Source organism: Oryx dammah, unplaced genomic scaffold, assembly GCF_014754425.2.
Source record: "Oryx dammah isolate SB20612 unplaced genomic scaffold, SCBI_Odam_1.1 HiC_scaffold_4, whole genome shotgun sequence".
NCBI classification, from domain to species: Eukaryota; Metazoa; Chordata; class Mammalia; order Artiodactyla; family Bovidae; genus Oryx; species Oryx dammah.
This window is the reverse complement of record NW_024070188.1, coordinates 62,180,835-62,252,923: the sequence shown is the minus strand read 5'-3', so window position 1 is coordinate 62,252,923 and position 72,089 is coordinate 62,180,835. Positions and strand designations below refer to the sequence as shown.

The 72,089-nt window shown below is 40.6% G+C and overlaps 2 protein-coding genes and 1 non-coding gene across 4 annotated transcripts in view; all 3 read left to right on the top strand.

Moving 5' to 3' along the window:
* The first annotated feature begins 13,022 nt into the window (after window positions 1-13,022).
* On the top strand, window positions 13,023-13,095 carry TRNAG-CCC. Its single transcript has one exon. It is a non-coding gene; the product is annotated as a tRNA-Gly (tRNA).
* A 10,269-nt stretch (window positions 13,096-23,364) lies between these two features.
* Window positions 23,365-47,210, top strand: IFNGR1 (interferon gamma receptor 1). Of its 2 annotated transcripts, XM_040239318.1 has the most exons (8): window positions 23,423-23,626; window positions 35,241-35,355; window positions 36,010-36,173; window positions 37,523-37,695; window positions 39,634-39,820; window positions 43,242-43,313; window positions 43,951-44,078; window positions 46,130-47,210. In XM_040239318.1, exons 1-8 carry the CDS (start codon window positions 23,443-23,445, stop codon window positions 46,676-46,678), a joined length of 1,572 nt encoding a protein of 523 aa, XP_040095252.1. In that variant the 5' UTR covers window positions 23,423-23,442; the 3' UTR covers window positions 46,679-47,210. The 2 variants fall into 2 exon arrangements, with proteins under 2 accessions (XP_040095253.1, XP_040095252.1); XM_040239319.1 differs by lacking the exon at window positions 43,242-43,313 and having other exon boundaries at window positions 23,365-23,626; window positions 46,130-47,137.
* A 7,986-nt stretch (window positions 47,211-55,196) lies between these two features.
* The window catches only part of IL22RA2 (interleukin 22 receptor subunit alpha 2), a 17,038-nt gene continuing 145 nt past the window's right edge, over window positions 55,197-72,089 (top strand). The window contains exons 1-5 of the mRNA XM_040239317.1: window positions 55,197-55,257; window positions 59,349-59,484; window positions 62,405-62,583; window positions 70,070-70,236; window positions 71,473-72,089. The exon at window positions 71,473-72,089 is cut by the window's right edge and continues 145 nt beyond it. Coding sequence (XP_040095251.1) covers window positions 55,197-55,257; window positions 59,349-59,484; window positions 62,405-62,583; window positions 70,070-70,236; window positions 71,473-71,622 — 693 coding nt within the window. The 3' untranslated portion in view covers window positions 71,623-72,089. The remainder of the gene's footprint in view (window positions 55,258-59,348; window positions 59,485-62,404; window positions 62,584-70,069; window positions 70,237-71,472) is intronic.

Sequence of the window (72,089 nt, the reverse complement as noted above, 5' to 3'; positions counted from 1 at the left end):
ATTGCCAACATCCACTGGATCATGGAAAAAGCAAGAGAGTTCCAGAAAAACATCTACTTTTGCTTTATTGACTATGCCAAAGCCTTTGACTGTGTGGATCACAATAAACTGTGGAAAATTCTGAAAAAGATGGGAATACCAGACCACCTAACCTGCCTCTTGAGAAATCTGTATGCAGGTCAGGAAGCAACAGTTAGATCTGAACATGAAACAACAGACTGGTTCCAAATAGGAAAAGGAGTGCATCAAGGCTGTATATTGTCACCCTGCTCATTTAACTTCCATGCAGAGTACATCATGAGAAATGCTGGGCTGGAAGAAGCACAAGCTGGAATCAATAACCTCAGATATGCAGATGACACCATCCTTATGGCAGAAAGTGAAGAAGAACTAAAGAGTCTCTTGATGAAAGAGGAGAGTGAAAAAGTTGGCTTAAACCTCAACATTTAGAAAACGAAGATCATGGCATCTGGTCCCATCACTTCATGGCAAATAGATGGAGAAACAGTGGAAACAGTGGCAGACTTCATTTTTCTGGGCTCCAAAATCACTGCAGATGGTGACTGCAGCCATGAAATAAAAAGACACTTACTCCTTGGAAGGAAAGTTATAACCAACCTAGACAGCATATTAAAAAGCAGAGACATTACTTTGTCAACAAAGGCCCATATAGTCAAGGCTATGGTTTTTCCAGTAGTCATGTATGGATGTGAGAGTTGGACTATAAAGAAAGCTGAGTGCCAAAGAATTGATGCTTTTGAATTGTGGTGTTGGAGAAGACTCTTGAGAGTCCCTTGGACTGCAAGGAGATCCAATCCATCCATTCTAATGGAAATCAGTCCTGAATGTTCATTTGAAGGACTGATGTTGAAGCTGAAACTCCAATACTTTGACTACCTGATGTGAAGAGCTGACTCATTTGAAAAGAGCCTGATGCTGGGAAAGATTGAAGGTGGAAGGAGAAGGGGATGACAGAGGATGAGATGGTTGGATGGTATCACCAACTCAATGCACATGAGTTTGGGTAAACTCCGGGGGTTGGTGATGGACAGGGAGGCCTGGCGTGCTGCAGTCTATAAGGTCACAAAGAGTCAGACAGGACTGAGCTATGAACTGAACTAAGGATCTAGAAGTGAAATCTTAAAGAGATGAAAATATCTTATATTTAAAAGAGATTAAAATTCTTAAATCTTTTAATCAGTGTGTTATGTGTCAAACTTTTGCTAAATCAAGTGCAAAAGAAAAGTTCCTGTGGTCCTAAGGTATGGTGTATGGTATGGTGTAGGATGCTTCAATTAGTAGCAAGTTTAAAGAGTAACAGTAGCCAAGTCTTCATAAAACTATACCCAAACATAACACTGTCCAATTCATCTGTTTTCTCAGCAGAGACTTCATTCATCTCAGTACAGCAAGTAACCAAGTAAGAAAATAACTGTTCAGAACTTAATGCTAACTAGTCCTGCAGATTCTCACAGATAATACTAAATACACAAAAGAGCATTTAAAGGCTGATAAGAAAATATTTAGGGAACATATATAGGCAAAAAAGAATTACACTGTTAACATGACTCATCTGTGTGTTTCTACTAGCGAGAAAACACGTCGCTCTTCCTTCCTGGCAAGGAGTAGGTCACCTTTCATAACACTTTCTTGCAAATGGGTAGAATGCTGGAGGAGAATGAAAACAGCCAAGCAGAAATGGAAGAAAAAAGTGTTGAACCATGGGTTTATTTACTTAAGGCCACAGCCTAACACTAACAGGAAAGGATTCTTAAAAAAACTACCTTGTGAAGTATATGTTTCAGCACCTATACAGAGGGAATCAGTTAAGAACATGGTAGAGAAAGCAAACTACAATGCTGGGAAATAAAATTCATTTTTAACCAATGAGCATTTTTCTTTAACAAAAAGTTGTTAAAATTAGATACGGGGCAAGTTGTTGTGGCTCAGTCACTAAGTCATGTCTGACTCTTTATGACCCCATGGACTACAGCACGCCAGCCTCCCTTGTTCTTCACTGTCTCCTAGAGTTTGTTCAGATTCATGTTCATTGAGCCTGTGAAGCTATCTAGCCATCTCATCCTCTGTCAGCCCCTTCCCCTTCTGCCCTCAATCTTTCCCAGCATCATGGTTTTTTCCAACAAGTCCATTCTTCACATCAAATGGCCAAAGTATTGGAGCTTCAGCTTTAGCATCAATCCTTCCAATGAATATTCAGGACTGATTTCCTTTAGGATTGACTGGTTTGATCTCCTCTCCTTGCTGCCCAAGGGACTCTCAAGTGTCTTCTCAGCACCACAATGGAAAAGCATCAATTCTTTGGCAATCAGTCTTCTTTATGGTCCAACTTTCACATCCATACATGACTACTGGAAAAATTATGGCTTTGACTGGATGGACCTTTGTCAGTAAAGTCTCTCCTTTTTAGTAGGCTGTCTAGGTTTGTCTTAATTTTTCTTCCAAGGAGCAAGCATCTTTTGATTTCATGGTTGTAGTCACTGTCTACAGTGATTTGGGAGCCCAAGAAAATAAAACTTGTCACTGCTTCCACTTTTTCCCCTACTATTTGCCATGAAGTGATAGGATCAGTTGCCATGATCTTCTTCTTTTTTTTTTAAATGTTGAGTTTTAAGCCAGCTTTTTAACTTTCCTCTTTCACCCTCATCAAGAGACTCTTTAGTTCCTCCTCTCTTCGGCCATTAGAGTGGTATCATCTGCATATCTGACATTGTTGATATTTCTCCTGGCAATCTGGATTCCTGCTTGTGATTCATCCAGCTCAGCATTTCACACGATGTACTCCTCAACTGAGTTAAATAAGCAGAGTGACAATACACAGCCTTGCTACACTTCTTTCCCAATTTTCAACCAGTCAGTAGTTCCATGTCCAGGTCTAACTGTTGCTTCTTGACCTGCATACCTGTTTCTCTCTGGCAAAGGGGCTTGCATAACTCAGTGAAGCTATGAGTCATTTCATGCAGGGTCATCTAAAATGGACAGGTAATAGTGAAGTGTTCTGATAAAACATAGTCTACTGGAGGAGGGAATGGTAAACCACTCCAGTATTCTTGCAACAAGAACCCTATGAACAGTGATGTGTCAAGTAAGAAATGTACTAGGAGAGGGTAGGACAAATTAAGAAAGAAGAATTGACATATATACTATCATGTGTAAAACAGATAGCTAGTGGAAAGATGCTATATAACACAGGGAGCCTAGCTTGTCACTCTGCAACAAACTAGAGGGGTGGGATGGGAGAGGGAAGGAGGCTAAAGAGAAAGGGTATATATATATATAATTATGACTCATTTGTGTTGTTGTACAACAGAAAGCAACATTTACAACATTTTAAAGCAGTTAATCTTCAATTTTAAAAAAGTTTTAAGCTTAAAAGTAAAGAAATGTAATAGGGAGAGTGCTCATGAAAAGAGGGAAGGGAAAATAAAATCTCAGAGGCTATTTTTCTCTTCTCTCTGCTTATTTGTTTTTAACATCGTGAAACTCTCATCATCCTCCTGAAAAATCCCCAAGATACAAATCTTTACTTCCTCAGCCTTGGACCATGACTCATCTATTCAGCACAGCGCATGCTTTCTTCTTCTAAAAATCCAAATAATAGAAACCAGACCAAGCTACTTGACGAACTTTAAAGATAAGCTTTCTTTCAGAGGTCAGGGCCAAAGGGGTTTCTTGAAGAAATTCAGCAGCAGAAAGTGTGCAAGAGTGGAAAGAGTGTTGATTGGCGGTCAAGAGCCCAATCTGTGGGGTGAAACAACTGAGGCATCTGACTTGGGACCTTGCCAAGTCAGTTGGTTGGTCTGCATCTCTGTGACCACACCTACAAAATAACCATAATCAATATTGGTGCTACCTACAGTTGTGGGAATCTGATGACATAATGACTTTTTAAAAGAATACAATGTCTGTTTCTTACACTGCAAAGCAAACAGTGGTAAGTTCCTGTTACTACTGTTATATGAGTCAGTCAGTATTGAGAGATGGGCCATATATTCAGGCAAACTGCAGTGAGGAAGATTTAAAGAAGTTTTAGCTAGAGTTACCAGACCATGGCTCCGAGCTAGACATCTCCACTTTAGAATCAGACAGGTGTCAGCTGACCCATGACAGGTGCCATTTTCTACCTGTAGCTGAACCAGACTCACGGGTAAACATCAGAAGCCATTAACCAGCCTCTGTAACCACATGCAGAGGAACAAAAAACCACTGTAACAACTCTCCCAAGTAGCCCACCCGGCTCTCATCCCTGCTTCTTTTCCCAAGGCTCAGTCTTTGGGGAGCCTTGGGGAGTCTTTGGGGAGACGGGGAGATTCCCCATCATCCTCCCCAAAACTTTTACTTGGGGAACTAAAATAATATTTGTCCCCCTCTCTGAGATGCTCCAGTATCTTTTCCACAAATTCTAGGTGGGGGACTAAAATGATATACAATTTCCTCAAAAGCCTCAGAGTGATGCCAAGGAAGTTCAGGCGGAAAGAAGACTGTCAGTCTTAAGCACAAAGATGACATACTGATTGAAGAAGATTTTACCGGCAAGAAGGAATGATGGAGTGAGGAAGAAGTGACATGGCAGACGGCAGGCTGTTGTACTAACCAAGCAAGAGAGCCTAGGACCGAAATGGTAACCAGAGATATGTAGAGAAAATGGCAGAAACAAAGCACATAATTTTCAGTTCAGCTGATGTTCATGCAAGCCATTTTTGTGATTTAAAATTCTCTAATAGCCACATTGTTGTTATTTAGTGACTAAGTTGTGTCTGCCTCTTTTGCAAATCCATGGACTGTATAGCCTGCCAGGCTCCTCTGCCCATAGAATTTTCCAGGCAAGAATACTGGAGTGGGTTAATATTTCCTTCTCCAGGGGATCTTACCAACCCAGCAATCAAACCCTGGTCTCCTGCATTGCCGGCAGATTCTTTACCACTGAGCCCCAGTAGCCACATCAAATAGGCATAAAAAAGTATAAAGAAAGAGATGAAATTAGAGATAATAAATTTATTTAACCTAATGCTTCTCCAATGGCTCAGCAGATAAAGAATCTACTTGCAATGCAGGAGACGCAGCAGATGCGGGTTTAGTCCCTGGGTTGGGAAAATCCCTTGGAGAAAGAAATGGCAACCCACTCCAGTATTCTTGCCTGAAAAACCCTGTAGACAGAGAGGCCTGGTGGGCTATAGTCCAAAGGGTTGAAAAGAGTCAGCCACAACTGATTGACTGAGCATAGCATATCACATTACAGTATGTGATATCACATGAAAAATATGGTTGTTCAACATATCAATATTAAAAGAATATTAATAATATGCCTTACTTTGTTTTAAGTCTCCCAAATCCAGTAAGCATTCTGTACATCTCTCTTGGAGGAGCCACATTAAAGAAGCTCTGCAGCCACAGTAACTAGTGGCAAGTCTAGGCTCTTCAAACATCTTTAGATGTTTTTCTCATTTCCTAACCTCCAAACCACACTGGGTTTACAGATTTTCAAATCCAAACCTTCACCTTTTACATTGTATGCCCAGTCTATTTTTTTGTTCCAGAATCTTCCATGTAAAAGAGAAGTCTTCATTCACAGAAATTTGGACTAAAGCAATGTGAACAGTGAGTGGTCTAGTTAAAAACTACCATTGTAGAACTCAACCAAGTCCCCAGCTCTTTATTGCTGACACATTAACACATACATTTTCAACCACAGAGATGAAAAACACAAATCTTTTGAAGTGATAATGAAGTAATGATTAGAATTTAACACCTTCTAAAAAGGAAACTTCACTAGAGCTACATAAACTTCCAGGCTCTAATTTTTTTTTTTTTAAACAGATAAAATGACAAGTTTTGCCATCAGATATGATTATTTCTCTAGTTTCATTTTTTTACTAAAAAAAATGTAATGCAAGCATCATTACAATAATCATTTTATAAAGAAACTACTACATTACTAAAATGTTTAAGAACGGAGGGTTTTATCTTCATCCCCACCTAGTCAGAAATGGGGCCCAGGTCCTACAAGGAAACATCAGGATACCATTCACCTCCCTAATTTTGCCTTCATCTCAGATTTCCAGTTTTCCTGAGGTACTATGCCCAGGACTTCCCTGGTGGCTCAGACGGTAAAGAGTCTGTCTACAATGAGGGAGACCTGGGTTCGATCCCTGGGTCAGGAAGATCCCCTGGAGAAGGAAACGGCAATCCACTCTAGTACTCTTTCATGGAAAATCCCATGGACAGAGGAGCCTGGTAGGCTACAGTCCATGGGCTCGCAAAGAGTCGGACACAACTGAACAACTTCACTTTCACTATGCCCAGTACATATGTGAAAGCTGCACGGGGCACTACTTGTATTCTTTCTGAGGCAGATTCTACTAATTTGCCTTTTTCTGGATGTTTTACTTCTCAGGGGTAATTAGGTCCAAGTTCAACTGTGCAGCTAGCTAGTAAGGTAAGCCTTTTCTCACTCTCCCAGGCCTGCTTCTGGGAATTTGGTGTTCTGCCAGTCCCTGTTCCTTCCCTCAGCCCTCTCAGAGACAAGTACCCCCCAATCTGCAACAGGAAGACCAAGTTCTGTCCATATCACAAACCAATACCTGAGCAAGTGGGAAAACCTAGAAGCCAGTGATCCTGAGAGAGTGCTCAGTGCCTAACTCTACTTTGTGTCTCTATGGTTAATTTTATGTGTCGACTTTGCTGGGTCACGGTGCTGAGATAGTTAATCAAACATTATTTTGGATGTTTCTGAGAGAGTGCTTCTGGATGAGATTTACATTTAAGTTGGTGGATTTTGAGAAAGCAAATGGCCCTACCTAACAGATGTGGGCCTAGAATGTAAGGTGAGGGCAACTCAACCCACAACCTATGATTGCTGTGTAGCAGGGGCTGTTGGGCTGGGGGTTACAAGGACAACCATAACGTTCAGAGCAGAGCCCCACGGTCTCTGAGACTTGGGCAGAAAGAGCTAGCAACATAGTTTATAAATAACCAAATCAACTTGTGAAATGCTAAGCACCAATTGCCTAAGTCAAGAGAGATTTATTTTAAGGAATTGGCTCATATTATGGAGGCTGGCAAATCTGCAATCTGCAAGGTGGGACTGGAAGGCTGGACACCCAGGAGCTGAGGTTGCAGTTCAAATCTGAAGGCTGTCTGCTAGCAGAATTCCTTCTTAGAGGAGGAGGTCTGTCACTGATCTATTAAGATGTTCATCTGATCAAATGAGGCCCTCACTAATGTAGGGCCCTGTGGCCTATCATGGGTCCCCCTGCCAGCCTTCTCTCTCAGGATTTTCTCTCAGAGCCCTGCTCTCTACCTCGGTCCTTCGTATCAGGGTCTATATCCCTGAGCCCCAATTTCAGGCAGAGTCCAAGGTCATTGGAAGGAAAGCTATGACCAACCTAGACAGCATATTAAAAAGCAGAGACCTTACTTTACCAACAAAGGTCCATATAGTTGAAGCTATGGTTTTTCCAGTACTCATGTATGGATGTTGAGAGTTGGACAAAGAAGGTTGAGTGCCAAAGAACTGATGATTTCAAACTGTAATACTGGAGAAGACTCCTGAGAGTCCCTTGGACAGCAAGGAGATCCAACCAGCCAATCCTAAAGGAAATCAGTCCTGAATATTCATTGGAAGGACTAATGCTGAAGCTAAAGCTCCAGTACTTTGGCCACCTGATGTGAAGAGCCAGCTCAATAGAAAAGACCCTGATACTGGGAAAGATTGAAGGCAGGAGGAGAAGGGGATGACAGAGGATGAAATGGTTGGATAATATCACCAACTCAATGGACAGGAGTTTGAGCAAGCTTCAGGAGATGGTAAAGAACAGGGAAGCCTGACATGCTGCAGTCCATGGGGTCACAGAGAGTTGGACATGACTGAGAAACTAAACAACAAAACAAGGTCATCTCAAGAGAGTCCCAGTTCCATTTAAATCAGAGGATGAGGCCTGTTGTTGTCATTGTTTACTCGCTCAGTCGTGTTCGACTCTTTCGAGACCCAACTGACTGTACTGGAGTTGGTTGCTATTTCCTCTCCAGAGGATCTTCCTGACCCAAGGATCTAACCCAGGTCTCTTGTTTGGCAGGTGGATTCTTTACCACTGAGCCACCTGGGAAGTCTGGATATGGCTTAGCAGCTCTTTCAGGCTCATGAACATTTCATGACAGTCAACAAGTCCTCAACAATCTGTGATAAACCTCAACTTGTTTGTTCCTGCAATCTGAGGAGTTGTAGCAGGGTTTCACCCGTTGATAGAAATAATAAACAATCTATAATAGGTATAGGAAAGAGTTTTATTTTAATCAAACTGAGGACTATATAGCCTGGGAGAGATGGATTCAGGAAGCACTGGGAGAGTCTTCTAAAGGCACAACCTGAAAAAATACGTAAGTTGTTTGTCACGAATTACCACTGGAGCTGGCAAGAAATAAGGGTGTTTGTTAGGCAAGGATTAGCTGGGATTCGAACTGGTTTCCTAGTTCCCTTGAGACCATAAGGCTGCAGCTGGCAACTGCTAGCAGATACTGTTTTGAGGATGACTGGTGATGTCCTTGAATCTGATACAGTTCAAAAAACTCAAGTTCTCAGGAATGTAGGAACATGACTGAAACCACAGCCATAATGGCCACCCAGCTCCACTCAAGCTAAATCATGTATAAGTCAGAAGGACTTCCACATACATTAAATATTTGACAATTTCTTCCAACACACCTAACACCACTAGCCAGGTTCAGCTTCAGCCCCAAAGTTAATAACCAAAGTAAATAAGCAAAGTTAATATCAGAAATGTCAAAATGGACCAGACTTGTGTTACAGAGTATGCTGGCATTTGGGGCTGGAGGAAAGATGATGAAACTGACCAGATAATGCTGAGAAAAGAGAAATACTGGCTGTGATTTCTCAAGCACTTTCTGTGTGCCAGCCATTGCGCTAACACTGTTACCCCCATTCACTGAAGTCTTAGGTGAGTCATACTCACCTACTGAGGTGAGTATGACTCTTCTTCAACATTTCAGAGACAAGAAAGGAGAGGCATGCAGAGTATAATAACGTACTCAAGTTACAGAGTTATTAAGTAATGCAGCTGGGATCTGAGCCCAGACAGTCTGGCTTACCACACTCTTAATTAACCATAGTATTCCCTGGCAAAGGGACTACATGCATGCATAATCCGGAAATGACATCCTTTTTTCCGACACTGCTGGTGACACACTCCATGATTTTACCTACCTGAACTCTTCATTTTTTCTGTTTCCATCAAAACCATTCCTCCTTTTTTGATGTGGTTTTGAAAAATTATGCTAAATATCTTCACTTAGGTCAGGATTAAATTGTTCCTCCCTCTTTTGGCCTAAGAGATAGTGATAACTTCATTATATCTTGATTTTAATAAGCAAGTTCCTTCATAGTCAGAAAACAAATTGAAGGGTTGCCAGAAATGGGAGGTGGAGGTGGGGGAAATAGCTAAAGGGTGTCAAAAGAGATAAATTTCCAGTTATAAAATAAATAAGTCATGAAAATGTAACATACAGCATGGTGACTCTAGCTAATAATACTGTATTGCATATTTGCAACCTGCTAAGAGTTCAGTTCAGTTCAGTTCAGTCGCTCACTTGTGTCAGACTTTTTGCAACCCTATGGATGGCAGCACACCAGGCCTCCCTGTCCATCAACAACTCCCAGAGTTTACCCAAACTCATGTCCATTGAGTCGGTGAGGCCATCCAACCATCTCATCCTCTGTCGTCCCCTTCTCCTCCCACCCTCAATCTTTCCCAGCATCAGGGTCTTTTCAAATAAGTCAGTTCTTCGCCTCAAGTGGCCTAAGTATTGGAGTTTCAGCTTCAACATCAGTCCTTTCAATGAATATTCAGAACTGGTTTCCTTTAGGATGGACTGATTGAATCTCCAAGCAGTCCAGGGGACTCTCAAGAGCCTTGTCCAACACCACAGTTCAAAAGAATCAGTTCTTTGGCACTCAGCTTTCTTTATAGTCCAACTCTCAACATCCATACATGACTACTGGAAAAACCATAGCTTTGACTATATGGACCTTTATTGGCAAAGTAATGTCTCTGCTTTTTAATATGCTGTCTGGTGTGAAGTCGCTCAGTCATGTCCAACTCTTTGCGACCCCATAGACTGTAGCCTATCGGGCTCCTCCATCCATGGGATTTTCCAGGCAAGAGTACTGGAGTGGGTTGTCATTTTAATATGCTGTCTAGGTTGGTTATAACTTTCCTTCCAAGGAGTAAGCATCTTTTAATTTCATGGTTGCAGTCACCATCTGCAGTGATTTTTGAGCCCAAGAAAATAAAGTCTGACACTGTTTCCACTGTTTCCCCATCTATTTGCCATGAACTGATGGGACCAGATGCCATGATCTTAGTTTTCTGAATGTTGAGCTTTAAGCCAACTTTTTCACTCTCCTCTTTCACTTTCATCAAGAGGCTCTTAAGTTCTTTGCTTTCTGCCATAAGGGTGGTGTCATCTGCATATCTAAGGTTATTGATATTTCTCCCAGCAATCTTGATTCCAGCTTGTGTTTCTTCCAGCCCAGCGTTTCTCATGATGTACCCTGCATAGAAGTTAAATAAGCAGGGTGACAATATACAGCCTTGACGTACTCCTTTTCCTGTTTGGAACCAGTCTGTTGTTTCATGTCCAGTTCTAACTGTTGCTTCCTGACCTGCATACAGATTTCTCAAGAGGCAGGTCAGGGGGTCTGGTATTCCTAACTCTTTCAGAATTTTCCACAGTTTGTTGTGATCCACACAGTCAAAGGCTTTGGCGTAGTCAATAAAGCAGAAATACATGTTTTTCAGGAACTCTCTTGCTTTTTTGATGATCCAACAGATGTTGGCAATTAGATCTCTGGTTCCTCTGCCTTTGCTAAATCCAGCTTGAACATCTGGAATTTCACAGTTCACGTACTGCTGAAGCTTGTCTTGGAGAATTTTGAGCATTACTTTGCTAGCATGTGAGATGAGTGCAATTGTGTGATAGTTTGAGCATTCTTTGGCATTGCCTTTCTTTGTTAGTAGCTCTTAAAAGTTCTGATCACAAGAAAAAATGTTGTAATTATATATGGTGATAGATGTAACTAGACTTATCATGGTGATCATTTCACAATGTATAAAAATCATGTTGTACATCTGAAACTAATAAAATTTTATATCTCAATTATACCTCAATAAGACAAAAAGACCAACTTCTTATAGTCTTCTACCAGACTGCCAATGTTCTTGAATCTGACATGAATGACTAAAGAATTGGGTGTGGTAGAAGTGTAGAGTCTGTGGGTCTATAAGTTCAGGAGCCGTGAAAGACAAAACCAGGGGAAATGCAAGCAGAGAGTACTTGTATCATTGAAATCTGTAGCAGTAAGCATTTTTTTTTTTTTTGGTCAAAGATAGTCATTTCTTAGTAGTCTATAGGAAAATATGTACTATTAAAAATTTCTGTTTTATTTTCTCCACCAGTATTTGGTGGTTGCTAGGAGATCAAGATGGTGGGAAAAAAAAATGGTTTCAAGATTTAGTTCAAAGATCCCTGCATCTTGTAAAGAGCTTCCTGATTATTTTTTCCACCACTTTGAGTAGAACTGGCCACTCCCTGCTGTGTTCTCACTGGACTTGGCACAAATTTTTATTGCAAGACAAATAAAGATGTAGTGTCATTTTTAGTTTACAACTCTTCCCCCTCTGTTTCTCTCTCATAAAACAAGTTCCTTCAGAAAAGGAATGACAGCTTATTCTTATTTATATCACTGTGGTGGGGATATTGAGCAAATAATAACATAGAGCTAATATTTATCTACTTTCTTGTCAGGCCTGGGGCTAAGCCACGGGCACAACTATCTCGTTTAACCTTCACAATGACCCTATGTGCTACACATTATTCTATCTCCACTTACAGGTAATGAAACTGAGGAACAGAGAAGTTAAGTTATTCAGTGGTGATGAACCCAGGCAGACCAGCTTCAGAAGCTTCATGTTTAATCAGTGCACTGAACTGATGAAATATCTGATGGTAGACTGACTGAAGAAAAGACTGCCTTGGTCACTCCCAAGCAGCAGCCAGGATTCTCTAACAAAATTAACACACTTCTGTATGAAAAATTTCCATGCAGATAAAATTGTTTGCTACATACTCTGGAGTAATATCTTAGCCTGTTCAGGCTTCTGTAGGGCAATATCTTAGACTGAGTAGCTTATAAGCAACAGAAATTTATTTCTCACAGTTTTGGAGGCTGGGAAGTCCAAGACCAAAGTCCAAGACCAATTCACCAAAGCAGAATTGGTGAAGACCCTCTTCCTGGCTCACAGCCAGTCATCTTCTTGCTGGGTTTTAACATGAAGGAAGGGGCAAGTTCTCTGGGGTTTCTTTCTTTCTTTCTTTTTTTTTGTAAATTAATTTATTTATTTTAATTGGAGGCTAATTACTTTACAATATTGTAGTGGTTTTTGCCATATATTGACATGAATCAGCCATGGGTGTACATGTGTCCCCCCATCCTGAACCCCCCTCCCACCTCCCTCCCCATCCCATCCCTCAGTGTCGTCCCAGTGCACCGCCCCTGAGCCCCCTCTCATACATCAAACCTGGACTGGCGATCTATTTCACTTCTGGTAATATACATGTTTCAATGCTATTCTCTTATAAGGGCAGCAATGGCACTCATGAGGGCTCTACCTTGTGACCTAATCACCCCCACAAAAGGCCCACCTCCTAATACATCACACTAAGAGTTAGGATTTAACTTATGAATTGTGGGGTGGGGGAGACACAGACATTCTGTCTTTAGCAAGTAGTAAGAAATTTTCTTCTCATTTTGGTTTTATTTCTAGTCCAAAAAATTATATTATAAATTCTTCTTTCACATAATGTATTTCAATTCTCCTTTTAGAGGTCTAGATGGTAGCACATATACATTCTTTAATCAAAGTACTGACTGTGTTAGCTTGGTGGAAAACTTACATTAAAGGTTAATTTAAACCAAAGAATGAGGGATTTCCTTGGTGGTCTAGGGGCTAAGACCCTGCACTCCCAATGCAGGGGGCCCAGGTTAGATTCCTGGTCAGGGAACTAGATCCCACATGCTGCAACTAACAGTTTGTATGCTGCAACTAAAGATCCCAGCACAGCCAACTAAATATTTTTAAAAATAAATTAAGTAAAGGATGATATGAAATAGGGGGTCCCAAACTCAAATTCCTGCAAGAACTCAGAAGATAGAATAAATCAAGCAATGTGTGAAGTGATTGAGACAGTGAGACTGTGGTTCAACTGGGACGGTAAACAGCAGAGAAAGTTTTCATGTTTTATATTTTTATGTCATGATTTTCTGAGCAAATTTTAAGGACCTTTGTAATCTGAGCTAAAAGAACAAGATTCATTGTGAATTTATGAGTGATTACTTATTGTGAATTCCAGAGAGATTTACTTAGATCTGTGGGTTTTTTTAAATGTCAAAGAGAGATGCAATCCCCTCCCGCCCCCCATCCCCATCATCCCCACCACCCCCAACTCCGGGTCATGCAGACATCTTCTGTGATGTGAAGCTGGAAACTCTAGTCCTATCTTCTGTGTCAATAAATTTATTTACATCCCAAAGGGTAAAAATCCAGGATCCTGCTCCTTTGTTCCTCAAGGAGAATTTGTTTACAATATGAAGCAAAAGATTTTACTTTGTCTCTCAGAATGCGAGAGATAAATAAACGTACAGGTTGATTCTGGGGAGTGAGTTGCTCACCTACAGTAGACACTGTTATGAGTAGGATGACATCTGGTTCTCACTGCATGGCCCAGAGATAAGAATTGGGACAGAGAGAAGATAGAATGATCATTTGCTGTAAGTAAATAATATTCTGCTTTGCTCTAGAAACCCAGGATAATATTAATAAATGTAGATATTAAAAACTTAAAAGGAATCTATACTCTATCTGGGCTTCCCCAATAGTGGGTAAAGAATCCATGTGCAATGCAGAAGACAGAGGAGATGTGGGTTTGATTCCTGGGTTGGGAAGATCCTCTCTAGGAGGGTATGGCAACCCTCTCCGGTATTCTTGCCTGGAGACTCCCATGGACAGAGGAGCCTGGTAGGCTACAGTGCATGGGGTCACAAAGAGTCAGACACAACTAAAGTGACTTAGCACAATGCACACATACTCTACCAGCCCTGCTGACCAAACAAAACATGTCTATCAGCTGACTTCAGTTCACGAGCTGTGAGTCTGCAGTAACTAGTATTAGGTGTGCCCTGTCTTTTGGAAAGTGGGTTGTCATAGCATCATTTTAAAGGTACCTAAAAGATCCCTCTTTCAGAGCAAAGTTTCTTACTCTTCTTGTCAAGACTTCCAATGTCACTGTTGTTACACTGTCACTGTAAATCCATTGTTTTGCTACTTAGAAACTGTCTATAATGCTAAAATATCTAGGAGTGTTAACCCAAAAATGGCTATCAAAATGCTGATATCTATAAACTAATCTGTTTACCCATCTTTACTCACAGCCAGCAAAGAACATCTGCCTGCAGATTAAAGAACCATTTACTGTACCTAAATGTTGATCAAAGATTGAGGTGGAGAGAAACCTTAAGCTGAAACCTTGTGAACCAAGGCAGTTCTAGTTATTCTCAAAGCAGAAGGACTCTTGTCTGAAAAGCAGTGAGAGGGCACCAGGCGTTGGTGAGACACAGGAAAGCACTTCAAAAGGAAGAAACTCTGAAAGAGGAAGTTCAAGGCACCCAAGACAAACTGCATGCTTCTTTACATTGCTTGATTCTTGCTCAGCAACAGTTTACCCAGTCCAGTGTTTTGTGGGATACTGAGAAATGTTTTCTAAAGAACATGGTAGCTGTTCTTTATGGAACTGACCACACACTGGCTAGAAATTATGACAAGGGGGCTATTTTAGTTGCAAGAGACAGAGACCCTGATTACCTTAAGTGACAAGGAATTTTGGTGCAAATGTATGGGAAAGCCAAAAGAGGAAACAGTCACCATTGAGGGGGTCCTTAGAGATCACAATGAGGGAGTACTGTTCAGGTACACAGCAGTGCTACAAAGCCTTGGGTTACTGCTGCAGCTCCAAGGCTTGAGCCTCTTGTTTTCCTTCAACAAAGGTTCTTATTTGCTTACTGTTCTAGTGCTCTATTTTCTGTCCCTGAGTTTCTTGCTGCTTCTTTTTTTATTTTCCCCTCTTTCCCACCCCCTCTGTCCAGCCATCTTTCCTTCCACTATGGTTTACATCTCAGCTCTCTGAAAGAGCATTTATTCAGCTTGGTCTGACACTGAGTGAGAAAAATTAACAGAAAACTTAATTAACTTGATTAAAGCTTAATTAACAAAAAATCCAACTGGCAATGGCTTAAATCCATAGGATTTTATTTTTCCTCCTAAAAGAAGAACCCAGAGGTAGGTGGTACTAGATACTGGTTCACCTGCTCAATGCTAACACCCAAATCTCAGTCTTTCTATTTTTTCTAGCCTTCCATTTTTAGCTGTTGGTTTTTCATCCTTAATTGTGGAAAACCAGCCTTATGATAGCTGCTGCAGATCCAGCCACCATGTGCCAACATTTAAGGCAAAAAGATTGGAGAAGGGTCAAAGACAGCATGCTCTCTTGTTGCATCTGTCTCACACACACAAACAAGCACACACATACACATGCTCGCAGACTTCTGCTTATGTCTCGTGAACCAGAACTATGTCATATGACTATGCTGCTGCCACGAAGGTTCTGAAAGTGACTACTGAGATTTTATAGCCTCTATGCTGCTGCTGCTGCTGCTAAGTCGCTTCAGTCGTGTCCAACTCTGTGTGACCCCATAGACGGCAGCCCACCAGGCTCCCCCGTCCCTGGGATTCTCTAGGCAAGAACACTGGAGTGGGTTGCCATTTCCTTCTCCAATGCATGAAAGTGAAAAGTCAAAGTGAAGTCGCTCAGTCGTGTCCGACTCTTTGTGACCCCATGGACTGCAGCCTACCAGGCTCCTCCGTCCATGGGATTTTCCAGGCAAGAGTACTGGAGTGGGGTGCCATTGTGGGAAGGAAATAAGAGGAAAGGTTATTAGCTGTTAGGCATTACTGACAAAATGGAGGCACGGCCCCAACCCCCCCTCCTCGCAGGCACAGCCCCCGGATGAAGGAGTTAGGCCTTTGTGATTCTGACTTGTTCTTTCCTTTCTTCAGTTGAGTTGGCTGCAAAGCATGTTAAGGTGCTTGAGAGAAGCATGAGAAAGCACAAAGCCTTCTGAAGTTGTGCCCAGAAAATAATCTATAAAATAACCATTGACATTTGTTCAAGGATCTTTACACAAAATGTCCCCAGGATGGGAAGGATTATTATCTGAGACCTGTTTGTGAGGGGTATGTTTATGGCAAAAGAAGTTTGCTGAGTTTAGGGTTTAGGATTAATTAAGAATAGCTAACAGTCTTTTTAGGAGATAATGATCTTAAGATGCTAGGGGCAAAGATATTTAGAAAGATAAGAAATAAACTGAGGTATGTAGCATGAGTTACAATGTAATCACGTTAAGTACAGTAAATCTGGGTGGGGGAAACTAAAAACCTCTGACTTAATGCTTTTGTCAAAGTATAAGAGAGAACCTGAAGCTTGAAATAAACGTGTAGCAACATACTTTGAGTCAGAAGCTACATCACTGTCCGCCGAATGTAGCTCCGTACTATGAGTCAGAGGCTACATCATCTTCCGCCAACACTGCTCATCCCTTCAGGCTGATTCCCTGGCTGCTGGAGCTGAATTCCAGTAATTAGCAATCAGTCAATGAAGAATGCTTGCCACAGTCAGCATCTAGCATATGGCATTGATCTTAGACAGTGCTCCAAAACAAGCCATCTCCTTGAAGACTGTAGTCTATGGATAGCTGCCTTGGAGTCAGGGGTTCATCTGATACAATCAGACATCAGCATAAGGGCTTTCCTCAAAATGGGGCTATGTGCAGGGCAAGAATGGATAGTACTTGGTTTGTTATGATATCCACACGTGTCTAAATTCCCATCAATGATCCAATTATAGCTGATCAACTGTAAGTTTACTACCTGCTACACTCCCACAAGCTTGCATTGTCTATTCATAGATTTGTCCACTCATAATATTCAATATTAAAGGAATGATAGGCATTTGCCTAGGTGCAGGGACTACAACACTGAGGAAAACACTGAGCTTATTTTCTAGTAGAAGACAGAGAAAACTTAGGCTCCAATAATCCTGTTCTTCTCTTTGTAATGATCACCATAATTTCAGTGCTTACGTGTCTGTGGACATATAATGACAAAAACACGGTTAAGTAAGGAGCAGTGTGGAGGGCATACTGGCTTTAATTTATAGAACAGTCAGAATTCAGAACTAAATGTTTTAGCCACAGACTTTTCAGTCTGTCCCCTTTACAGAGAGTCTGACAGACATTTTTGTGCTAGAGAAACAAGGAAGGAAAGGCACACTGCCAGGAGCCAAAAGTGAAGTTTTTGCTGTACACCCTGTCCCCGTTCTCATTAGAACATAGTTCTAACTTCTAAAATTACTTTATTTGGCCTTTATTTAACTTCCTCTATGGGGTCACACAGAGTCGGACACGACTGAAGTGACTTAGCAGCAGCAGCAGCAGCAGCAGGATATGTTGAATGTGGCCTACAAAATGTAGCTTTACTCCTGAGCAGCACTTCTCTACGCACTTGACCTTAGAATTAACCATCCCTCACCCCACATTAGTTTTCTGGGTTTTAAAAACTCACCAGAGGATATAACGGGAACCAACATATACTTGGATATTCTCTGGCCATTAGGCATGAGACGTTTACCAAGGAAACGGGCACTGCTCATATGACTTCTGTGTGACTATATAAGATTTATATATTGAATTTCTAAATTATTCTACTGATCTTCCTCTTACCTCTCTTACTAGCCTGTGATTCCTCCATCACCCAGCTTTATTCAGGCTAATACCCTTTCATCCTTCAGGTTCTAACAAAGTTGTAACCACCTAAAGAAAGAGTCCTTAAAACTTAGATTAAGTTCCTGTTCATGCTCCTGTAAACCCATCACTCTCCTTGATAAAACTTATAATTTCAATACTTATAATAGCTTTATTGGGCTTCCCAGATGGCTCAGTGGTAAAGAATCCACCTGGCAATGCATGAGATATGGGTTCGGTCCCCAGGTCAGAAAGATCTTCTGGAGGAGGAACTGGCAGCCCATTCCAGTATTCTTGTCTGGGAAATCCCATGGACAGAAGAGCCTGGTGGCCTACAGTCCATGGGGTCGAAAAAGAGTCAAGACTCTTTGAGTGACTAAACAACAACAATAGCTTGCTTAATATCTGCTCAATCTCTCACTAGACTGCAAGCTCCATGAACACAGAGGCCATCTCTGTCTTGTTTAAGTCTACACCTCAGTATGTAGCAGTGTTGGATATACACAGTGGCACTCAATCACATTTAATGAATTAATAAGTAACTTTAGTCTCCAAGTGATTAGGATAATGCTGCCAAAAAATAGATACTGCAGCAGATGTTGACTGCGGAGCTCTGCCCAGGAATAGAAAATTTCGTACCATTCTCTCCCTGCTGCTAGGAGTGCTACTGGCAGACACCCTCAGCTGCCAGATCTCTTTGGAGAATGCCTCACTTTTTAATTTATTTTTAATTGGAGGATAATTACTTTACAATGTCACACTGGTTTCTGTTGTACAACAAAGTGAACGTGTACACATATATTCACACCCTCTTGAACCTCACTCCCACCCCCCCCCCCACCCCCCCCTCTAGGTCATGACTAAGCACCAAGCTGAGATCCCTGGGTTATGCAACAGCTTCCCACTAGCTTTCTATTTTACACATGGTAGTGTATATATGTCAATGCTACTCTCTCAATTCATCCCAAACTATTTTTCTCCCGCTGTGTCCACAAATAACAAGTCCATTTTCTCTGTCTGCCTCTCTATTCTTGCCCTGCAAATAGGTTCATCTGTACCATTTTTCTAGATTCCATATATACATGTTAATATATAACATTTGTTTTTCTCTTTCTGACTTACTTCACTTTGTATAATACCTTCTAGGTTTATCCACCTCACTATAACTGACTCAAATTTGTTTTATTTTATAATTAACATTCCATTCTATATATGTACCATAATTTCTTTATCCATTCATCTGTTGATGGGCAACATTGAAAAAGCCAGAGAGTTCCAGAAAAACATCTACTTCTGCTTTATTGATTATGCCAAAGCCGTTGACTGTGTGGATCACAATAAACTGTGGAAAATTCTGAAAGAGATGGGAATACTAGACCCCCTGACCTGCCTCTTGAGAAACCTATATGCAGTTCAGGAAGCAACAGTTAGTTAGAACTGGACATGAAACAACAGACTGGTTCCAAATAGGAAAAGGAGTATGTCAAGGCTGTATATTGTCACCCTGCTTATTTAACTTATACACAGAGTACATCATGAGAAATGCTGGGCTGGATGAAGCACAACCTGGAATCAAGATTGCCAGGGGAAATATCAATAACCTCAGATGACACCACCCTTATGGCAGAAAGTGAAGAAAAACTAAAGAGCCTCTTGATGAAAGTGAAAGTGGAGAGTGAAGAAGTTGGCTTAAAGCTCAACATTCAGAAAACGAAGATCATGGCATCTGGTCCCATCACTTCATGGGAAATAGATGGGGAAACAGTGGAAACAGTGTCAGACTTTATTTTGGGGGGCTCCAAAATTACTGCAGATGGTGACTGAAATAAAAGCCATGAAATAAAAAGACACTTACTCCTTGGAAGAAAAGTTATGACCAACCTATTGTGTGTGAAGGTGTGAAGTCGCTCAGTTGTGTCCCACTCTTTGTGACCCCATGGACTGTAGCCTATCAGGCTCCTCCCTCCATGGGATTCTCCAGGCAAGAGTACTGGAGTGGGTTGCCATTTCCTTCTCCAGGGGATCTTCCCAACCCAGGGATCAAAGCCGAGTCTCCTGCATTCCAGGCAGATGCTTTAACCTCTGAGCCACCAAAGCAGAGACATTCCTTTGCCAAAAAAGGTCTGTCTAGTCAAGGCTATAGTTTTTCCAGTAGTCATGTATGGATGTGAGAGTTGGACTATAAAGAAAGCTGAGTGCCAAAAAATTGATGATTTTGAACTGTGGTGTTGGAGAAGACTCTTGAGAGTCTCTTGGACTGCAAGGAGATCCAATCAGTCCATCCTAAAGGAAATCAGTCCTGAATGTTCATTTGAAGGACTGAGGTTGAAGCTGAAATTCCAATACTTTGAACACCTGATGTGAAGAGCTGACTCATTTGAAAGACCCTGATGCTGGGAAAGATTGAAGGTGAGAGGAAAAGGGAGTGACAGAGGATGAGATGTTTGGATGGCATCACTGACTCAATGGACATGAGTTTGGGTAAACTCTGGGAGTTGTTGATGGACAGGGAGGCCTGGCATGCTGCGGTTCATAGGGTCGCAAAGAGTAGGACACGACTGACTGACTGACTGAACTGAACTGAGGTTGCTTCCATGTTCTTGTTATTGTAAATAGTGCTGCAATAAACATTGCGGGTATATGTATCTTTTTGAAGAGAATGCCCCACTGAAAGAAACAGGCAACCCCAAACATGTCCCTTTTCTGGGTGGTTGATATTCAATGACTAATCAGTCTTGAGAGTTGAAGACCCAGCCACTGATGCCAACTCAAAGATACCTCTAAAAGGCCTGGAAGGGATCAGCTGAAGTCTTTGTTAGGATGGCATCATAGCTCATCTCCCTCTGCTCAATCCTGTTTCCTCCACCTCCCTTTCACAGGAGTCAATCCCAAGAGCACACAAGAGCATGTCTGTACACTAATCTCCCCTAAGAGTCTACTCCATGGGTAACTCAACGTTTGATGGCTACTACAAAAATATTTACTGAACTGAACTGAATATTATGTTCAATTGAATTGAACGTTATACTCCATAAACTCCTATACAGCAAAGTGAAGTCACTCAGTGGTGTCCGACTCTGCGACTTCATGAACTGTAGCCTACAAGGCTCCTCTGTCCGTGGAATTTTCCAGGCAAAAGTACTGGGTTGCCATTTCCTTCTCCAGGGGATCTTCCTAGCCCAGGGATTGAACCCGGGTCTCCCACATTGCAGGCAGACGCTTTACTGTCCTAGCCACCAGGGAACTTATCTATCCTTGTATCCTTGCACTGATTAGAAGGCGACTTTTATAAAGGGAGTGCTATGGTCTGATTGTTTATATACCACCAAAATTCACATGTTGAAATTCTAACCCTCAAAGGTGATGATATTAGGTGGCGTGACCTTTGGGAAGTGCTGGAGTCATGAGGGTGGAGCCCTCAGGAATGGAATTAACACCTTATAAAAGAGAGATCCCTCCTTCTTCTGTCAAGTGAGTAAACAGTTAGAAGCCTGCCACTTAGAAGAGTGAAGTGAAGTGAAGTCACTCAGTCGTGTCCGACTCTTTGTGACCCCAAGGACTGTAGCCTACCGGGCTCCTCCATCCATGGGATTTTCCTGGTAAGAGTACTGGAGTGGGGTGCCATTGCCTTCTCCAGGGGAAATTCCCGACCCAGGGATTGAACCCAGGTCTCCTGCATTGTAGTTAGACGCTTCACCATCTGAGCCACCAGGGAAGCCCAACTTAGAAGAGTGCTGCAGCCCTAACCTGCCCACGCTGGCATTCTTATCTTGGACTTGTAGCCTCAAGACTAGGAGAAATATAATCCTGTGGTTTATAAACTACTGAGTTTGTGGTATCCTGTTATAACCACCCAAGCAGACTAAGACAGTGAACACCATAAACTCAACAAACAAAATATTACCCCTAACAATTTACTTGTGTTAAACTCTTCCTATTCAAAGTATGATCTTAGAGCTATGGCCATTGGCATTCTTTGTGTATTTTGTTACAAATGCAGACTCTCAAGATCCAACCTGAATCTGACCAACTGAATTCAAATCTGCATTTTAACAAGATCCCAGGTCATTCATACTGATTTTCAGAAATACTGAGCTAAGGGATTTATTATTATAAATAAAGTGATCTTGCTAATATTTCCTCTCTACGTTGTACATCTTCATAATGTTTTTCTTAAAAAAATTAATTTTAATGTGATCATGCCTTCTTTCATCCAACAAATACTGAGTCCCAAAGATTTCAACCCTATAGCGCTTACATTCTACAAAGACGAGAAAATAAACATCAAAATACTTATTGTAGAGCATGAGGGAAGGTGATAAATGCCCCTCACACACACACACACACACAACAAAAAACCAGTAGGGCAAGGTAAAGAGGATGGGAAGATGGGTTGCAATCTCAAAATTTTGCAGAAAGCCATAAGCAGACACTTGAAGCAAGCTAGGTAGTTAGCCATATGCATATCTAAGCATGATCTAAGAAGGGTAGAGGCCAATGTGGCTGAAGTAGAATAGGTGAGGCAATGCAGAGTAATAGGAGATGTGGTCATAGAGGTAAAAGGGCAGATCTTATGATGAGAGGCTGCTATTTAATAGCTGAAAAGGGAATGCAAGCTCTTTTTCCTCCAAGAATAAAGTAGTTCTTGCCCGAGCCAATTAGATTTGGGCTGTGACACTTTGCACAAACCATTTCCGGGCAAAGCTTCTGGTTCCTTAACTATAAATGCAGGGATTACAGAAGCCACGTAAGGGCTCTTTCTGCCCGAAACTCTCAAATTCCCAGAGGCATTGATGCCAAAGGCTAATACATGGTAAAGGAAGAATTATGGCTAGGTTGTGGCGTAGAACAAAGTTCTGCAATCCTCAGTTCGGTTCAGTCGCTCAGTCGTGTACTACTCTTTGCGACCCCATGGACGGCAACATGCCAGGCCTCCCTGTCCCTCACCAACTCCCGGAGTTTACTCAAACTCATGTCCATTGAGTCGGTGATGCCATCCAACCATCTCATCCTCTGTCGTCCCCTTTTCCTCTCGCCTTCAGTCTTTCCCATCATCAGGGTCTTTTCAAAGGAGTCAGTTCTTCGCATCAGGTGGCCAAAGCATTGGAGTTTCTAGCAATCCTAGAAAAAGGACTGCAAAAAAGAGGAAGATGAATTACGGCAAGTAGTGCCAAGCTTAAAGAACATAACCTTTGGACTCAAGGTGCTCACAAACGAGTGAGCCAAGATCGCCACCACAGACTGCCGTGCCCCTAACGCTGAGCTTCCACAGAGGCGACCTCTCTTTGACTCCCCGCTGTATTCCAGCTCGCCTACCCGATTCCACCTCCTCGGCCACCTCAGCCTCCCCTCAGGAGTCCTAATTACCCCCCTCCCCGCCCAGGCCCCGCCTCCGGGCCCTGGCCCCGCCTCCCGGCCAGGCTGGCCGCCCAGGGCTGGTCTCGGCCTCCCTGTCCGCGCCCCACTTTCCCGTCCACGCCCCGCCTCCCGCTGGAGGGATGGTCGGCGGCGGAGGAAGTGACGCAAGACCTAAGCCCGAGGTTCGCGCGGGTGTATCCCCGCGGTGGTGCTGGGCAGCACCCGCGGGAGTCTGGAGCAGCATGGCTCTGTTTTTCCTCGTCCCTGTCTTGCTGACCGGAAGCTGGGTTGAGATGAGCGCCGCGAATCCGGGACTTTCTTCGGGTACTGTCGCTCGCGGCAGGGCCGCAGGCGGGTGGGGACGGGAAAGAAGGGAGCCCCACCGGCCAGGAAGCCCCGCCCGGGGTCGGGGCCGCGCCAGCGTCGGTCTTCGACGCCCGGCGGCGGCTTCGGGTCCTAAGGGGGCGGCCGTGGGAAGGTGACGCCGAGTCTCCGCGGTTTGCAGCCTTCAGTTCCCTTTTTCTGGCCTCTTCCGCGGTTGCCGAAACAAAACGCGTTCTCTTAATTCGTTTTTAAATGAGTTACCTGGTGAGCAGTTGCACACTGTGGCCACAGCTCATGCTTTAAATATTCGTAAGGTCGGCCCCGAATTCTTAGACGTTCTTTCGCCAGCTGAGAATTATTAAAGGTCAGTTAAGTGGCCGTCTTACGTGCGAGTCTGGAAGTGGTTCAGGGCACGTACTCTCGAGTCCGTTTGTCAGGCAGTAGGTCTCTTGGCAGACCTCGGTTCCTCCTTTATCTCCGCCTGCTTAAAGAGATTTCCCAGGAAACGTTTTTCTAGAGCTCAGTGTAGTGATAATTAGGCGCTCCGATGAAATCAGTAAACTCTTTCTGCAAAAGGGGCAAACTTAGATTATCGGAAAGCGGGGCATTCTGGAGCGTTTCCTCTGTGTACGCTGTTAGCAGCTGCCTGGAAGGGGTCAGGGCGACCCCGCCTCCTTTACCCTTGGCGAACTCGGCGTCTGCACCTGTGTGACTTCCCCTGTGACATTTGTTAGATGCGGTCCCTTCATATCCCGCTCTCCTTTGGCTTGCTCTTCAGAAGTCAAGTAAACAAATAGTTAAGTCATTCCTTGGAAGAGACATTGCGCCATTTGTGTTGGAAATACAGAAATTACTTCAGTTTTTGCCTTCAAGGATCCTGATGGTATAACTGTTATTGGGCACTGTTGTAAATTCTTATCACATCATTTCCCAAACGTCCTATAAAGTAGACGCTGTTCTAGCTCTTATTTATGGATGAGAAGTTGAGGCATGGAATCTACTAAATTGCTACTATTCACTGGGAAGCTTGGCAGTTGGGTTCCAGAGTCCGAAGTACTTAACTCTGTTCTCTGCCATTACTAGGGCGAGTTGGTCACCCATAAGAGCAGTTTCAGTCCATTATGATAAGAGCTAGAACTTACGCATAGTTTACTGGAAAGCAACACATGGGTGCCTGACTCAGAAGGGGAATCAGGGAAGATTTCACTGAGAAGGTGACCCCAGAGTTGGAGCTGGAGGTGCAAAGAGACTTGTGTGTGCAGAGGAAGGGCTCTGAAACAGCAAGTTGAATTTGTGGAATAATTTAAGCATTTTGGGTTCGATCCCTGGGTCATGAAGATCCCCTAGAGAAGGGACTGGCATCCCACTCCAGTATTCTTGCCTGAAGAATTCCATGGCCAGAGGAGCCTGGCGGGCTACAATCCGTGGGGTCTCAAAAGAGTTAGACACGACTGAGCGACTAAACAACAGCAAAATTGTCTTTTAGGAACCAGTTGGTTGGTAGGAACCAATTAATGAAGTACCTTGTCATGTGTAACAGCAAAGGACAGAAACACAGCTTCAGCTCACTTCGACAAAAAGAGGAGTTTGTTGGCTGGGAGAATCCAAACCAGAGTTAAAACAGAAACGTAGAGATGTCGGCTGAACCAGAAACTCAAGTGCCAAGACCCTCCATTTTTTATTACTTACTTTGGCTATTGGCAGCCTTCTCTGCTTGTCAGGAATTATGGATGTTGACCAGCTTTTGGATTTTGACATCTTGCAGCTTCCTCCATCCTGGCAAAATCCCAGAAGAATGCTCCGATTTGCCCAGCTTGGGTCAGGTGCCAGCTATGGGAAGGATACCGTTGCAGGTGGTAACAGTAGGAGAATGCCAGGAGGGAGAGCCATAATGTTGCTGAAAGAAGTACAGGTGCTGAACCAACAAAATAATAGGCTCACTCTTGCTCAAATCAGTGGGTAGCCATGGGATTATTTTCAGGAGAGCAGTGATTTTATACAGGATCAGATACGCCATTTAGAAAGACCATTCATCTTAGAGGATAGTTTTGAGATAGATTCAAAGGAGGGAGGCCACATAGGAGGCTGCTGCTTAAGCCTGCGAGAAGACAGTGGTAAGTTTAAATGGAAAAGAAGAAATTAGAATAGAGAGTCAGCATAACTTGGGGATGACTGGATGTGGGAAGAGAGGAAGAGAGTGACTGGGGTTCCTGGCTAGGGCAGAGCAGTAAACCAAGTACAAGGCCCTTCCTTCTGAGCCCGGAGCCCTCCTGACCATGGGCCCCTCATGACCACACAGTTCCTGTGTTGTTGATACCAGCCCTGGGAGGAGGATTGCCTGCCTTTCTCCATAGGAAGATCTGTGGCCTTCTGTACTTTAGCATTGTATAACCACAGGTGTCAGCTACCTTTTTCCGGTTTGTTCTTCCACTCTGGGTATTATCTGAAAAGCAGAGTGCTTTAAAACAGGAGTGAGGCTCTTAACTCACCTTCTCCACTTGATTATTAGCTGTTCATTCTCTGACTTTAGGTAATGCTCTGGGTGTGTTGAGAATTTTCATTACTTTAGATTCTATATGTATTTCAGAGATTCAGAATACTTAAATCAGTGCATTTCAATTATATTTATTGAAGAGGGTATTAATTTGTTTTCATTTTATTCTGATTCATGATTTATATGGGTTTTTTGAAAGATCCACATTTTGGTTCTATATAAAGGAAAACCTAAAGAACTCAAGAGAGAAATAACCTCTTTAAAGACCGAGCTAAATGGATAATTAATGACTCCATTTTAACTGGACAAAGAATCAAAATGAAAGATGAGCCAGAATTAAATGAGTTCCTGACAAAAAGGAATCAGTTACTTGTAATTTTCTTATTAAGGGAGTGTCTTTGATTTAGATTATCCCAATACTAGATATCCATTTCAATCATGTCCATGCTAAATGAATAATTTAGTATACTGTTCAGATTTTCGGTGGCTGTCTTATAATTGTGATAGTATAATAAATTAGGCAAAATTACTTGAAGCAAATGCTTATGAAGTCATCAGAAAACAATTATCTCCAGTTTCTATTTATATTTTCCCCCACTTTTAACTTCTCTAAACTTTTTTTCCCCCCTCTGTTTTCGGTAAAAAGATGTAAATACCACCTCCTTTCTAGGATGATTGTGGTGTTTAACTGAGATAATGGATAACAAAGTTGAGCTCATAGCTTGTCCAGTAAATGTTTCATAATGTTGGTGACTGTCATTCAGTTATGTGCATCATTTTCACAAATACATGTTTTAAATATTGCATTGTTTTAGTTATGAATGAGAAATTGTGTCAGCTTTAAAAACAAACTCATCCAGATCAATATGAAAAATTTAAAATAAGCTCCGTGACTAACTCCTTCCAACTTTTTCCCATTCTTCCTAAGATTGAAAAGTCCTGTTTCATTTTTTCTGTTCCTAAACTATTTCTCAACTTAGAGTGAATCAGTCCAAAAGAGAATTAGTCTTGAGAAATGAGTTCTCTCAGGGACTAGGTAGACCTGGTTCAATTAGAATTTTATTGGCAATCCAAGCAAACCCAACTAGATGAAATTGAATGAACAGGAACAGTAATACAGCGCTGCATTTCGGATCAGAAAAGTGGCTGGGAAGTTTATTGGATAAGCCCTAATTTGCTTGTGGTTTCTGCGAAAGACCTGGGGAGTTTTAGTTCATTACAAATTCAGTATAAGCCACAATTTGATAGAACCATCTCTTCAGAAAAGTATTTCATTCACATCAGTTACATTACTTCTGGGCCCTACATTTTAAGCAAGAGAGAGTGAGTAATAAAACCTGCAGACAAGAGGAAGAAAAGACTTCAGGGACACTAGAGGTCTTGAAACAACTAAGGAACTCTGGAAGGTGAAACAGACCTGAAATATTTTAATGAACTCACTTGAACCCTTAGTTCTAACACCCTTTTTATGGAGGTACAAGGAAATAATAGAAGGATTTTAAATAGGATCATTTTTCCTTTTGTTTGACAAAGAGATAGGATTCCTTTCAAAGCCCCCCAATATTTAAGTGTTTCAGTTTTAAAACTTTTATGAATGCTTGAAACACCATGTGCAAGAATTCTTAAATGTCTTTATTCAGCTTAAATTTAGGGGATGGTGCTATCAATATTTGCTAAGAGAAGTTGGAAAGCACTAATAAAAAGTTATTTTATCAGCATCGTAAAACCAGTAGATAGATCATAATCATAAATATATTCTGAAAATAATGCAGAAGTCTTGATGTTTTTCCCTTTTTCTGCCTGGATTTCTCATGCCATTTCTTATTTTGCTGTGTAAGAAGAAACTTTTGTGAAAATGTCCATAACCCCGCATCTTTAACATGAGGAAGTTGTTAGATATTTTGAGAGTTGGTTACTCAAAAAAGAGTCTGGATGCTTTAAGTTAGAGAGTTTGGTTTTGAGTTGTAGTGTCAGATGACTTTGAATCCTCCAAAACAGTTTACTTACTGGCCACTGTCTCCTTAACCTCTTTATGCTTCTCAGTTTGTCCTTCCCCTAGAGAGGTTGTGAGCAGATAGTTGAATGGTGTCTATGCAGTGCAAGCTCTGTTTTGCATTTAGATGGACACAACTTTTGGGGCTTTCCAGATGGCTCAGCGGTAAAGAATCCACCTGCAGTGCAGGAGGTGCCAGTTTGATCCCTGGGTTGGAAAGATCCCCTGAAGAAGGAAATGGCAACCACTCCAGTATTCTTTCCTGGGAAATCCTATGGACAGAGGAGCCTGGTGAGCCACAGTCCATGGGGTCGCAGAGTCAAATATGATTGACCACGCTCACATGCACTCACATAATTTTTTGGTCTTTGAATGCTTATTATGTAAAAATTGGTGAACTGCTGTGACTGTCCGTCTTTCAGTCGAGGCACAGATGCTTTCAGAGGCTACGGGATGGCGCGTAGGAGGCTGCCTGCACCCCTGTCCCCGTCCCTGCAGAGGAAATCTGGAGGTGTCTGTAATGGTGTGCTTCCCCCCTGCTGCCTTTCCCAGTGAGGATCATAGAGCTGTCCTAGCTACTGGTTTAGGGGCTTCGGTGACACCTCCATTGCCCCATCTAGCGGCAGGGCTTCACCACGTGCTGAACTTCATTTGTCTTTTCTGTCCTTTCCCTTGCTGTTTTTTCATATCCTTGCTCTTTTTTTCATATCTTATCACCAGGAAACAGTCCGCTGTAACCAGATCTCTCCTTTTTATCTGCGTTGTAATTAGAATGTTATGAAAAGTGATTCTTCTCTCCTTTGTTTGATTTTGTTTAACCTTCAGCTGCTAGCTCTAGAGGAGTTTGGGGAAGCAGATCTTAAAAAAGAGCTGAACTTGACTCGGGGTTGTATGCAGATACAATGCTACAAGGACTCAGAACCCGTTTCCAAAAACAACATGTGTTACAGAAAACTTCTGGGCAGTTTTAAGAGATGAGGACATCTGTAAGATGATCCTACTTCATGAGATACTCCTTTAACTCCATTCTCTTGCTATTTCTACACATACTTTTATTGACATAGACTGCATTTATTATGAATAGAAGTTAGCTGTAAGCCTCAATTATTTTAAGCTGATTATGTAGCCATTTAAACTTTAGGTTACAAAATTCTGAAACTTAAGGCGAAAACTACTCATGTCTACTTTATCATGTGATTTTGGCAAGGATGACAAAAGCAGATGTCTGATCACATGGTTTATCTTCTGGTAGCATTAAAACCACAGATTACATCCTTTGATGTAAATATTCAAAAGTCTCTTCTATAATCTAGTAGTAATTTCTGTGTTTTGGAATCCATTGAAACCTCTTTTCCTACTGCCTGTCTTGATTGCTTTGAAAGCTGTGATTTAAGTCCTTGTCCTAGTCTAATCATGCCAAGCTTTTACTTAAATTTTGGGAAATATTTGATTAACTCTAAAGACAAATGCAACACAAGTCTACTGCTGTTTGTATTTCATAATGTATGATTCAGTAACCTCTTCTTAAATATAAATGCACTTTATTTTATATTCTAGTACATAGGTTTATTTCTATATGCCTTTCTCTCAAATGCAGAAACTAATTTCAGATTGGGTACATACATATTCCTACTGGGAATAATTTTTTAAAAGGGACTTAAAAGGAAGTGAAGGACTTGTCTTTACTGGAAACTGAGGATCCTTGTTACATAGTGGCAGGAAACTTAACACCCATCACCTTTAATAACAGGGAAAGCAGGAAATGTGCCTGGTGAGCCCAGTGACCTAGCAAAGGTTTCCAGGCAGATTGAAGGTGCCATGTGGTGTCTTTTTATTTCTTACTGCAAAATACAAGGTTAGAGAGAGTAATCAAGGGAAGGGCTGTTAAACAAAAGAAACCAGGACCTGATGGTTTGTAAATTCTTAGCTACTAACTGCAGTCACGAAATTAAAAGACACTTGCTCCTTGGAAGAAAAGCTATGACAAACCTGAACAGTATATTAAAAAGCAGAGGCATCACTTTGCCAACAAAGGTCAGTATAGTTAAAGCTGTGGTTTTTCTAGCAGTCATGTATGGATGTGAGAGTTGGACCATAAAGAAGGCCAAGCGCCAAAGAATTGATGCTTTTGAAGTGTGATGTTGGAGAAGACTCTTGAGAGTCCCTTGGACTGAAAGAAGATCAAACCAGTCAATCCTAAAGGAAATCAACCCTGAATTTTCATTGGAAGGACTGATGCTGAAGCTGAAGCTCCAATACTTTGGCCACCTGATGCAAGGAGCTGACTCATTGGAAAAGACCCTGATGCTGGGAAAGACTGAAGGCAGAGGAGAAGGAGGTGACAGGATGAGATGGTTGGATGGCATCACCAACTCAATGGACCTGAGTTTGAGCAAACTCAGGAAGATAGTGAAGGACAGGAAAGCCTGGAATGCTGCAGTCCATGGAGTCGCAAAAAGTTGGACACAGCTTTGGGACTGAACAACAAGAGCAGCAAAAGATGCTAAAATTAAGAAATGGCATCTGAGGGACGTTCTGATTTATTACGAGTTTTCTTAACATTAGGTTTCTTATATAGTTGCAAAATTATATTTATATTTGTGATTGATATTTGATATTAATGTTGAATTGACCTTAGAGGGGGATGCCTTTGATTTCCTTCTCAACCATAGAATGTAAACTGTTTGAGACAGGTTGCTTCATGAAGTTGAGGTGTGAACACACCACAGAAGAAGGAGCCCTGTTAAGGAAGGCTCAGTCCACCCTGCTGTGTATAGCCATGGGAACTTGACTAACACCGGGGCAAAATCTGGCAAGTCCAGTGCTTCCTGACAACCTGCAAGAAAATTGCTTAGAGAACTAGCGATGATAGATACCAAAAGCCATCAACATTATTCCAGAAAGGGAAAGTAGAAAAATGCTGTCTGATCACTGGCTACGGGTCAAAGGGCATATTGAGTATTTGAACATGGGACATCCTTCCAACTTCATAATTTCAATCTTTAGGTACAAATTGTTCTACTACTTTGGTGAATAATATGGAAATTAGAGATTTCAAGAGACACCAAGGCTATTTGCTGAGCAGGAAGTGTAAAACATTAGTTTATCAAAAAATTCTGTTTGTCTTTTATTTTTTATTGAAGTGTAGTTAATTTTCAGTGTTAGTTTCAGGTATATAACAGTGATTCAATATTTTTAAATTATACTCCATTTAAACTTATTAATCAACTACATTCCTTGTGCTGTGCAGTGTATTCTTGTAGCTTATTTATTTTAGACTTAGTAGTTTGTGCCTCTTAATCCCCTACTCCTCTCTTACTCCTGCCACACCATTGGTAACCACTGGTTTGTTCTCTGTATTTGTGAGCCTGTTTCTTTTTTGATACAGTCATCCATTTGTTTTTAGGTTGCACATGTAAGTGATAATATACAGTGTTTGACTTTTTTCACCAACCATAATACAGTCTAGGTCCAAACATGTTGCTGCAAATGGCAAAACGTCATTCATTTTTTGTGACTGAGTAGTATTCCATTATGTATGTATGTATATATGCATATATGTGTATTATATACACACACACAAACACCATATCTTCTTTATCCATTCATCCATTGATGGGCACTTGAGTTGCTTCCATATATTGGCTTTTGTAAGTAATGATGCTATGAACATTGGAGTACATGTATCTTATCAAGTTAGTGTTTTTGTTTTCCTCAGATATATGTATATATCTGGGAGTGCAGTTGTTGGATCATATGCTAGTTCTGTTTTTAGTGTTTTGAGGAACCTTCATACAGTTCTCCATAGCGGCTGCACTGATTGGCATTCCCACCAACAGTGTGCACTAGAGTTTCCTTTTCTCCACATGCTTACCAACATTTGTTATTTATAGACTTCGATGATAGCCATTCTGACAGGTGTGGGGTGATTTCGAATTCCATTCTCTCTTTAGATTAATTTTTCTTCCTAAATAAAAACGATTCCTAAAATTATGATAAGGCAGGGTTTCTCAGTGTTCGGCACGGATAGCGTTTTGGACTGCCAAAATGTGGAGGGCTGTCTTGTGTATTGTAGGATATCAGCAGCATCCCCAGCCTTTGTCCCTTAGATGCGAGTAGAACCCCACTAGTACCATGCCATTAGGAGAACCAGACTGTCTCTCGACAGTGCTGCATATCCCTGGGGGACATAGCACCTCTTGTGGAAAACTACTGATATAAAGGGAAAAATAATGAAAAAAGGGGTGGGGGATGACAATAGAATCCCACTGTCCTTGAGCGCTTCCCAGGTGACTCAGCTGTAAAGACTCTGCCTGCCAGTATAGGAGACACAGGTTTGATATCTGGGTCGGGAAGATCCTCTGGAGGAGGAAATGAGAGCCGACTCCAGTATTCTTGCCTGGAAGATCCCATAGACAGAGGAGCCTGATGGGCTACAGTCCAGGTGGTTGCAAAAAGCCAGACGTGACTTCATGACTAAGCATGCAGGCATACACTGTGTTTTTTACCTAAATAACTCTTGATCCGTGTTCTGCTTTGAAACAATAATGCAGTTGCTAAATAATTGTAAATTAAGATAGTGTACCAGTTTGGCTTCAAATATTGGAATTTTTGTTTTGGGAAAAAATATAGTAGGTGTTTTCTTCAGCAGTAAGCAAATATCCTATGTATGTGAAATTAACACCTCACTTGATAGGTGAGGGATTCTGAAACAACTCTTTAGTAATATAGCAAGGAAAGAATCCAGATTTCTTAAGGTCCAACCCAGGGAGTATATTTCTTATTAGAACAGTCTGCTAGGTATAAGGCTACTGGGTATATGGCTACCCTAGTGGCTCAGTGGTAACTAATCCTCCAGCAATGCAGAAGATGTGGGTTTGATCCCTGGGTCAGGACAATCCCCTGGGGGAGGAAATGGCAACCCACTCCAGTATTCCCTGAAAAATCCCATGGACAGAGGAGCCTGGGAGACTGCAGTCTGTGGGGTCACAAAGAGCCAGACACAACTTAGTGAATAAACCAACAAACAATTCGGTATAAATCTAAGTGATTATCATTATTACCTGGAATACATTTTTTAAAAGTATAAACCTTTGGCTCTGTTTGAGGTTTTTAGGATGACAAGTTATGTTTGGAAGCACTGCACCTGATCACATTGCTATTCATTCATTTATTTTAGCTGTAAATCATGTTTGATGGAGTTTTCTAGATAGATAGGATTGAATGCTTTTACATTTCAGGTCATATTGCTAACTCTATACCTTCATGTTTGTTCACGGAGAAGGGCAAGAAAGGAGAGGGAGAGAGAGCAAGAGAGAAAAGGAGGAAGGGAGGTGTGTGTTCAGTTTTCTATGGGGTGGTGGACAATAACCATTTACACCCAGCAGGGGAACAAATGGCAGCTCTTAGTAACTAGATAATGATTGTGGTAGCATTTGATTATAAGATGTTAAAGTGACTTCTGCCCTATTTTCTTGTGTAACACTTGCACATCTTATCAACAGACATTTTCTAAAATGGTTTAAAAGAGCAAAGGCAGGAGGAAATACAGGGTATGGTTTGAAAAAAGCCCTGTGCACCTTAGAGAGCAAAATGCTGATGAAACTGGACTGTTTGATGGCTCCATCAGGCAGTCGTTCAGTATCTATTGCTGTGCTGGAGAAAAGGCAGTAAAGGTGTAACAGTGCTGAGTGGAGGGTTGAGAGCCCAGGTAGCACTTGAGAGTGAAATTGACCATCCCACTTGTGGCCAGTTCTTCCCTAGACATTGAATACAGTCTTTGGTACCAAATAGAGAAAATTCTAGTGATTAAACGAATTGAGGATTATTATTGCAGTGCAGTTATTGCTAAAAAGTCCTAAAACATTCTAGGAATGTGTTGCTCATACTATATTAGTATTTTTTTAAGTCAATTGTGTTTTATGTTTCCTGTGGTAAAATATATATAATGTAAAATTTACCATTTTTCTTATTATAAGTGTGCAGTCCAGTAGCATTAAGTATATTAATATTGTGCAGCCAGCACTCCATCTCTGGAACTGTTTGTGATCCCATATTGAAATTCTGTCCCCATTGAACGTTAACTCCCCATTGTCTCCTACCCCCACACCCGCCCCTGATAACCACCGTACTAGTCTCTGTCTCAATGTATTTGATTATTTTGTATGCTTCATATTAGTGAAATCATACAGTATTTGTCCTTTTGTATCTGACTTATTCCAATTAGCATAATGTCTTCAAGGATCATCCATTTTGCAACAGGTATCAGAATCTTCGTATTCGTTTGTAAGGCTGAGTAACATTCCATTATATGTATCTGCCACATTTTTTGTTGTACAAACACTTAAGATGAGATCTACATTCATAAAAAACATTTTAAATACAGCAATTGTTGTTGTTGTTGTTGTTCAGTCACAAAGTCGTGTACAACTTTTCAACCCCATGGACTGCATGCAGCGTGCCAAGCTTAGCTGTCTTTCACTACCTTCTGGAGTTTGTGCAAACTCATGTCCATTGAGTCGGTGATGCCATCCAACCATCTCATCCTCTGCCACTCCCTTCTCCTGCCTTCAATCTTTCCCAGCATCAGAGTGTTTTCCAGTGAGGCAGCTCTTCACATCAGATGGCCAAAGTATTGGAGCCTCAGCTTCAGCATCAGTCCTTCCAGTGAATATTCAGAACTGATTTCCTTTAGGTTTGACTGGTTTGATCTTCCTGCTGTCCCAGGACTCTCAAGAGTCTTCCTATAAGTAAACAATACAGTTTTGTTAATTATAGGCACAAGGGTATACAGCAGATACTGAGAACTTACTTATCTCGTATGCCTACTTTTATACCCATTGGACTCAATTCCACATTTCCCCCTCCCTCCACCCCCTGGTAACCACCATTGTTCATACTATATTTGTGTGTCCCTTATATCACAATGTTGTTTCAGTAATTTAAAATGAATTAGAATGCTTCTATACATTCTTTAATAAAATTAATTTTTAGAAATTCTGAATTTAAGTAAATTTACTATCCTGGTGAATTCTTCCAAGTGTATGTTTGGCTTCTTACATTAAGGTTTTGTAATGTTAGTGTTTGTTGCTCACTATGATCCTTCTTACTTTTTGCATCTCTTGTAGTTCCACCACCAGCCAATGTTACAATACAAGCCTACAACTTGAACACTGTTATATTTTGGGATTACCCTGTTATGCTACAGAGTCCTGTGTTTACCGTACAAGTGATGAACTATGAGTGAGTGTCACTTTAATCTTTTTATCCTGTTTTTGCCAAAGCCTTTGCACATCTCATAACTGATTCTTCCATCCTCATTCCTTCCCATGTGGCAGAACTGCTGAACTGCTTAATGACATCCAGATGTAATAAGGATGCAACTTAGTTCTTTTCAGAATATTTCCTGCCTCTTAGTTCGTCTTCGTGTCAGATTTAGGGTAGAGGAGTATCACTAACTTCTGACATGTTAAGGCATGACGAATAAAGCTTACAGTTCTGTGTTAAAAACAGCCAAGTTGTCTTACTTCGTATAGTGTATGTATGAAGTAGAAAGAAAAATTTCAACAGAATTTTTGACAAGTGTCGGGTTATTATATGTTGGATTCCATAAGTTATGACTGTTAATGGACTCTGGATTTGTTTAAAGAACAGATTTTTTTAAATTGCATGTGGAATGTGGTTTTTACAGGTCTTATTCTGAATTGAGCCTCTTTATTGTAAATGATTTTATAGATCTTCTAACCAAAGAGTAAAAGTTTCCCACTTTATCTAGCTTCTTCATCTTGTTCTTATTCATCTCTTTCTATCAGCTCCATGCTGTGAATGAACAGCAAAGCACGGACAGAAATGGTTTATGTATTAACAGTAAAAGTTACCTTTGTGTTTTTATTTTAGGGACGCGAAATGGATTGATGCCTGCAATACCTCCGAACATTCTTGTAATATCTTTCCTGTAATTAATGATCCATCGAGTTCTGTCTGGGGTAGAGTTAAGGTCAGGGTTGGACAAGAAGAATCTGTCTATGCACAGTCCAAAGAATTTATTTTATGCAAAGAAGGTGAGTAGAATGTATACATGTCTGAATTTTAATTTCATTCGTGTCTTCTATATATATTTGCTTTTATAAGCAGTTGCTAAAAATTATCACAATGCCCTCAGGAACATTTGGAGGAATTTAGGGAGTTCCTGTCTTCTCTTCGCCCAAGCCCCACAAAATAGAGCTAAGAGGTGCCCGTCACTTTGCCCTTCTAAACCTGAGAACTGCTCTCAGTCTTCCCCTCAAGGCCTCTGGCAGTTTAACACATTAAATTTAACATTTTTAACACATAACAATTTTACAGCTCTATAATCTCTTCAGTCACAGTGATTTTTCAGTTCTTCACGCTGCCGACATCCCATTCCCATGATCTGCCTCATCTTCGTTGTCACCTCAAGCTCCAGACTCTTCAGGGCCCATTCTTCTTTTTTGGCTAACACCCTGCCTTGTAGCTCTCATGCCGTCACTCATGGGTAAGAGAAGTCTGTAGTCACATGGTTCCTTCCCAGTCTTGTAGGTCTTTAATGCCTTGCCTTCTAGCTTCTCTTTCATCCTTGTTCAGCTTCCATGCTTCATGACTTCAACCACTGCCTGGATTCTGCTCCTTCCTTTTGATTTGTGCCTACTTTGTCTCTTCTAAAAGCCCTGCCTCTACCTGCCCTTGAAGTAGTTTCATTCCCCAGAGGCCACACTTCTGTCACCTGATAATTATACTATCTGTTATGTCAGATTTTTCCCACACAGGTTTATCAAGGTCATACTATGTGCCAGAAAGTATGCTAGGCCCTAGGGTATATTGGTGAGTAAAAACAGATCTGTCAGGCACATAGTAGGCATGCAATAAATATGTGAAGAATAGATAAATGGTTCACCTACAAAGTTCCAGACATCAAAGACATAATAAGAAATATTATGGAATCAGTGAATAGCTAGTTCTGATTTTTGTGGTAAAAATTGAATGTATTTTGCAAACTTTCATGACATCTTCATGCCATGTGTCCATAGGCACTGGAAATATAAAGAGTTTTGATGAGGATTCAAAGATAATTACAATGCCTTTTCTGAAATGTGTTTTAAAAAGCATGTTCTGTTTTCTGTTTAATGATTTTCAATCTACAGAATCAAAGATAAAGGAAAGATAACTTCATAGAGCTTCTTTTATGTCAAGGCTTTTTACCAAGATTCATTAAGGACAGTTAAAATATTTTCTAGACGTTTGTGGAATGATTTAAATGCAGTCCTACTTTAGAACAACAGCAACAAAAAGAGTAGGTTGATGGATTGAGTTTGGTTATGTTATATAATATGCTGTGGATCACAGTTCCAAGGCTGATACAAATTGTACTTCTTTTTTGTTCCGCACCCTCCAGGGAAAGTTGGGCCACCTAAACTGGGTATCAGAAAGAAGGAAAACCAAATCATTGTTGATATATTTCACCCTGTAATTACTGTAAATGGGAAAGAGCCAGAACCTATGTATGATGATGAAAATACTTGTCATACATTCACATACAATGTGTTTGTGAGCATCAATAGAAGTGAGGTATGTGTTTCCAGCTCATCTTTTTCTACATTGAAATTTTCCTGTTGTTTGCATAAGTTGTTTTATATGTGGTAAAATGAAAGTAGGATGTTTATGAATATTCAGTCAAGGCTCATGGCTCATCAGCTTTAGTAAGAAAAAAAGAAATATATGTTGAAGGGAATCAGTACTGGAGTTAATCTTCAACACTGGCCACGTGAATACCTTTTAAGTTTTTTCTTTGCCAACAGTGTGGTTCTAATCTAGACTCTGAACCTGTGTATCTCCATTTCTCCACTGGTAAGATGAGGATAGCTTTAATCCTTTCTTCCTCATTGGTAGTGACGTGAAGTAATACGAAGTTCTAATTGGAATCGCTGTCTTTGAAAGAAGAAGCTACCAGTACTTCTCTAGGACATGATTGCACCCTAGCAGTGACGTGCAGCCCACACTTTGCCTAGAATCCTTCTGTCGCATACACTCTCCACAGCACTGCCATTCCTTTGCTTAACAGCATTTGTCAATCACATGCCTGGTGCCTTTTAGGCCCTAGGAGTAGCCGTGAGCAGTGCAGACAAAGCTCCAGTGGTAAGTATTGTGGGAGAAGCACAGAGGAGGGAGGAGGGCCGGGCGCAGGGTGGGGCCGTAGTGATTTCCAGCAGGGTGGCCAGGCCTCGCTGGGAAGTGTTACTGGAGCCAGGGCTGGGGGAGGTGAGGAGGTGAGCTCCTGGATGTACGTGCGGAGAGTGTTTCAGGCAGAGCCTGGCAGAGGCACCCAGGCACGCGAAGGGAGCAGCAGAGCGCTGGGCAGCTGACATTGCAGGGTTCACTGGGGACCACTTCTCTTGAGGCATTGGAGAGATCTGACTCTTCTCACTGACTCGTGCCTCGTGGAAAGATGTTAGGAGAAGAAGGACATCTGATTTAGGTTGTGAAACATCACTTTGGTCGCCAGCTGAGTTGTATTTCTGAAGTGCATATCTGACCACATTACTTCACTGCTTAAAACCGTTTAACAAGTCCCCATTAAGTACAAAATCATTTCTAAATTTTCCTCTGGGGCATGCCCCCTCAGCCTTCATAATTTGGCCTCTTGCATCCTTTCCAGCTACATGTCTCTAGCCTTCCACCTTCATCTTCATTTGTGCTCTGGTGAACTGCTTACTGTTCTTGGTCTCCTGCAGGTACCCTGCTCTTTTGCAGAATGCCCTTCTCCACCTTGTCTACTCTGGAGAATTTCTGTTTATTCTTCAGTATTCAGCTGGCAAATCAGCTCTCCTTTGAAGTCTTTTTCTGACCCCGTGGACTGTTTCCTCCTCTGTGGTCCGGTTATCCCTCATTTCACAGAGTGGGGCTTTCTCTTACAGTCCTTGTCACTCACTTGCATTTCTTTCTTGTGTCTCTTGTACACTATCATAAGTTACTGGAGGTCAGGCACCACTTCTTACCTTTGTGTCCTTAGGCCCTAGCACAGTGATCCGTGCACTGTGGCTGGTTGAATGAATAATAAGCTCCCAGAGATTGCTTCAGTCCCTTCCATGTCTTACTGCCAAGAGATGCTCCGGCAGGATGCCTGAGTTATTCTTCATATGAGATGCTCATCTCTCTCACCAGCTAAGTTTCAGGCACTATAGAAATAGGACCAGTGAGCATTTGTTGGTTTGACAGCTAACACTGAACGTTTCTGCTATTTGAGTTTTTATATTCATAATCTATATTTTAATTTTTAAATTTATAATCTCTATGAAGAACATTTTAATAGATTTATAGCATCATGCATCATGCTGTGTTGAAGTAACAGGTTGACTTACTGTTTGAATATCAACACTATTTTCAGACATGTTCAGCACTCATCATGTCTGTTTTTCTTCAAATGTTCAACCAGGATAAGTATGGTGATTTTTTTTCCCCCAAATTAAAAGGTGCCGTGCATTTTCTTTGTTTTCTTCTTCTGTCCAGACCACAGATAAAATGTTCACAAAGGAAGAGGATTGTAACGAGACTCAGTGCTTCTTAAATATTCCTATGTCCTCGCTGAATTCTCAGTACTGTGTTTCAGCAGAAGGAGTCTCAGAATTATGGGCTGTTAAAACTGAAAAGTCTGATGAACTTTGTATTACCTTTTCTGATGATAACAACACAGAAGGTAAGTTGTTACAATTTTTTCCTAAATGTAGGGTTGTGGTTTAGTCCCTAAGTAGTATTGGATTCCTTTGGGACCCTGTGGACTGTAGCCCAGCAGGCTCCTCTGTCCATGGGATTTCCCAGGCAAGAACACTGAAGTGGATATTCTCCAGGGGGTCTTCCTGACCCTGGGATCTAACACACATCTCCTGCATTGGCAGGTGCATGCTTTACCACTGAGTCACCAGGGAAACCCAGTATAAGCAGTGATCACTAAAATGGTAATGTGAAAAGAGTTGATTTTTAATTTCAGTACATCTCTGCTCTTTACAAAAAATATTTAGTAGTTCCATTCTTCAGAAGTTTAAAATTAAAAATAAGGACATTTTTCAGTCTTAAAAGATAGAAAATAACCAATTTAGAAAGCCATGTAATGACCTTTGACCCAGCAAAGAAAAATTGCATAAATTTCTGCATTTCAGGATTATGAGTAAGGACATACATCAGTTTGTTACTCTAATATAGCAAGATGTTATATATCCATTAAAATATTCTTCCTGGGGACAGTAAGTTTATAAACTAAAAAGTAGGGATGTGCAGTTGTGTTACCTGGGAACTGGACAAGCACTGGAAATTAACATTCAAAAATAGATAAAGATTGGTTTAAATCATAGATTATAGGTCATTTTTATAACACATTCGTAAAATAAATGTTTTCATTTTATTATTATTTTCTTTAACAGGCATTCTCATTTGGCAGGTACCTTAACAAAACATTGGGCTTATTTTTGATGTTATGAAATTTAAATGTTCATTATAGATAATTTTTAAAATATAAAAAGCCAGAAGGAAACAAAAGCTGTAGTTCTGCCATCCAAATGAATACTCACTTATTCACAGTTTGGTGGGGTTTTTTCCATCCTATTTTTTCTTTTGCTTTGTAGCCATGATCATACTGTAGTACAAATATAACTTAGTATATGGGGCTTCCCAGGTGACTCAGTGGTAAAGAATCTGCCTGCTAGTGCAGAAGACACAGAAGATGTGGGTTGGTCCTGGGTCAGGGAGATCTCCTAGAGGAGGAAATGGCAACCCACTCCAGTATTCTTGCCTGGAAAATCACATGGACAGAGGAGCTTGGTGGACTATATATAGTCCATGGGGTCACAAAGAGTTGGACACAAGTGAACACATGCACACAGGCTAAGCATATGCTATAAATATTTTTTATTTTATTTTACATACTTTATTAATAGTATTTTTAATGTCTCTAAAATATTTTATTATGAAGATCATAAGTGAAGTGAAAGTCTCTCAGTCGTGTCCCAGTCTTTGCAACCCCATGGACTATACTGTCCGTGGAATTCTCCAGGCCAGAATACTGGAGTGGGTAGCCTTTCCCTTCTCCAGGGGATCTTCCCAACCCAGGAACTGAACCCAGGTCTCTCCCGCATTGCAGGCGGATTCTTTACCAGATGAGCCACAAGGGAAGCCCAAAGATCATATTTAATGTTTCTCAATTTTTGGATTAACTGGTCGATTTGTCTTTATAAATCATACTTTGGTGACTGTCTTTGGGTGTGTGTGTCTGTGTATGTATATATATATTATGTTGTTCAAGTGTTTTTAGAATATATATCCTAGGTTAAAAATGTACAAAAAATTTTGTAAATTTCTTTTCGAAGAATGAAAATCTAGTCTGAAGAATCAGACCAAACACTTTAATGAATACTTAAAACTTTTTAGGCCATTATGTTAGGATTTCAAATAAATAACTTAAAATGATGCAGTGCATTTAATATCCTTCTGTGTTATGCTATTTTGAGTAAGAAAATGCATAAAATTTGAAATAATGCAAATACCCCAGATTTATTTTAAAAAAAAGAAATCCTGAGTTACAAACCAGACTGACAGGTGGCTGCACAATGGTACCTCGCTGGCTCATATGCAGGCAGCATTCTCTGCCTGTCCACTCCAGTGCTTTTGAGCAGGGTGCTGTGTTGCTTATGTGGTTATTTTATCTTTTCCTATTATAAAAATTTTTTTCATGTCCTCTAACAGGTGTGATACAGGCATTTATTTTAGTAACTTCCAGAGTTGTTCTGTTTTTTTTTGTTGGAGTACGATTGCTGTTAGTTTCTGCTGTACAACATGATGAATCAACTATGTGTGTGTATATATCCCCACCCACCCCATCCCACCCAGTTAGGTGATCACCAAGCACCGAGCTGAGCTTCCTGCGCCTTATAGCAGGTTCCCACTGGCTATCTGTTTGACACATGGTGGTCTATGTATGTCAGGCTGACCTCCCAGTTTGTCCCACCCTCTCCCCTCCACGTCTGCATGTCTGTTTTCTATGTCTTCATCTCTATTCCTGCTGTGGAAATAGGTTCATCTGTACCATTTTTTAGATTCCACATATATGCATTAATGTACCATCCTTGTTTTTCTGACTGCGCTCTATATGACACATTCTAGGTCCATCCACATCTCTACAAATTACCCAATTTCATTCCCTTTTTTACGACTGAATAATATTCCATTATAACTGCTTACCTCATCTTTATCTGTTCCTCTGTTGATGGGCATTTAGATTGTTTCTATGTCCTGACTATTGTAAATAGTGCTGCAGTCAACATTGGGGTACACATGTCCTTCTTAAAAATTTATTTATTTTTTAATTGAAGCATAATTGCTTTATAGAGCTTTGTTGTTTTCTGTCAAACCTCAGCATGAATCAGCCATAGGTATACATAAGTCCCCTCCCTCTTGAACCTTTCTCCAATCTCCCTTCCCATCCCACCCCTCTACATTGATACAGAGCCCCTGTTTGAGCTCCCTGAGACATACAGCAAATACCCATTGGCTGTCTATTTTACATATGGCAATATAAGTTTCCATGTTACTGTCTCCATACATCTCACTTTTGAATTACGGTTTTTCAGGGTATTTGCCCAGTAGTGGAATTGCTGGGTTGTATGGTAGTTCTATTTTTAAGAAACCTCCATACTGTTTGCCACAGTAACTGTATCAGTTTACATTCCCACCAACAGTGCAAGAGGGTTTCCTTTTCTCCACACCCTCCCCAACATTTATTGTTTGAAAATTTTTGATGATGGCCATTCTCACTGGTGTGAGGTGATAACTTCATTGTAGTTTTGATTTACATTTCTCTTATGATTAGTGATGTTGAGTATCTTTTCTTGTGTTCTTGACCATCTGTATGTCTTCTTTGGAGAAATGTCTGTTTAGGTCTTCCACCCTTTTTTTTTAGATTCTGAGTTCCAGGAGCTGTTTATATATTTTAGAGATTAATCCTCTTCCTTTGCTTTGCAAATATTTTGTCCCTTTCTATCTTTTTATCTTGTTTATGGTTTCCTTTGCCATACAGAAGCTCTTAAGTTTCATTAAGTTTATTTTTGTTTCTATTTTCATTACTCTAGGAAATGGGTCAAAAAAGATCTTGCTGTCAGAGTTATTATTTCAAAGAAGTAACTTTGGAATAGAAATTAAAGGTAATAAAATGCTGTGAAGGATGGCAAACGCCACCACAGCATGTAGAACACTGTTAATTTGAAGAGAAGACTGGGGAAAAAAATTGAAGATTGTGCTGTGAAAATAAAAAGCAGCATTAGAGAAAAATATACATTCGTGATTGTAGGTGTTTGTACTCTGAAACAAACCTTCCCTATATTATTCTTTATATCTGGTTTACATTCCAAGGGACTTTATTCCTGTGCAGCTTGCCTGTATGTGTGTATTTGTGTACATCTGTGTATTTTATTAAGTTTTTGTAATCTTTAAATAACAAAATGTAACAATTCAGAAGGGTGGGACTAAAGACATACAGTATTGGGGTCTGTAAGGAAGTTATTATGAAAAAGTCATTTTAGCCACACTGTATGACAGTATAGTTGCATAAAGTTTAGAATCTGAAAGCTGGGAAGAATCACATGTTGATATCTTGGACAGGTACCTAATTTTTTACTCATGTCTTCTGACTTCTGTGTCAGTGTTCTTTAAAACTCTGACCATATTAATTACTGGATATGTAAGTCCGTTAAAGAATAGCACTGAGACTGTATAACTATTTGATGGATCCAGCACTGTTTGATTGCAGTTCTAATTTGTGATTTGTTTCCCTTTCCATAGATCCTGTTTGGATTCCTGTCGTTGCTGCTTTACTCCTCTTTCTTGTATTTGCTGTGGTAGTTGTATGTTGCATCATTAAGAAGTTGTATCCAATTAAGCGAGAAGGCACCAAGTTACCCAAATCCTTGGTAATATATTTAGATTTTTATTTATTTATTTATTTATTTATAGTTGGCTCTTGAACAACATGGATTTGCACTGCACAGGGCCACTTCCGTATTTTTTTAGTGAATATATTGGAAAGTTTTTTGGAGATTTGTGACAGTTTGAAAAAAAACTCACCATATAGCCTAGAAGTATTGAAAAAATTAAGTGAAGTTAGGTATGTCATAAATGTATAAAATGCATGTAAATATAATACACAGGGTATGTGTTAATCAGCTATTTATGTTATTGGTAGGTTCTGGCCAACAGCAGACGCTTAGTAGTTAAGTTTTTAGAGAGTCAAAAGTCACACGTAGATTTTTTGACTGCAAGAGAGGCTCAGTGTGCCTAACCCTTGTATTGCTCAAGGGTGAACTGGACACTAAAATGTTAATTTAAAACTTTTTGATAATTCTTCAAAATTTTTTTTTTAAGTAGAATGATGCTCAGCTGCATGTCACCTATCATAAATCACTCAATCTCCCACATACCCCAAACCACTTTTTTGTTTTATTACTATGCACTGGGTACCTTTTTATATGAGAGGCAGAGGCATAGTTAGGCCTCAGTGCTCAGGAGCTTAAAGTCAAGTGGAAAAATGATAAGGACTCAGTGGTTGTCCAGTGCAATCTGAGGTTTGAAGATCGAGGTTTATATACCTGCCAGTGAGGACTTTGCGGGGTTGGGTTAGTTATGGCTTCTCCAGGGGCAGTGATAGCTAAACAGTCTTGAGAGGCAGAGGAGTTCATCCAGGTACCAAGGGACAGTGTGTGCTAAGGCCCACTGTCAATACCGTGTGGCTTTCGAAAACCTGCAAATACAGAAATGCTTCATGGTAGTTGAAGAGTAGAAGGAAAGATGACCAGCAGTGAGTCTAAACTAGAAGGTTGACATTTTAATGCCTGACATTTTAAAGTATGATGAAAAGAACATTTAAAGGTGCCAGAATGATAACTAGTTAAGTCAGATATGACAGGAATCATACCTGTGATATGTAAAGGGCACATTTAAATTTGTTATGGAAACACTGTCTTTAAGTAGAGGGGATAAGAACTGTCAACAGTTAGCAGACAATTCACATATGAATTATTAACTACTAGTGGTTATGGCAACCCACTCCAGTGTTCTTGCCTGGAGAACCTCAGGGACGGGGGAGCCTGGAGGGGTGCCGTCTGTGGGGTCACACAGAGTCATACACGACTGAAGTGACTCAGCAGCAGCAGCAGCAGTGGTTAAGAGAAGGAAATGGCAACCCACTCCAGTGTTCTTGCCTGGAGAATCCCAGGGACAGGGCAGTCTGATGGGCTGCCGTCTGTGGGGTCGCACAGAGTCAGACATGACTGAAGCAACTTAGCAGCAGTGGTTAAGCACAAACAAAGCTCGCAGTATGCTATTTTACACCTACTAGAGAAGGAAAAATAAACCTGAATATCCATTAGTACCTTGTAATAAAAGTAGTGTATGCCGGCAAAAAAGAAATTTTAACCCTGAGGAGTTGATAAGTATGCAATGGGTGTACAAAGTAGCAGCATCCTAAGCATGCCACACTCTAAAAAATTAATCCCTAAAAAGATAGTTTCATAAATAAGAAGATGTATAAAAATATTAACTTCAGCATGTTCTATAAATGGTAAAAATTCAAACACCTTAACACTTAGATAAATGATTTCATCATCAGTATAAAATTATTGAGCCTATGAAAATTAGACTATAAAGACAAATGGTGAAACATTACCTAGAATAAGTAACTGTAATCCTATTACAAACGTAACGTGCGTGCTTGTTGAAGGTAGCACACAAAAAGCAACATATGTTGGTGAGATAGTGACTTTCTAAAAACTTGTTTTTAATCTTAATGGTGTTTCTATTAAAAACAAAGGCAATTAGCAGACTCTATTCCACTGTTATCCTAAATATGCCAATGAGTGATACATTTGGTTACCCTCTACCCTTTTAGACCTTTTTTTTTTTTTTTGAGGATAAGCACTTATTTTAATAATTTATTATGTTTAATCGCTGATTTCTCTTCCCTTAGCTGTCTGTGGTGAAAAATGCCTCTTCAGAGGCAAAATTTGATTCAAAAATTATATCACCCATCACCTACCAGCCAATTGCCGTAGAAAATGAACAGCTGTCCCCAGGGACCATTTCAAGCCTGCACACTGAGGACAATCCAGGAAAAGTGGAACACGGAGATCTTTCTAGTGAAATGGAAGTGGTGACCATTGAAGAAAATATTTCTGACTTGGCCCCATGTAGTCCTCTGACCCCAGAGAGCGAGGATTCTATCCACGCAAGCAGCAACCAGTCTGAATCCTGCAGCATCACTTTGAATGCCTATCACTCCAGAGATGGCTCTGATAGCGGCCTGGTGGTGTCAGACAACTGCTCCAGCTCAGAATTTCCCCCAAGTAGTAAACCTGAAGTAAAGACTGAAGGACAAGGCTTCATAACGCTGAGAAACACCACCACCTCCTTTGGTTATGATAAACCGCATGTGTTAGTGGATCTACTTGTGGAGGAAGGTGGTAAAGAGTCCTTAATTGGTTATAGACTTACAGCAGACTCCAGAGAGTTGTCATGAGATCAACCAAGATCACAAACTGGCAAGGACCTGTTTTCCTGAAGAGCTTTTCCACTTTTATTCTGTGAACAGATCCATGATTTCAGAAATGGCGTCATCTTGATAGAAATCAGATGGAGTGTCATGGTGTAGATAAAAGTGTAAAGAGCCTGTTTGGCCTTGTCACTTGTCGTCTGAAAACTGCAATCTCTTTAAAAAAAAAAAAACCATTGTCACATGTGAACCTTTGCATCTACATGTTAACGGTGAACATAACCCTGCTTCCTGTAGGTGCTAACTCCAGGGTCCTTTCTACCCACTTTAAGAGATACTAAGGATTGTTTTCCTTTTTGTGCCGCAGCATGGTATGTGTTTTTGGAAGTCTGTGTATATATACTTTGAGGAGAAATCCTGAATGCTTTTCAAAACTGCACTTAAAATTGCCTTGAAATCCATAGTATTAAATAGAATGTGTAAGTAGAAGCATGTATGTGTATTTTTATGAAATGTTACCATTGAGGGATATTTTTTAATCAAGTAACTTTAAAATTCATTTTTGTTTTCATTTATTCAGTTAACTGGGATGTTTTTTATTCATTCACTTGTTTCTATCCACTAATATCATAGAATCATTTTCTAATTATTCATATCTTTAAAACCATCCTAAAAATAGCCTAATCTTTAAAAATGGTCTTTTTGTATCTATATCTTAATATTTAGCAATCTGTACAGAACACACACAAGGAAAACCAAAAGTTTATGTTACACAGAAGTTTGGAGAATTACTAAGAGGATAGGAATTTTAAGACAAATTAATTAACTGACCCCCCAAAATGTTAAATGCAAATCACATGAGTAAATTAACAAGCCATGAGAAAAACATATTTATTCTCACCTATAAGTGCCAATTAGGTTGTGGAGGGCTCCCTGCCTCACCCAACTCAGGCCTCTGCTCACCTCCATTGGCAACAGCACCTTGCTGACAAGCTCTCCCCCTGCCCCTTGCTTCGTCTTTACGGCACTGATCCTTGCCTGAGGAAGCAGTCCTCTGTCTGCCTCCACATGTAGATGCTAGGATATCAGCTCTCTGAGAGGAAGAACTTTTCTAATCCCCTGTAATATTTCCAGACTTTAGGACAGTGCCTGGCAAGTGTTACTGAACACAGCAAGTGTTCAGTAAATCCTTAGTGATGAAATGAATTGTCTACACAGTCCCTTCTATTTGGCTTATGATTATGTCCATGTCAGTTTTACCCCTTTTGCCACAAAGTGTGTGTGTGTAGAGAGAAGTGGTCTGTTTTAGTGATTCCAGAAAAATCCGAAAACTTGCAGAACCACAAATTCTTGCAAGCAAGACCTGAGTTAAAATCTGGAATAAAGGTGTGGGATTAAAGTCAGATGATAAGCTAGACATGTTACAAAACAACTCTATTTTTTTTAATAATTTTTATTTATTTTTGGCTGTGCTGCATCTTTGCTGCTGTACTCCAGCTTTATCTGCTTGAGGCGAGCAGGGGCTACTCTTGATTGCAGTGCTTCTCATGGCTGTGGCTTCTCTTGTGGAGCTTGGGCTCTAGGCATGCAGGCCTCAGTATTTGTGGCATATAGGCACAGTAGTTGTAGCACTCAAGCTCTAGAGCTTGGGCTCGATGGTTGCGGTGCATCAGCTTTGTTACTCCATAGCAAGTGGGATCTTCCCAGACCAGGGATCGAACCTATGTACCCTGCATTAGCAGTCAGATTCTTATCCACTGCACCACCAGGGAAGTCTCTTTTATATTTTTTTAAGAGCACCAATTTCCATGTTTTGTAACAGGAAATCAAACTCAGTGAACTGATTTTACCTCAACAATTCCACCTATGTTGTGCCATCTATAGAACTGTTCTTTTCCATCATTCCCAGTGTCTTGCAGGGTTACATGGAACAAGATATGACTCAGTCTCTAAATCTGTAGGGATCCTTTGTTTCACACAGCAAGAATCCCCCTTGTCTCCTGCCTGAATGTTTGGAAAACTGCAACAGTTCTCTCTTGACTCCCCCAGCCTGCAGGAAGGGCTGATATTTCTCAAGTCTCTGATCCCCAAGTGACCTGATGTGAAAAGTATTCTACGTTTCTTCCAAGTAAAGAAACTGGGGCACAGGGAAGTTGCTAAAAGTTGTTAGGTAAACTAGAAATCACAGAGGTGTATCTTGGGACCACAGCACAGTAGGCACTCAGAAGCCAATAAAACCTGGAGGACAGCAGCCCTGGGGCCAATGCAGCTGGGAGTGGGGGTGGGTTGCAGCTCGGAGGTGAAGGAGTCAGCCAAGTCCTGGAATGTGGGAGCCAGGAGCCCGGAGTGACCCTGGGCAGGAACCTCTGCTGGAGCCTCTTGGGCTGAGGAAAGGACAAGATGTCGGGGGAAGGCAGGTCACCTCTGCAGTATAAGGTGGGACCCTGACTTTGGGGAATTTAGGATGCCTAGAAGTCCAGAGACTCCAGAAATCAAAAATTAGTGCTCTGGGTTTTTCTGAGCATTTGGTGGAGGGGGATAAAAAATGGCATCCTCCAGGCCTTTGAGCACCTGGCTGGGGACTACACTGGTGAATGAAACTCAGAGAAACTCATTTTGAGAGACTCAAACTCAAGTGTCACTTGTCTCCTAAGTCCAGGATTTTTCTGTTGTGGTCTGATGTCTCTAGCTTCCTATTATTCAAAACCAAAGGGGTGGGGGGACACTAACCCTTCCACTTTGAATATGTGTTATTCTTTGACAACTGGCACCTACCCCCAGGAACAGCCTTCGATGAAGCTGGGAATATACTGGCATATGTTACTTACAGTGGTTACTCACAATGCTATCATAAAATAGTACATGAAGTCATTCTTTTAAAATGGGAAAGGTCCTTTGCTTACTCTGAGGTTCGTGAGGGTTTTTAAATTTTGTTAAGAAGCTCAGTGTCCTTGTTGGATTGTCTGGCCATGTTTTATCTTTGTTCGTGAATAATAATACTGATCTGTTTCTCTGCTCTTGCACTCCTCCCAGAAAGCAAAGCAATAATAAAGGGGGTTTCCAAGTTGCAAATGGTTGCCAAAATCAGCATCTTTTTCTTCCCTGGGAATCACGAAAAAGCAGCAATGAGAATTGAAATCAAAAAAATTTCCCACTTGGAAAGTTTATTTTTAATTGTCTTTAAAAACACTTGGATCAGAAAAAGTAATCCAAGTTACAGAATTGTTAATAATAGAGGGGAAAAAAAATCACATTTCAGAAACAAAGGGAGAACCTGTGGGATACAGTCCAGAATAAATTCCTAGTGCAAATATTTGTATTGATATCAAATAAAGAACAAAGCAAATGCAATAAACATCTGACACAAAGAACTTTTTTCTTAAAAAGAATATATAGAAGAAAAGAACTTTAAAAGGTAAAAGAGGAGATATGAATGAGATATGAAATTTTCAAAAAGCAGAATATATATAACTAATCACAAAGTCTGGTTCCTTGAAGAGTGGTAAAGATAAATAACTAGCTTACCTAACTAAAAATAACAAAACAAGGGAGAAAATTTCACTACTCAGAATAGGAAATTATAAAAGGGAAGCTGCAGAAACAGGCAAAATTGCATGCACCATAAGGGAATAATTGGCTCAACTCTGCAAATACATTTAAAAGTATGAATGAAGTAGAGACTGACTGTTCTAAAGAAATACAATTTGTAGAAACAACCTAGGAGACATAGAAAATCTAAGCAGACTAATGATCATGGGAGAATTATAATAAGAAAATTGCTAAAGAAATGCCACCCCCAAGTTCCCCCATGTCCCACCCAGGAAAGCACCCAGATGATTTCTCAGGGAAATCGCTCCAACCTTCAAGAAGCAAATAGTTCTCCGGTCACATAGATTAATCTGTCCAGCTTCATAGCCACATAACACGGTGAAGGTCATTGTTTCCTCTGTGTGTCTGACAACTACAGTGACCCCAGGCATCAGAGAATCTCAGCCCTCTCCCACCAGGACTCCAAAACTCAGACCATAAAAAGCAAAGTGTTAGTCGTTCAGTCATGTCTGACTCTTTGCAACCCCATGGACTGTAGCCCACCAGGCTTCTCTGTCCATGGGATTTTTTCAGGCAAGAATACTGGAGTGGGTTGCCATTCCCTTCTCCAGGGGAACTTCTCCACCCAGGGATCTAATCCAGGACTCCTGCATTGCAGGCAGATTCTTTATTGTCTGAGCCACCAGGGAAGCCCCCCAAAACAGAGAAACATCTTCTTATTCCTTTAACTTCAATCTTGCAAATTCATGAAAACTGCTATATCACTTCCTTTCACTGATTCATGAGATACGTATTCTGTGTTTACTCTATGCCAAGCATCCTTCCCAAGGGAAGCAGCAAATAAAACATACAATGTTCCTGACCTCATGGAGTTTGTATTTTAGTGGAGGAGACAGACAGCAAGAATAAAATAACACAGTCCATTAAATGAAAGTGTGATGGAGAAAAATGAAGCAGATGCAGTGCTGCTGTGGTGGGTGGTCACAGAGGGATTCACTGATAAGATAATATCCAAGTTAAGATATGAAGGAAGTGAGTGAGTGAGCCTGGACATTCAGGAAGAGCATTCAGGCAGAAGGGACAGCTAATAAAAATAAGTCTCAGTGGAGGATGTGCTTGATGTATTTGACAAACAGCAGAAAAGGCCACCAGGGCCAGAGCGCTTGGGGTTAGGAGGAGAGTTATAGCAGATGAATTTAGAATCTAGCAGGGCCAGATTACACAGAGCTTCAGAGGTGAGCATCACAATTTTTATTTTTATTCTGAGAGGCATGGGAAGACATGGGAGGATTCTGAGCAATGGCTCTGATCTGACATTTCAGAGAAACAATCTGCCTGATGCAGAGGACAGTGGCAGAGGCAGGGAGAATGGCAAGGAGACAGCCTCAACCCAGGAAGGAGATGATGGCAGCAGAGAGCTACATGGTTTCGATCAAGGGGGTGATCTGGCTATGCCAAGAATCCTTTCAGAGCTGCAACAAGGTACAGGCATATGCTAGTGCTTAAGTATCATGACTGATGACACCCAACCTCGGTCGAGAACAATCGAAACAAAATCAGTAGCATCTTTTATCCAAACAATATGAGAGAAGAGCAGAAAAAGTTATCTTAATAAAGCCCTAAATCCTATTAGGGATCCTAATAGAGACTGAGAATATTAGTGTACAAAGTCCAAAAATAAAATTAAACTTGATCAAATTGGTCATTGTGCTTATTGCCTGTATTTGAACAATGCAGTTCCTTTTTTTCTGAATTCAAGCCCATAATCTATTGTAAAACTCATGCCAGCTATTTCCAGAATGCAGAAGTACTTAAAGGTCATGGTTATTACTCAGCGGAGTTATTGAGGGCCCAGTGGATAAGAAAGAACAGTTTCCCAGTTAAGGGTACTAGAGGCATGTGGTTCTCTGTAGATTGAGAAGAGTAGTGCTCGAGATATATTTGAAAGATGTCCTGCTGCTTAACAAGTCATAGAATGAGGGAAAGGACATGAAGCAGACACCCAATCCATCCGACCCCCTTGGATAAACCCACTGAAATAGTGCAGAACATCAGTTTTTAAGCACCTTTCTGAAGATAATAAGAAACATATAGCCCTTCATTACCCAGATGCACTGAAGACAACGACACGGGCTCCCTGTGGACTGATCCTGCTGGCTTGTTCAGTACCACACGCCTCATCGGGTGCCTGGCACACAGCACATACTCAGTAAAGATTTGTTTGAATAAACAAACGAATAAATAGCTGAATCTTCTTTGACATCATTCAGTCCCTTTATGGAATCAACATTATAAGAAAAAAGCAACTTCCGATTTGTATAAGCCTCAGACCCTGAGGGCGGGCAGACCTGGCTTCACTGCTCACTGTGTTCCTGCATGCTATCGAGCCTGGTCAGCTTCTCTTGCCTCTCAGCATCTGTTTCCTCATCTGCAAAATCAGGATAATAATACCAAACTCCTGGGCTTGTTGTGAGGATTAACGAAAGTAATGTTCAAAAAGGATCCAACATACTGCCTCATAGTTATTAGATACTATTATCATCAATAAAATGGCATTAAAATTACTATAAGAAATTTCACAGAGATGACATCTTGTAGATAAACTTAAAATTTTTTTCTTTTGTTACAAATTATTTCAAACATATACACAAGTACAGAGTATAATGAACTGCCTCATACCCAGTACCCAGTTTCAATAGTTATCAGCTCATCGCGGGTCATCCCCCTTCCCCAACCGCTTGGATTACTTTGAAGCAAATCCCAGACATTATGTCCTGTCATCTGTGATACTTCAATATGTATTTCTAAAATAATAACTAAAATCTCATATCACTCTTAAAAATAATGAATAAAGATTCCTTAATCTGATGAATTGTTGGTCAGCTGGAAGCCACAGGAGAAAAGAGAATCAGGTCTGTCCAAGGCAGGGCTTTAGGCAAGTTCTCTCCAGATCCAACACGGTATAGACATCCGTGGTCACTGTCAAGGTGGCCTCTTCCTGCTAAGGGGTTGGTGGCTGGGAGTGGGGAATTTGGGAGGGGAGGGAACAAATTTGCAGCTAGCATTTCATGCCTGAAGCCGAGTAAAGCAGGGGTCTCCCGTTGTCTGTAAGTTTCTAACTTCCCAAAGCAAATCTCATTTGTTTGAAACAATTCTGTACAAATTCCTCTGCTTTCCAATTGGTGGTATTTTAATTGTATCTTTTCATTAACTTGAGGCATGGTTGGCAGTGTCGGCTTTTATACAGACTGTGATCTCAGACAGACAGCTCATCTAAGGGTGACAAGATGAGCTCAGTTTCTGAAATTTAACATAGCACAGACATTCACACATATTTGAGCAAATTTGGTTCTTAATATATTCTCTGCTCTCTCCCAACCTTCTCCCCCCGCCATTTTCCCCTTATTTGTTCCTGCAAAAATCACTACATTGGAAACCCCAATTTCCTTCTCTGCTTCTGTACTTATTAAACCTTGAATTCGTTTCTTTTTTTTTTTCTTAACTGGAAGTTGGAGCAATTTGGTTGCTCTAAAACATGAGTTATTGGCATTAAAAATATTGAACATCAATGGTTCAAACCTAAATGACTATTCCCCACTTGAAACCAAGGTGAATAAAAAGTCTAGTGTTCAGTGGTGAATCATGAGCAAGGAAATGAAGGATGATGCTAAAAATGCTAAGGGACAAAGATCCCTCAGAAAGTATTCATACAAAGGGCACCTGAGGTAGGCTGCTGTTTCTTCTTTGAAAGACTAAGTCATCTTAGAAGCAGTGGAAACTTCACCTGGAGGAGGTAAGGAGTTTGCATTCAGAAGTCTGACCCTGCCAGAAAGTGCTGGAAAACCCAGCATTGTCTCCACAAAGCCCCCCATCCTGCTTAGGGAATGTGCCTACTTCCCCCATTAAAACTCATCTTCGGGTGAGTAGGGACAATGTCTATGTTATTTGCTTCTTCATCCTTGATGCTGAGAACAATGCCTATCTCATGGCAGGGCAGAAACTACGTTATTGAGTCAAGTATTTACTTACTTATTACTTAAATAATTATTAATTAATGGATACTGCTCAGCAGCCATCACTATTCCTGACTAAAGGGATTATTCTACCAAGAGCTTGAAAGTTCAACTACCCAAGAGGAAAAAGAAACCAGCATGTATTTCTTCTTTTACCCCAAAAGCCTCTTCAAAAAAAAATCTTTGAGTTTCTTGTGCTTTAATGTATAATCTTAGTGTTGCTAAAAACATGCAGTAAAAAAAAAAAGTTTGGTAAGAAAACTGATGTAGTGAATCATGGGCAAAGAACAGATGACCTAGTTTGATTAGATTTCCAAGAAGATATGACAAAGATTTAATGTAGTTCAAAATGATTGTCCTTGATCTTCCTCCTTTTAAGGATTTGCTTGGTTTGTTGGGCTCAAAATCTTGATCAGCTAGATTGCTGGAAATGGAGAGTGCAGATGGAAAAGGAAGAGGCATGAACTGCGTGGGGCCCAGGGTGCTATGGACTGGGACGCCAGGCGGACAGAGGGTATGAGGTCTACACCCGGGAGGTTACTTGAGGAGCTCCCATGAAGGGAGGAAAAGGAAAAACTAGCTAGAGACCCCACCTACTTGAACCACTGCCAGGGGCCCTGATCACTGCAACCACCAAGCTCGTTACTCAGAGTCACTGGCAGCCCCTCTGCCCCCTCTGCCAGATGCCGTTTAGGCCTCCTCCACTCACCTGCAAGAAGCTTGCATAATTCCTCACCCTGCCTGCCCCCAGCCCACCAACCCAACATTAAAGTGACTTAACTGACAATATTTTTGAAATGATTCTTAATACTTATTCCTCTCAAATGATAATACACGAACAGGATGAAATTGTATTTACTTCAAGAAGCATGGTTAAAACCAAAAGGGGATCTTTGAGCCAGAGGATTCTGGTTCCCTCTCTTGTCCAGCACTGTCGTCTCATTGAGGTGAACGCTGGCCACCCGACCAGTCACATCGCAACCATGATGCAGAAATGTTGCTTTCTAGGCTTGCTCCTCAGTGTCCTCCTGCCTGGTGTGGTAGGTAAGTGCTTCCTTTCTTCCTAATTTCTCAGTGTTGTCATCAGAGTCTGCTCCAGGGGACTGTTAGACATGGCAATCCCGCCTTTTCTGGGCTTTGTAAAGATTTCAGCTCTCTCCTGTCACAAATTGGTCAGAACAGACATGGGGTCCGTTTCTCAGTGAGCTAAGTCGCTCCAGTTGTGTCTGACTCTTTGTGACCCCGTGGACTGTAGCCCCCCAAGCTCCTCTGTCCATGGGGATTCCCCAGGCAAGAATATTGGAGTGGGTTGCCATGCCCTCCTCCAGGGGATCTTCCTGACCCAGGGAGCAAACCCATGTCTCTTGAGTCGCCTGTGTTGGCAGGCAGGTTCTTTGCCTGCCACCTGGGAAGCCCAGTTTCCCTCTTTAGCCTGGGTAAATACATGCAGACTTCATGAGTAGCTACTAAAGAGGAGACACTCTAGTTCAAAAAAACTCCACACAGGACAAATACACACCCTTCTCTGTCTCCTTAGCATTTCTTTCAACTTCAAGGGACAAGCAGAGCTCCTAAACCAGACTGCCTGAATCTGGATTTCAACTCTTATCTCTTTATTATTTAGAAAAACTGGGCTGATTGGCTTAAACCTCCTCTGCCTCGATTACTCCATCTGTAGAATGGGGATTGTAGGTCACTGTGAGGATTAAATGAGTTAATAATATATGCCAAGTGTTTAGCACCGTGCCTAGCGTAGAATAGATCATAAACAACATGTGAGAATTTGCTATTGGCATTCATGGAGAATTCTTCAAGAGCAGAGAGCATCTTGTCACCCCAGCTTACCTCTGAGAAAAATCATGGGGGCCCCCAGTTAACAGATGTGTACCTTTCAGTGTAAGTGGCTCAAGTAGCTTTCCCAGCATTCTACAGTTGCCCAGTGAGTGATAATTTAAACACAACTCAAGCCTCCATTTCCCAGAAATGTGTGGATTTGGGTAGACTATGCCTTTGGTCTTTGGTCATACCAAAGATTCAATTAAAAGAATATGACAGGAATTAAGTGCCACCAAAATGACTTTGGTGCTGCATCTTACCAACCCTAGGCAAATCACACAACTTCTTTAGACCTCACTTTTCCCATCTGTAAAACGTACTAATAAAAGTACCTACCTTATTGGGTGGTTGTAAGAATGAAAAAAGAGATGAAGCTCTGAGCAGTGCCTGATAGATGGTTAATGTTCAAAATGTGTTTTATGAATGCCAGCCAGGAAGAGGAGGAAGAGGGCAAAAGGGGGGACTATCTTTAACTTTCCATTGCCTCCTGTCCCCCCCAGGCTTTGCTCTTGGTTTGCTATAGCCGCTGAGAGGCAGGCTCTGGAGCCAGACAGCATTGGTATAAAATCAGCTTCACTGTCTGCCACTTTGCCAGCTCTTATACCTCCCCAAGGCTTGGATTTTGGTCTGTAAGAGAAAGACCATAATATTATCCTTTTCACAAGTGAGCTGGGCGGATTCAATGAGTTCTTGCAGGTAAAAGACCTGCGGTGTTTTGCACAGAGGGCTTGTTACTTTCTTTGATCGTGCTTACCAACGGTGTTACAAAAATGAGAGAAGAAGCCTGAAGACAGACGAGATAAAGGACACTGGACCATTTGTCTTCAGGATAGCAGATCAACTGTAGGCAGGATCTTCAGGAAACTGTGCCTATCACTTCCTATCAACTCCTGAAAACTTTCAAAGTTTTTATGTGCTAAATATGATTGATCCGACAGTGACTTGTGTGAGCGAAACCAATCATGGCATTTGACTCTTTCCAAGTGATACGTTCTTGTACTTTGGATGAAAGGAAGTCCAAAAAAATAAAAAATAAACAAAAACCAAATAACAGCATTGACACTATTTGGTTGGTAAAAATAAATACCTAAGGAAGCAGCCTTACTCATTAGAGATTAACACATGTCTTATTTGTTTACTTATGTTTGGCTGTGCTGGGTCTTCCTTGCTGCTTGCAGGCTTTCTCTAGCTGCGGTGAGCAGGGGCTGCTGTCTAGCTGCAGTACACGGGCTTCTCATTGTGATGGCTTCTTTTGTTGTGGGGCGTGGGCTCTAGGGTATGTGGGCTCAGTAATTGTGCACAGGCTTAGTTGCCTCACAGCATGAGGCATCTTCCCAGGTCAGGGATCAAACCTGTGTCCCCTGCATTGGCTGGGGGATTCTTAACCACTGGACCATCAGGGAAGCCCCGAGAATAACAAATTTCGAAAGTTCAGAGCAGAGATCATAGGCATCAAAATATTCGCTTCCCTTTGAATGATATTTGAGCAAAGACTTGAAGGGGGTGAAGAAATGAGGCTTGAGGAAATCCAGAGAAGAGTATTCGAGGAAAAGGAAAGGGCCAATACAGAGACCTCAGATGGGGCCACGCCCAGCATGGTAGAGCAGGAGAAAGGACACTCTGGAGAAGGCAGGGGGCAAGTGATAGAAGATGAGGAAGAGACAGGTGAGGGAGACATGCTTCCTGACTCCTGCTTCTGCCTGTCTCCTATCCTTCAGCAGAAACGTTGGGCCTGTCAGGAAGGCAAAGCTTTAATTCTGCCTCTTTTACATTTTCATCTGGTACTCTCTTCTGTTTTTTTTTTTGCTTACACAATGTTACATGACAAATTTATTCAGTAAAAAAGTCAACTAGGACTCTAGCAAAAAGATTTACAAAAGAAAAACAGTTTATTAATGCATACATAGCACGTCACTAGTGAGGAACTTGAAGATGAACTCAAAATGGCATCTTAAAATCCCAGCTTCTGCAGCATCTTCAACAAGAAATGATATACCTGTGGAAATATGACAAGACAAAGGAGAGCAGTTCTAGGCTTCCAAAGGTGGCAATCTGTGGGAAAGGAAATACATGGGAGGAAACTAATGGAGAAGTTTCATTTGCAGATTCTTCTAGTGTTTTCTTTCGGCTGGTAAGAGTCTGTCTCCAGTAAAAGTAAAAGAAGAATTTATATGCCGGCTTCCCTGGTGGCTCAGAGGGTAAAGAATCCTCCTGTAATGCAGGAGACCTGGGTTCAGTCCCTGGGTTGGGAAGATCCCCTGGAGGAGGGCACAGCAACCCACTCCAGTATCCTCGCCTGGAGAATTCCATGGACAAAGGAGCCTGGCAGGCTGCAGTCAGGGGTCACAAAGAATTGGACATGAGCGACAGCATAGCATAGCATTTAGGGAAAAAAGGAGGGGATCAAGAAAGCTTTTACTGCATTTGCTGCTTCTCAATTGCCTTCAGCTCAAAATAATTTTTATGTCAGAGAGAAATTTCTGGGGGTGATATATTCTGGTCTCCTTCAGACTCCAGAGAAAAAATTGTCAAAGATCTTTTATCTCCAGCGGACTAAAGGCTGGTGAGACTGAGCTCTCACATCCCATTAGTTGAGCAAGAAAGCACAAACTGTGCCAGTGTGAAATTATGCCCATTCCTGTCATAACCCCTGATGAGACTCCTCTCAGGGAAGTTCCTGGCACGGGCAGTCTCCCTCCATAGCTTAGACCAGTCACCTGAGCAGTTATGCTCAGGCACCTGGAGCCAGGATGCGGCAGGTAAGAGGATCTACTCAGGAGTAGATGCAACCTACGTGGAGTAAAGCCAGGTCAACTAGACAGGCAGAAGACAATGAGGCAGGACCTGGAGATGGAGGGAAAACCAGAGAAAGGAGGAAAGAGTGCTAGGGTGAGGTCCTGGAGGCCGAGCTGATCCCAAGCGAAAACTTGAGGGGTGGTAATACAAGGCCTCCTAGAAGATGGGCATCTCAGTCATTATATTTCATCACCACCAGGGACAGATCAAAAGACAGTATCTTCTGACTACCGTTACTTCCTCTCCAGTTTAGGAGTGATGTGGGAGATTAGCACATATGTTTTTACAGTCTGGATCACAACTGTTTTGAGACTTTAGCATGCATCAAAATCCATCACATCAAAGATCCAAAATGTTGATTTCTGGGCTCCAGTTCTACCACCTGCTCTTATAGGAGCTATTCCAAAGAATCCCAATGGAGATATTACTACACTGCCAGTTATGGCTAACGACAATGGTGCTTGTATCAATGTTCAGTTTTGTCTCTCTTCTTGTTATTTTAGAAACTCAGCCAGCCAACGAGTCTCTGAAACCTCAACGAGTCCATTTTCAATCCCGAAATTTTCACAACATTTTGCACTGGCAGCCTGGGCGGGCTTGCCTTGGGAACAACAGTATCTATTTTGTGCAGTATAAAGTGTAAGTAGTCTGAGTTTCCTCCAGCTAGTAGATGGCTGCTGAGATTCCATGCCCTAGAATGCGATGGTGTGTCAGGATCTGAGCTTTTGTCAGTTTCAAAAGGGTTGAGAAGAAGCAGAGATGGGGGCAGGAGAGTGTCTCCCCTGAAGGTGACACAAAACGCATGATGATGTGAAGTCTGTAGAGGGAGGTACTTCATCCCTAGGAGACATCTCTGAGGCCTCACAGGCTCAGCCTTCAGCTTCACAATAGACTCTTACCATACACTTGTCCACTGAGTGCTAGAAGCAACTTGTTTAGCATATAAGTACTCAATCTCAATTAAACTGATGCTATTGATAGTTGAAAAAGAAGTTGTGAGATACCAGGAAGTGAGGGTATAAAGTATATTTTCAATTAAAAGTCTTTTTAAATTAGAGTGAGTTTGCTATTTAGAAAAATCCTTTTATTTTTAATTTTTAATTATTTTTTTAGTTAATTAATTTTTTAATGTTACTTTACAATACTGTATTGGTTTTGCCATACATCAACATGAATCCTCCACGGGTGTACATGTGTTCCCAATCCTGAAACCCCCTCCCACCTCCCTCCCCATACCATCTCTCTGGGTCATCCCAGTGCACCAGCCCCAAGAATCCTGTATCCTGTATCGAACCTAGACTGGCGATTCATTTCTTATATGATAGTATACATGTTTCAATGCCATTCTCCCAAATCATCCCACCCTCTCCCTCTCCCACAGAGTCCAAAAGTCTGTTCTGTACATCTGTGTCTCTTTTGCTGTCTCACATACAGGGTTATCGTTACCATCTTTCTAAATTCCATATATATGTGTTAGTATACTGTATTGGTGTTTTTCTTTCTGGCTTACTTCACTCTGTATAATCGGCTCCAGTTTCATCCACCTCATTAGAACGGATTCAGATGTATTCTTTTTAATGGCTGAGTAATACTCCATTGTGTATATATACCACAGCTTTCTGAAAAGTCTTTTAAAAATGGAATGCCTCCTGTAAACATGAACGCAAATTGGAACACACCGTGGCATGTTCCTCTTGCATGATCTTCAGGCTAATTCTGATGGATCAATGCAAAAACTCAGATATAATCTACTCCTTTCCTGGATTGAGGCCTGGGAACAGAAGTTTCTGATTTGCAGATGGCAGATTTTCCCCTTAGCACATCTTTTTCTGGACATGGTGGGGTGGTGGAGTACAAGGTGGGAATTGAGGCTCTTCCTTTTCTTTCATAGATTGAGATGCTAGTTGAACACGAGGCAGGCAATATTACTGTTTAGCTTTTATGGTTTTCTATTAGAAATTCAGAAGATCAGATGCAGCTATGGACCAAAATGGCAGCTTTTATGCCATAAATTCATTCCTATCTCTCTACATGGGATAGATTCAAGGTCAGATTTTTCTATTAATCAATCTCCCTAACTTCAGAAGGTCTATCTCCAAAAGTTTCTCAGTCTTGGTGGCTTTTTTCAACATGTTTTGTGGAGCAATTATAAACTTTATGAATCTTTATCATAAAAATTTCTCCACTTCTAAAATAGACTTGTGCATCTATTTTGAAAATGCTCCTTGCATATAGGAAGTGGGGATCAATGATCTTTTTATGCTTCCCCTTTAGGCAGTATAAACATGTCCAAAATGAGCCTATTTGTGGTTCAATATAAACAGTGGATTAGAAGTTGTTTTACCATGAAATTAATGAAGATTAGACTTTAGGGCCCCATAGAAGAATTTCATAGTTCTAATTCTTTTTCTTAAATAAAGCTCCCAGACTTGTATAAAATTCAGAATATCTGGATCCCTTCTTACCTATGTGGTATTTTCAATAGCATGATGCAGATTTATATTTTTGAAATTTTTTGCTTTGGGTCTCTCCAGTTCTCATGGATATACTGTTAGATATCTCATAGATACACTCATGGATATATATCCCCTTTGGAATAGGACAAAAGATGAGGTATTACACCAAAAAATAAGCCAGTCATAACAGCTAAATTTAGCTAGCAAAGACAATGTCTCATCAATAAATAAGAGTTAGAAAACATTAAATTGTGTTCGATATATGTTATTGGTTCTGCTCATATGGTATCTTTTGATATAATGAAACTATTGTCAACATATAGTTTGCAGAGTACAAATACCATCAATGTTCCTCCTTATATGACTATAGAATTATATTTCAAGTCCTTCAGCAAATATTTTGGGGGCTTTTCTCCCCAGCATCTAACCCCTCCTCTGTTCCCACCATCACCTTATTGCGTTTTCTCTGATCTGTGACTAATAATCTTCCCTTTTGCTGTTACACCATCCCAAAGTGTTAGGCTGAATTATTGCATCTGACTCTTTGACACATTATCTTCTATTCTTGGGTTCTCCTCCCTCTCTCTCAGCCTCTAATTGCAAAACTCAGCTAACCGTCACTACCACCCCTGATCAGTTGTCAAAAAAAGAGATTGACCTTAGGTGTTGGGTAACCATCACCTGAGATGAAAAGAGGTAGCAACTTCTCAGAACCAGCCGCATTACTCAACAGCAGGCTGATGAGAAGTGAGGAAACCCACAAAGCACTGAAACCCCAGGAGGCTGAAGGACGTAGTCAAAAATGGAAGTTGGTTCAGACACCAGAAGAAAAGCTTGCCTCAGTACTAAAAATCCAAAAACCCTTATGCTAGGGACAGAAGGTTATCAGGCTTGAGTTTATCTTTCAACAAGACAGCACTTTTATTAATGAAAAGAAAAAAACTTTTAAAGAGACTTAGGAGCAACTGTCAGCTTTCACAGGGGTGCTGATGATATTGGAGGACAAATGCCAACCAGTCTGAAAACTGAATAGACTGAAAAAAAAACTGAAGACTTCTCCAGTGGAATAAAGAAACTCAGATTTTGTCTTCTTCTGTCTCTAGGTATGGAGAGAGACAGTGGAAAAATAAAGAGAACTGCTGGGGGATTCAAGAGTTCTTCTGTGACCTTACCAATGAAACGTCAGATATATGGGAACCTTATTATGGGAGAGTGAAGACAACTCTGGCTGGCATCCACTCAGGCTGGACCATGACACAGCGGTTCACTCCATGGTGGGAAAGTGAGTTCCATGGCATTTCTTTGCATTTGCTTTCCCTGACCTTCAGTAGCCCTCATGGAGCTTGGCTAGCTAGCTACCAGGCTACTGGGCTTTGCTGAGGTGCACACCATCATCTCATTTAATCTCATTCTCAGAACAACCCTAGCAGATGGGTTTTACTGTTCTCTTTTACCGTCCAGAAGATCAAGGGACAGACTCTTTGGAAGTAGCCCAGGTCTCACAGCTTATATAAGCCAAGTTGGGATTCAAAATGGGCTGCCTCTGATTACAAAGCTGACACTCCATCCTACTGCCAGGATGTTGCCATCTAGGAAAAAAAGTATTTTTATATAGCAGAAAGGATTCATATTGCCCTTCCTAAGCATGAGGGTTACGTTCTTGAAAATATACATTAAACAGTTTTTCTATTGAGAAAATTAAGGCTTTTAGATACCTCTCCAAAACAGGAGATCCAAAATACTCTCTTGTATCCAATTCTCAGTAATGTTTGTTCTCCTTCTAATTTAGTCATAATCTCAGAATAATGTATTATAACTTATGATGAAAATTATTTTAAAAAAACTAATGGACTTCATATAAAATACTAGACAAAATGTATGAGAAAAATGTGTCTAAAGTGTATGTACAAAGATATGCATAACAAAACAAGAACAAAAATATAGATATTATAGTCCTCACAATGCAACTAGTAATGAAGCTGTACTTAATATTTATAACTTCTCCTCTCATGATTAATTCAACATCTGCTTTCTTTTCAGCCAGCACCTCAGCCTTTCATTTCTCAGGAGTTTGTGTCCTTTTGATCTTTCTTCTATTAGTTTAACATAGCCTACATTAATTTTTATCTCTGAAAATAGGAGTTCTAAGAAGCACTTCTGAGGATACCTAGCATATTTGACCCCAATGTATTTATAACAGCTCTATTTCACTTTGATAATTGGAACCAGTCACCCTAGACAACATAAAGACCTCTTTTCCTCCTTGTTGGTTAAATGGCGTGAAAATCTCCCAACCATCAGAAGGCAGCCTTAACTTCCAGTTCTTGGAAACTGTTGTTGTTATAACCCAGAAGAAGGAAAGCATCAAGTGTATGGGAAACAAACCATTTGATGAATCATTCACTGTGTTTAAAAGTGAGAATTGCCCCTCCATTTTTACTTCCTGTATCCTAGACCAGTGAATTCTGTCCATGGAAGAAATAGCACCATTTATTGGTCATATTTCATATGAATAGAATCACATAATATGTGATCTTTTGTGGCTGGCTTTTTTCATTTAGCATTTAATATTTTCAAGATTCATTAATGTTGTAATGTATATCAGTACTTCATTTCTTCTTGCTGCTGAAAAACATTGCAGTACCTGAATACACTGCATTTTGTTTATACTTTCCTCAGTTGATGCATGTTTGTTTGAGTTATTTCCACCTTTACGCTACTATGAATAGAGTACCTGTGAACACTCATATACAAGTTTTTGGGTTGACATGTTTTAATTCTCCTGGGTATATACCTGGAAGTGAAATCACTTGGTCACTTTATAACTCTGTTTAATCATTTGAGGAAATGCTGCATTGTTTTCCAAAGTAGATGCACCGTTTTCTATTCCAATCAGCAAAGTATGAGGGTTCCTATTTCTCCACATCCTCAGCACCACTATCTGACTCTTTGATTACAGCAGTCTTAGTGGATATGAAGTGGTCTCTCATGTGATTTTAATTTGCACTTCCCTGACGATTAGTGATATTGAGCATCTTTTCATGTGTTTATTGGCCTTTGGCATATCTCCCTTGGAGAACTGTCTATTCAGACCCTTTGCTCATTTTGAAATGGAATGCTTTGTTTTTAATCACTGAGTTTGAAGTTTTTTATGTATTATGGACAACAATATCTTATCAGATATGTGATTTTCAAGTATGTTCTCCCATTATGTGTTTTCTCTTTGAGCTTTCTTGATGGCGTCATTTGAAGCCCCAAGTGTTTAACTTTGATGAAGTCTAGTCCACTTATTTTTTCTCTTGTTGCTCATGCTTTTGGCATTATATCTCAGAATCTTTTGCCAAATCCAAGGCTATGAAGACTTCTCCTAAGTTTTCTTCTAAGAGTTTTATAGTTTAGCTCTTACATTTAAATCTTTGATCCATTTTGTGTTCACACAGTAGTATTCTGAGTCCCCAAGGATTACCAAGTTATGACCAATCTAGACAGCATATTAAAAAGCAGAGACATTACTTTGCCAACAAAGGTCCGTCTAGTCAAGGCTATGGTTTTTCCAGTGGTCATGTATGGATGTGAGAGTTGGACTATAAAGAAAGCTGAGCGCCAAAGAATTGATGCTTTTGAACTGTGGTGTTGGAGAAGACTCTTGAGAGTCCCTTGGACTGCAAGGAGATCCAACCAGTCAATCCTAAAGAAAGGGAGGATAAATCTTAAAAGGAGACTGAAAAGAAACAGCCAAAGACATAGGAGGAAATCAGGGGACTGCATTATTTGTGAGTATCTCAAGGAGAGAGAAGTCAATGAACAAAACAGTGCTATGAGGTCAAGTAATCTTAAATTGGCCATTGTACCACAATCGCAGTCCAGTGAAAAGGCTGATAATGGTCTCTGAGTCACAGATTCCTCCATCATAGATCACAGATCAGGAGCCCTTAGGAAGTCTGTAAGTCAGGTTCACTGGTGTTCCTAGGCCAGCGTTTCACATTATGTGCTTCATCTGTATGTAGGATCAAATAACACATTAAACAACCAGAATCTAAAATAATGAGTCGATACATTCAAAGGACGAGGTCTGTATGCACATGATTCAGGAAAATTCTTCAACAGTCATAACTTAGGCCAGAAAGAACAAATATTACTAGGAGAAAATCAGTTATGCATATCGTGCTATGCTATGCTTAGTCACTCAGTCATGTCCGACTCTTTGTGCCCACATGTACTGTAGCCCACCAGGCTCCTCTGCCATGGGGATTCTCTAGGCAAGAATACTGGAGTGGGTTGCCATGCCCTCCTCTAGGGGATCTTCCCAAACTAGGGATCAAGCCCAGATCTCCCACACTGCAGGCAGATTCTTTACAGTCTGAGCCACGAGGGAAGCCCATGAATACTAGAGTGGGTAGTCTATCCCTTGTCCAGGGGATCTTCCCAACCTAGGAATTGAACCAGGGTCTCCTGCATTACAGGCGGATTCTTTACCACCTGAGCTACCAGGAAGCCCTATACATATTATACTGGCCTACAAAACTGACTCATGCTTCTCATCTTTCAAGTGATAGGCAGGAGGTCTATGGTCACCAGAATTTGGAGCATGAAAACCATAAACAGAATTAAATATCAACCACTTTGCATGATTAAAACGTAAACAAACAAGAATTCCTTCTTCAGGCAGTTGGGCAAAGTTTCCAACATAGTTGAAAAGTGAATTAACATTTTTTTGGTTACAAATTTAAATGAATCCCCCTCTTCTAAGAGGGTTAGAAATTCTGAATATGATATACCACATTCTCTTAACTCTATAGAGGAACAGGAAAGAAAAGGAAGGAAATCCCCAGGTGCTAAAACAGAGCAGCTAGAAACCAGAGAAGAAACAAAGTGAAGTCCCACTGCCCTGCGGACATTTGCCCAATTTAGTAACTAGTAGTTAACTAGACCCTGGGAGGGGAAACAGCCACTCCCTGAACAGAAGACAATGTCATAGCCAGCACAGCGTGGGGAGTGTTCTCCCAGAAAATCTTGCCCCCACATAGGGCTACACTCTCAGTAAAAGTGCAGACTAGGGAAAAGCCCTTTAGAGAAACAAAGAAAGGTATACGTTTCAGTCTTGATTGTTAGGAATCAAATGTTTCTTAAATTCAGAAAGTTTTGAGATTCAAATACATACAACCTTCATGTTCCAGAAAACACCACTTTGAGGCTGTACCAGGCTGACGATGCCATAGGATACCTTGCAGAAGCAAATGCTCAGACCCAAGTTCAGAAGCAGCACTACACAGATGAGGTCATGTGATCCATGTCCATGGTGCCATTCAGTAGAGTAACCACTGTCCTTTTTAATGAAGGAGACTGGATCAATTGGAAGCATAAGAAATCTTGGTCCCCTACATCCCTCATTTTCAAAATCAAGTATGGCGAAATGAAAACAGTAAAACTTAGCAACTACAGACTGTGGGCCAAACTTGACCTACTTCTGTTTCTATAAAATCACATTTTATTGGAGCAAAGTCACCCCCATTCATTTAAACTTTTTTTGTGACTGCTTTCACTCACCAATGGTAAAGTCAAGCAGTTACAACGAGACATATATGGCTCATGTATGCGTGTGCGTGCCCAGCCACTTCCGTCATGTCTGACTCTTTGGGACCTTATAGACTGTAGCCCGCCAGACTCCTCTGTCTACAGGTTTCTGGAGGCAAGAATACTGGAGTGGGTTGCCAAGCCCTCCTCCAGGGTATCTTCCCAATCCAGAGGTTGACCCCACATCTCTTATGTCTCCTGCATTGGCAGGCAGGTTCTTTACGTACTGAGGCAGCTGGAAAGCCCCATATATGGCCCACAAAGCCTAAATATCTATTATCTGGCCCTTTACAGAGAACTTTTGCTGACTTCTATTAAATGACATGGGAATCCCTGATGGCTCAGGGAAATCCCATGGACAGAGGAGCCTGGTGGGCTACAGTCCATGGGCTTGCAAGAGCTGGACACAACTTCAGCAACTAAACCACCAATGCAAAATAACATGGAAGAATATTTTTATGATTTGGAGATAGGTAGACCCCAAAGGTACTAATGAAGAAGGAAATGACTGATAAATTGGACTACACTAAAATTACAAACTTCTGATTATTAAAATATAACATTAAAATGATGAAAATGCAAGCCACAGAGAGAAAATATTCACAATGCATGTTTTTGATAAAGGACTATGTCCAGAATGTACAAAGAACTCTTACACATCAATAATAAGGGGCAAAAGACTTGAACAGTCTTTTCACAAAAGGGAACATTCAAATGGCCAAAAAACATGAAATTCCACTAGTCAGCAGGAAATGCAACTTTAAAACACAATTAACTGGTACTACACACTTACTAGAATGTCCAAAATTAAACTTTTTAAAATATAATAATGTCAAGTAAAACACAGAATCTTTCATATACTGCTGATGGGAATAAAAATGGTGTCTTTACTGTGGGAAAAATGTAAGTATTTATAAAAGTTAAACATATATAAACTCTATCACCCAGAAATTTCACCCTTATAGTCCCAACAAAATGCTTGTTTCCCAAACTACATACAAAAGAATGTTCATTAAACTTTACTCAGAATATCCAAAAACTAAAAACAAACTAAGAGTCTGTGAATAACACAATGGATGAACTGTGTTATTCATACAGTTAAATACCACACAGCAATCAAAAAAACAAATTTTTGATACATGCATCATGGATGGATATGTATGTGTTAGACATAGCCAAGTACCACAGGCTACGTGGCTCAAACAACAAAAGTTTATTTTCCTACAGTTCTGGAGGCTAGACATCCAAGATCATGGTATCCACAGGTTTGGTTTCTTCTGAAGCCATGCTCCTTGACCACCTCACTCACTGTGTCCTTGCATGGTCATCCCTCTGTTTTCAGTCTTATAAGGATTCCAGTCACTGGATTAGGGATCACCCATATGACTTCGTTTTATCTTAACTGTGTTTTTTTAAGATCCTGTCTCCAAATACAGTCATATCCTGAGGTGCTAAGGATAGGACTTCAACCTCTGAGTCTGAGGTGGGGCATAATTCAGCCTATAATTATATATGTACAAATAAAAGTGAAAGAGTGAAACAAGCCAGACAGACAAAAAAAGTGTATATTACACGATTCCAAAAACAAATGTACATGGAAATAAAAACTAGGACAATTGTGGTTTTTCTCTGGGGTTAAGTAATTGGAGAAAACATGGAGTTTTCTGGGGTGCTGGTAATGTCCTTGTTCTTGTCTGGGTGGTAGCTGTACAAGAGTGTTTTAGCCATATTGTCATGATTTATTTGTCTGCATCTATCTTATAGGTTGATTTTTTTTTAAGTGTATTTAAAGTTTAAAACTTCAAATCAACAAAAATGAGTACCAACTTTCAACATGTGTTCACAATAAAAACACAAGGAAGCAGATCAACACGAGCAAGTTTGTAAGAAACAAGCACTTGGCTGGACCAGCGCTTTAAGGATTTGTATTATTGAAAGCAGATAATAAAATAAATAAGTTTAAAGAAATAATAGAGGAGAATAAAAACATAATCAAAGGACAAAATTACTAAGACCAAATAGACTGAAAAGTATTCAAATTGAAATAGAAATAAAAATATATAATCAATTAAATTAAAAATTTGATTTTAAGAGGAGTTAAAGATCAGTTTTGGAGAAGGAAATATCAACCCACTCTGGTATTCTTGCCTAGAGAATCCCATGGAGAGAGGAGCCTGGTGGGCTACAGTCTATGGGGTCACAAAGAGTCGGACATGACTGAAGTAACTTAGCACGCACACACGCAAAGATCAGTTTAGAAATGCTGTTCTTGTTCAGTTGCTAACTGGTCTCTAACTCTTAAATCAATGGAGTAGAAGACAGCTCTGAAGAAACCATTCAAAATACTGAGAAAGAAAGATGGAAAAATAAAAAAGAAATTAAGACATGGAAAAATCAAATAAGAAATAGTGACAGATATTGAACTGAAATTTTAGATTAAAAGCATATGTATCCTAATCTCTATATCAATTTATCTATAAATTTATTGATCATGGCTTATTTTCAAGAATTATAAAAGATAGAAATCTACAAACTAAAAACACATGATGAATGCCAAATAAGAAAACAACAACAAAATCAATTAATTAAATAATTCATTTAGAATTACTAAATGAATTTAACTTGCTAAATTAAATTAAACTGATCTTAAACCCTGCCCCCAAATAGTTAATCTGGGGGAAATTAAAGTGACAGTTTATTTGGTTTTCTTTCCTAGTTAATGATCATCTGATTATTGACACCAAAATTCAAGAAACAAAAATTCTCTCTCAATCCTTCTCCAGCTACTCCATAGTATATAACATAGTTCCATTGAAATAATCTTATACAAACAAGTCTTCAAATGATTTTAATGCTGCTTTGAAATTTTACCTCTTTAAGGACCTACAAAATATTTGCCTTACGCTAAGAATATTCACCCAAATAACTTTTTATAGTTCATTTTCTGAAACAATCACTGCAGGCTATGGAAGTGATTGATTAATATTCTCTTAAAGCTGATTCAGAATACATCAGTCTGTGCAAATAAAAAATCATCTTCAAAGAAACTTCTCAGATCTTTATATTTTGAGTGTCACCAGTATCCCTCCATGATAACTTTTGCCTGATCCCTGAATTTAATAATGATTTGTTATTATGTGTTTATGTGAAATATTACATTTTGAGTGAATTGTCAAAATGTCCTATTCTTTCAGCAAAAATAGATCCTCCAGTCGTGAATATAACCCACCTTAATGGATCTTTGTTGGTAAATCTCCATGCTCCCAACTTACCATACAGAGACCAAAAAGGGAAAAATGTGTCAATGGAATACTATGAGCTAGTATATCGAGTCTTCGTAATGAACAATTCACTAGAAAAGGTAAGTTCAGATAGATAAATTTAGTATTTTTTCTTGGTGTCTTTCTTTTGTTTAAGCAACATTCTAGCCATGAAACAGGTCCTGTCTTGCTACTCTACCCCCTCTCATTTTTCCTTATCTTTTTTTAGTTCCTTCTCCTTTTCACCCTCATTGCTAAGCAGTTGATGGTTACCATCACCGTCAGAATTGTGTGCACGCTTGTACCTTTTTAATCTCTCAGTTGGTCTCCATTTGATCTTCCCTGTATAGCTAAAGATTGATATTAACAATATTCAATTCCATTTGATGGTCACAAATATTCATTTCTATGGAATCTTTACACACCTTTTAAAGTGGCTTTTGGATCAGAGCATTACATATTTGTGCCAATTTTGCTATGATATTATAATCTCCCATTGTGCCTTTATTTTGGTCTGGTGGTTAACTGAATGTTCCTCTTTTTGATACCCATCTAAGACAGGGTTCCTTTGGCTATAGAAACAACAGAAATCCATTCAAACTGGTTCAAATAGGAAAGTGGAGGGGAGAGGAGGATTTTTACTAGGAGGTAAAGATCAATCTTCGGAGAAGGCAATGGCACGCCACTCCAGTACTCTTGCCTGGAAAATCCCATGGATGGAGGAGTCTGGTGGGCTGCAGTCCATGGGGCTGCTAAGAGCTACCCCACGACTGAGCAACTTCACTTTCACTTTTCACTTTTATGCACTGGAGAGGGAAATGGCAACCCACTCCAGTGTTCTTGCCTGGAGAGTCCCAGGGACGGAGGAGCCTGTGGGTTGCCGTCTATGGGGTCGCACAGAGTCAGACACGACTGAAGCGACTTAGCAGCAGCAGCAAAGATCAATCTTAAGACAGCTGGAAGCAAGAAAAAGTGCTGCCAGGTTTTATAATGACTGAGAAGGAGAACTGGAGAAGTAAGTCACACGTCTACAGTTGGCTCCAAGTCTACTCCATTCTCCTCACTGCACAGTTCAAATTCTTAAAAAAGAGACTCTGACCACTGGGGCAATCAATGGACATCACTCAGGAAGGAGTCGTGTAGTTCCTCCCCAGCCATGTGACCTGTCCCTTTCTCAGTCTGGGAACTAGGGCTCGGGAGATGGAGGAGGTGTCTGGGAGGTAGCTCTAAGCCCACTACTACTGTGGTTATCAACAACTTAGTTTTATCAAAAATAGAGCAAGCCAGTGACTTACTGAAAACTGTTTATCATCTCATTTTTTCCCCCTTGTGTGCAGGAGCAAAAGGTGTATGAAGGAGCTCACAGAGTTGTTGAAATTAAAGTTACCTCACCTCACACTGGTTACTGTGTAGTGGCTGAGATATACCAGCCCATGTTAGACAGAAAAAGTCAGAGAAGCCGAGAGAGATGCGTGGAAAGTCCTTGAAGTACTCTGCAGAGTGCAATTCAAAGCTCTCTGAGAATGAGATGACTTGTTTTGAAGAATCTTATTGAAAGCCATTCTTATATATATATTTTTTTAATTGAAGTATAGGTGATTTACAATGTTACAATGTTAGTTTTTATATTTTCTTAACACTGTGTTCACCATTATACTTCAGGGACTTTATTTAATAGTTCTTTCTTCTTTTATATTTTATTTGTAAATTAAATTTAAGCAGCACCTCTCCCCACCCCACCCCCCAAATCATCAGAATTTAAAAAGTTACAAAATAAGGACTCTCTGAAATACAGAACTTTGCTTCTGTCTCTAACATCTCTAATATAATCTCCATTCTTCCAAGTCTGCTAAATAAAAACTAAGGAACCAAAGAAAGGTGTAGGCATTTTTAAAAAATATTCTCGAATAAATCTTTAAAAACAGTTTTATACACAAGTGATCCAGATATAATT

What these genes read in the sequence shown, in the direction of transcription:
- IFNGR1 (XM_040239318.1), top strand. Translation starts at nt 23,443, where the DNA reads ATGGTCGGCGGCGGAGGAAGTGACGCAAGACCTAAGCCCGAGGTTCGC. An exon ending in ATTTATTTTATGCAAAGAAG is followed by an intron (nt 36,174 to 37,522) that starts GTGAGTAGAATG and finishes CGCACCCTCCAG; the next exon opens with GGAAAGTTGGGCCACCTAAA. An exon ending in TGAGCATCAATAGAAGTGAG is followed by an intron (nt 37,696 to 39,633) that starts GTATGTGTTTCC and finishes TCTTCTGTCCAG; the next exon opens with ACCACAGATAAAATGTTCAC.